The sequence below is a fragment of the Capricornis sumatraensis genome, chromosome 22, assembly GCF_032405125.1.
Source record: "Capricornis sumatraensis isolate serow.1 chromosome 22, serow.2, whole genome shotgun sequence".
NCBI classification, from domain to species: Eukaryota; Metazoa; Chordata; class Mammalia; order Artiodactyla; family Bovidae; genus Capricornis; species Capricornis sumatraensis.
The window spans coordinates 30,372,214-30,444,008 of record NC_091090.1 but is presented as its reverse complement, the minus strand read 5'-3'; the positions used below and the strand labels follow the sequence as shown (position 1 = coordinate 30,444,008).

General features: G+C 40.1%; 3 protein-coding genes across 3 annotated transcripts; 1 reads left to right on the top strand and 2 right to left on the bottom strand.

Annotated features, from left to right (window-relative positions):
- Positions 1–26,786: 26,786 nt before the first annotated feature.
- Positions 26,787–33,037, bottom strand: LOC138069782 (butyrophilin-like protein 1). Its single transcript, XM_068961122.1, has 9 exons — positions 32,962–33,037; positions 31,952–32,302; positions 31,106–31,387; positions 30,764–30,964; positions 30,189–30,209; positions 30,072–30,098; positions 29,863–29,889; positions 28,001–28,027; positions 26,787–27,283 (listed from the first exon to the last, which is right to left on the bottom strand). Exons 1-9 carry the CDS (start codon positions 33,035–33,037, stop codon positions 26,787–26,789), a joined length of 1,509 nt encoding a protein of 502 aa, XP_068817223.1.
- A 7,585-nt stretch (positions 33,038–40,622) lies between these two features.
- On the top strand, positions 40,623–48,657 carry LOC138097938 (butyrophilin subfamily 1 member A1-like). The gene is made up of 9 exons (XM_068994161.1): positions 40,623–40,701; positions 41,263–41,610; positions 43,572–43,853; positions 44,209–44,376; positions 44,746–44,766; positions 44,861–44,887; positions 46,205–46,231; positions 46,445–46,471; positions 47,918–48,657. Exons 1-9 carry the CDS (start codon positions 40,623–40,625, stop codon positions 48,655–48,657), a joined length of 1,719 nt encoding a protein of 572 aa, XP_068850262.1.
- A 2,872-nt stretch (positions 48,658–51,529) lies between these two features.
- On the bottom strand, positions 51,530–64,497 carry BTNL2 (butyrophilin like 2). The gene is made up of 9 exons (XM_068961131.1): positions 64,419–64,497; positions 62,235–62,582; positions 59,756–60,037; positions 59,175–59,195; positions 55,546–55,893; positions 54,162–54,443; positions 53,386–53,490; positions 52,266–52,321; positions 51,530–51,553 (listed from the first exon to the last, which is right to left on the bottom strand). Exons 1-9 carry the CDS (start codon positions 64,495–64,497, stop codon positions 51,530–51,532), a joined length of 1,545 nt encoding a protein of 514 aa, XP_068817232.1.
- Positions 64,498–71,795: the final 7,298 nt, after the last annotated feature.

Genomic DNA, 71,795 nt, shown 5'->3' with positions numbered 1-71,795 from the left:
GAAATGTTTTATACCTCAGTCTTCCTCTCTCCTCTGGGAATTTCATGGCTTTTATGTTAGAATTTTTGATAGTATCTTATATTTTCTCCATAGCTCTCTTCAATTGTTTAAATATATTTTCTTTTCTAGTCTTCAGATTAAAAAATATATAGATTTGTCTTCCATTTTCTGGTCTTTTTACTTTGTAATCTATGTTCTGCTATTGTATCAATTTGATAATAATTAAATTATACATATTATATTTTCCAGTGCTAAAATTTTGAATTGGTTATCTTTTCCAATGTTTTTTCTCTGCTAAGAATTTATGTTTTTTTTCACTTCTAGTTTCTTCTGCTATACCTGAGGTAGCATGGCAATGGTTTATTTAACTATTCATTGAAAGGTATTTGCATTGTGTTAAATTTAATGCTAATATAAATAAACAAAGTTGCTATGAATATTTGTTTCTCTTCCACCGCTCAGAGCAGAGTCAGCATTTGTGCAAATGTCACAGGAATAGGTCCTGGGGCCCGACTGGCAAGCAGGCCTCCACTGCAGGCCCTCTCATGGCACACACAAGAACTTCCTCTTTCTTGCGGCTACAGCCACTGAGGCCACTTGCTGCTGTTGTCACCTCTGGTGTCACAAATCTGGACCCAGGTCAAAAGTACTATGGAGGGTTTCCCTGGTGATCCAGTGGTTAACAATCAGCCTGCCAATGTAGGGGACACTGGTTCCATCCCTGCTCCAGGAAGACACCACATGCCACAGACCAACTAAGCTCGTGCACCACAACTATTGAGCTTGTGCTTTAGAGCCCATGAGCCGCAGCTACTGAGCCCATGCACTGTAACTACTGAAGTCCCCACACATAGAGACTGGGCACACAACAAGAGAAGCCACCACAGTGAGAAGCCTGTGCACCTCAGCTACAGAGTAGCCCTACCTGCTGCAACTAGAGAAAGCTGACACATATCAGCAAAGACCCACCCCAGCCAAAACATAAAACAAATAAATAATTAATTAAAAAAGAAAAAACAGTGGAAGATTTAAGTTGTTCCTTATCCAGCGGACATGTAAGGACTGACATACAAACACACAGATCTGACTGGCTGAGTGTCAAACCTGGGCTTTCCTGGTTGGTCAGGCAGTAAAGACAGGACTCTGCCTGCAATGTGGGAAACCCAAATTTGATCCCTCCGTTGGGAAGATCCCCTGGAGAAAGGAATGGCTACCCACTCCAGTATTCTTGCCTGGAGAATTCCATGGACAGAGGAGCCTGGCTGGCTACAGTCCATGGGTTCTTGCAAAGAGTGGGACACGACTGAGCGACTTTCACTTTCTGGGCCTGACAATGCAGAATTTATGGGATTATGTAGTTCAGAATATTCTGCCAATAAAGTTATAATAATTTATATATGCAAGAGGCACATAAAGAAAATCAAATCCATCTCTTTTACTAGCCTAAGAGAGTAGAACAGTAGCTCTCCTGCTTCTTGTTCTATAATATTTTTCAGGGAAATATTTGTGATTAGTCATTCATAGCTAAGATGCTTGAATTCCTTAAATTGGATTGTGTGGCTCTATCCTTTGAAGTGAGCTCCTGATTTAGGAATCTACTGTCTAATATAAGAAAAATAAATCATATATATGACTATGAAGATTTCAACAAGGACTTCTCTGGTGTTCCAGAGGTTAAGAATCCATCTGCCAATGCTGGAGACATTGATTTGATCCCTGATCCTGGAAGATCCCTCATGCCACAGAACAACTAAATCTATGCACAACTACTAAATCAGTGCTTAGAGCTCATGTGCTGTAACGATTTTAGAGCCCACGTGCTGTAGTCCATGTGCCTAGAGCCTGTACTCTATGATGAGAAAAGCCACAGCAATGAGAAGCTTGTACTCCGCAACAAAGAGTAGCCCCTACTCACCACAACTAGAGAAAGCTGGTGTACAGCCACGAAGACCAAGCACAGCAAAACATATAAATAAATAAAGAATTAAATAAATATTTCAACAAAATTATATCAGTGGTAGTCAATTCATAACATTTTTGCAGATATATCCAATAATGAAAAAAGTATCATCATTAAAAGATTTCCTGATAGAGAGAACTCAAACATGACTCTTTACAGCTTCAAGCAGTTATTCCTAATGCTAACAGTTGGAGCAACTCTGGAGAGAAAAAGAGAACCTGAGAGACTGAAAGAGAGAATCTACTCTCAATGAAAAGTTATCAAAATAGTTGACAAAAGTCAACTATTTATTTATTCTGTTAATTTAAAAGAAATGTTTTCAGAAACTCTGCAGTGTAGATGAATGGTACACTTGATGAATTGCAATTTGTCAAAATTTCTCTTAAATAGTGTTGTCCAGAACTAAATTAATTAGTTCCCATCAAAAGTACACAGTGGAGTGAGCCTATTCCTTCTCTTGCCTCCAGTTCAGCTTTTATAAAGGGAAGTTCAGATCCTGCTCATCTCTATTATCATCACCATTCAGAAACCATCTCAAAGTCTGTCAGATAGCGGAGAGTTCCCTTAAGATATCATGACTTTAATTACTTAAGTATTTAGTAACTTACCACTTTTGTGATATTCCCTCCAGGAGACTGCAATAATTAAGAACATCACCAAAAGGTAGAGTAGGTGAATTGCAAGGAAAGTGTCTATGTCGTTTACTCTGGGGGGAAATTCTGAAAAAGGTACACCAGATAATTTTTTTTAATATCCAGACCAATCCTATTGTTTAATTCCACACTTTAATTCCACACTTCAAGTAACCTGTAAGTCTATGACCAAGTTTCAACCTTCATAGTTAGACTTGGGAGGTTCTCATTATTTCTAAGTATCATTGAGTGGATAGCAGCAACCACTCATAAAACAATGTGGAATTGAATATCTCAGGGTAGGCCAAGTGTTGGCAAGATGCTTCTCCCATGGGTTGTAAAGGATTGCTGAGTGTGGACCCCCCCCACCCCTGCCAATAAATGAGGACTCTGTCAAATTCTAGATATGCTCTCATCATTTTGCTATATCCTATGAAGTTTAACATGATCTAGGTCAGGTATTGCCTGATAATGGCCCACAGGCCAAATCAAATCTGACATATATTTTTGGAAGATTTGTAATTTCAGACTGAATTTCACATTGCTACATCAATGGGAAAATAAACAGTATTTGTGACACAAAGTTAAAAACTCAAATTCTGTTGTCATTCCATTGAACTCAGCTATGGTTATTATATACATATGGTTTATAACTGTTTTTTCATGAGAATAACAGATGAATAGTTTCATCAAGACCGAAATGCAGTGACAGTTATAACTCCCTATCATTTAAAGTGGCTGGACTGTCACAGCATTGCAAAACTTTTCTTTATATCTTTGCTTTATTGCCAGGTAACACTAAACATGTCAAAACAAGTAAAAGGCGGGGGGGGGGGGGGGGAGTAGAATTTGAATAAAACATTTTGAGATACATTAGGGTATACATTGTCTTATTATTGAATTACATGTATTTATTAGGCAACAATACTGTAACTTTGTTAAAAGATAGCAATATGCATTGGCATTGCCAGACTAGCACTCATTACAATATCTTCAAATTATGCTAAAGCAACCATAAGAAAAATCATAAAATTAAAAATTAAATATCTCACTTTAGAAAAGATTTCTTCATGAAAATATAAAAGGAAAGTAAGGCTGCACCAACTTAGTCAAGTAAGAGATGCCATTAACCAATGATAAGTGAGATTAGTTTTGTTTGATTGAAGAAGCTAAAGAAATGTGTCCAGACTGAGAAAATAAACTCAAATTTATTAGTGCTTTGGTGAGCACATTTGTTCAAGTAGTTGAAGATATTAGAAAAATGTCATCAGTCAATTAAGAAACCAGGGGATTATCTAGTTCTGGGAAATAATGGAATAGACACTTTTCCCTATGCCTCTAATAACTGAAGCCCCAAGCACTACATATAGATAACAAATACAAAAGACTCTAAAAGATGTCAGCAATGACATATAGTGAGCTCTCTCTTTCTTTCTTTCTCCTTTTTTTTTTCTTCTCCTAATGTCTCCCTGAGTAGGTGCTGGAGAAACCAAAAATCCAGAAATGCCAATGGGTAAAGACAAAGCTTCCCAGATGCTGGTGGTGTGGTGAAAGTTGCTCAGTCAGGTCTGACTCTTTGCGACCCCAAGAACTACACAGTCTACAAAATTCTCCAGGCCAGAATACTGGAGTGAGTAGCCTTTCCCTTCTTCACGGGATCTTCCCAACCTAGGGATTGAACCCAGGTCTCCCACATTCCAGGTGAATTCTTTTCCAGCTGAACCACCAGGGAAGCCCAAATGACTGCTTGGTAAAGAATCTGCTGCCAAAGCAGGAGACACAGGAAACATGAGTTGGATTCCTGGGTCAGGAAGATCCCCTGGAGGAGGATCTTCTCCTCCTGCCCCAATCCCTCCCAGCATCAGAATCTTTTCCAATGAGTCAACTCTTCGCATGAGGTGGACAAAGTACTGGAGTTTCAGCTTTAGCATCATTCCTTCCAAAGAACACCCAGGGCTGATCTCCTTTAGAATGGACTGGTTAGATTTCCTTGCAGTCCAAGGGACTCTCAAGACAAAGTAACCCCCAAGAAAAGCTTGCTCTTTTTGGTCACAGGACCAGGAATGGACAACCTAATGAGATGAAAACTTGTAAGTGATAACTTCCTGACTCCAGCCAAACACCACAGAGAAAACTATAATCCCACTCCTGCTATTCACCAAAGACTGAGTAGCCTAGTGGTTCACCTTCACTCAGTTAACAATGTGCCCCATCCTGTCCTTGTTGGTGTCAGTGAGGGCAAAGTGGAGAGCTGGAACTTTCATTCCCACTCAGCAGCAGTGAGGTCAGTGCCCCTGCCCTGCCACAGAGTTGGTGGAGATACACAGAAAATAGTAAAGAGGTGGCCCTCACTCTACCAGGTGAGATACTGTCAGCAGAGGACCAAAGGGGAACCTGTATCCAGCAGTAACAAAGGGCCTCTCTCCTTCGACAATGTTAAATAATGCTAAGTGGGAAACCTCTACTTCCACCTTCACTGAGCAAAATGAGATGATACCTATGTTTTCCCATACATGTGGTGCCATTTGAGGCTTGATACAATAGATGATGTAACATAAGACCCAAGATGTCCAGGATACAATAGAAAATCACATTTCATACCTGGGACAACCAAGAAAATATCATCTCAAATGAAAAAAAGGCAATACATACCGGAATCAAAATGACCAAGATATTTGTCAAGGATTTTATGTGGTAATCATAAAATAAGCAATTACAAACTCACTTTTAACAAATGAAAAAATATAGTCTTAGTAAATAAATAAGAAGATATAAAGGATAAAAGAGAAATTTATGAAATAGAAAATGCAATATTCAAAATAAAATACTCACTGAATAAGCTTAGCAGAGAATGGAGATGATAGAAGAATTAGTCAGTGAACTCGAAGATCATACTATGCTAATTATCCAAACTGAACAATGAAGAGGAAATAGACTGAAATAAACCAATAAAATCTCAGAGTCTTGTGGTGCTATAACAGAAGATCTAATGTACATATCATTGGGGTCCCAAGAGCATAGAAAGACTGGGGAGCTGAAAAAGTATTTGAAGAAATAATGACTAAAAATGTCTCAAATTTGACAAAAGACATTAACGTTATATTCAATAAGCTGAGCAAATCACAAATAAGATAAAACTAAACAAATCCATGCCAAGATACATCATAATCCAACTTCTGAAAAGTAAAGAGAAAAAACATCTTGAAAGTAGAAGAATGATTCTTTACTTTCATAAGAAAAACAGATTTTATTGTATTAATAGTAGATTTCTAATCAGAAACCAGAGAAATCTGAAGAAGGGGTAGAATATTTTTAATGAACTGAAAGAAAGTAATTCAATTCTATACTCAGTGAAAACATCCTTTAGGAGTGAAAGGGAAATAAAGACATTTTCAGATTAAGGTACGCTAAGAGAATGTCTTGCCAGCAGACCTGTCCTAAAAGAATGGCTAAATAAAGATCTTGACATTGAGAGGGAATGATAAAATAAAAAGTCTTGGGACATCAGTAAGGAAGACAGAACAAGGGAAGGAGTACAAACATGGACAAATATGATAGTTTTTCTATTCTTTTGAATTTTCTTAAATATATGTGATGGTTGAAGCAAAAGTTGTAACATTATGTGATATGCTTCTCAATGTGCATAGAGGTTATAGTTAACATAATTATAAAAGGGGACAGTAAATGAATTTAAGGGAGATAAATTTTCAAAAGCATATTAAAAAGCAGAGACATCACTTTGCCAACAAAGGTCCACATAGTCAAAGCTATAGTTTTTCTAGTAGTCATGTATGAATGTGAGCGTTGGATCATAAAGGAAATTAAGTCCTGAAGAACTGATGCTTTTGAACTGTGATGTTGGAGAAGACTCTTGAGAGTCCCTTGGACTGCAAGAAGATCAAATCCTGGATATTCATTGAAAGGACTTATACTGAAACTGAAGCGCCAGTAGTTTGGCCACCTGATGCCAAGAGCCAACTCATTAGAAAAGACCCTGAGGCTGGGAAAGATTGAAGGCAGAAGGGGACAACAGAGGATGAGATGTTTGGATGGCATCAGTGATTCAGTGGACACGAGTTTGAGCTAATTCCAGGAGATAGTGAAGGACAGGGAGGCGTGGTGTTCTGCAGTCCACTGGGTGGCAAAAAGTGAGCAACTGAACAACAACAGCAACAAAGTTTCAAACATATATTTACAGTAGTGAAATGTCAGCACCAGTAGTCTGTGATTAAGTATTCATACAGCATGCTATCAGACTATTCTCCCATTTGTCTACTCAGAACCCTTAATTTTTGCTTTCGTTGTGATGTGAGCTACATACTCAGCCTCCTAATATTTTTTTTCAGAACCTGGTAACCCATCTGGACCTTCTTTTTCACAACCATTTCTCTTTTTTCCTGTTTTACCTTTCGACCCTTGCTTTGACTCTTAACCATCCATGCTATCATGAAGCTACCTTCCCACTTAAGACCCCATGTCACATTCCAGCTCAGTGGGAACTGGTCATATTTTAGGCTTCGTTTCCTGCTTTGTGTGTGACCTCAGAAACGCCCAGGAGTCCTAAGCCTTGAATGTGGTACAGAGGATCATATTCTTGGTGCTGCAAGGAGGAAGTGTGATTACATTAAAAAACAACAAGTAATTATTCTCCTCCCCTTTTGAAATTAAGCAAATAAATGTGTACATTAGGCACTATATAACTCACAAGAGCAAAATAAAGTGTTATTGTGTTTTCTAGGTGGTTGTGTAAGAAATCCCATTTTCTATGTATTCATTTATTTTGAAAAATGTCCTTCTTATATATGTGTGTGTGTGTGTGTGTGTGTGTGTGTGTGTGTGTGTGTGTGTGTGGAATATACATGTATGGAATATTACTCAATGACAAAAAATGAAATTCTGCCTTCTACAACAAAACGGATGGACCTGGATGGTATTATGCTTGATGAAATAAGGCAGACAGAAATAAAAATACTGTATATTTTCTATTATATGTGGAATCTGAAAAACAAAACAAATATACCAATACAAAAAAGAGAAACTGACACAGATACAGAGATAGCTAGTGCTTACAAAGAGAAAGAAAGTTGGGGGAAGAGGGCAGATGGGGAGGAGGATTCAGAGGTATAAACTGCTAGTTATAAATAAATAATATACTAGAATGTAATATGCAGTACAGAGGATGTAGCAACATTATATAATAATTTAAATGGAGTGTTAATACACAAAAACATCAATATGTTGCATACATGAAACTATATATCAACTATACCTCAATAAGAAAGAAACAGTAAAAATGATACACTTAAATATTCCAGTTATGAGTGCTTCACTTAAACATTTAAAATGTCTAACTGCAAACTGACAGAGGCTAGCAGATAATTTCCTTAAAGATATAAATTTGGCTAAGAGTCCAACAGAATTTTTTATAAATAGCAAAATCTTTTCCAATTGATTTCCTAGAAACTTAAATTTCGGTACATAACAGTACTTTACAACAATATATAAAAGATAAAATCTGAAATTTTATTTGGCGAGGCAAGTCACTATGTAAGACATCCAAGAGAATCAAATTTTATGACAAAAAGCAAGAATCTGAGAAATGAGCAATAAACGGGGAAAATCCTTTTTCATTTTTGAATCTGATCTTTACTTTGGAAGCCTACATGAAAAAACATTAATTCTTTTTTTATATAAAGTTTTAAAGGAGGGAGGGGCAACATAAGAGTGGTATGGGTATGGGAGGTACAAACTATTGAGCGTAAGATAGGCTACAAGGATGTACTGTACAACACAGGCAATACAGTCTGTAAGTGGAGCATAACCTTTAAAAATTATGTGAAAAAGCTCATTCATTTAAATGTAAATTCTATGTTCAAATTTTTTCAGAAAATGCATTTGAAGTTAATAATATAGTCTTATATGTCATTCAGATTATTTAATTGCTGTTTTTTAATGAATATTTAAGTAATTATAAATTTCAAGAATTCTAAGAATTTAAGTCTGAAATGTAGCCATCTTTACTTAATGAAATGTCATTTTACAGTTTCATTATATGTAAGGATGTATTTTACACAAAAAGAAGTGTAAAATGTTCTCACTTCTTTTTTGCTTATATTAGTATTCTTCTTGCTAGAGATCCACCAATTCCCTACCTATTCTCTCAGCCAAATGCCTGAGAAATGCCTGAGAGAACTGATTTTATCTACTAAATTGCTATTGGTACTGTGTGAGCAGAAAGTTTTGTCCCGCTCTCCTTCTAGGTAAATGGTCATAACATCTACTGGTATTTTAGCTCCTTCATCCTATCTTCTTCCTCAAAAAGTGACCAGATCACCTGCCATTGTCTTTCTGTCATGTATAATTATATTTCTTCTCCTAGCATTATACTGCAAATTCACAGGTAATGGTCAGCAGCAATAACATTGCTAAATCAGCTTTTTATTTTTCAACCAGTGTTCTTCAGTTTTCTACAGCATGGAATCTACCATTCCATTCATTTTTTAATATAAATTGATGTGTCTTTCGAAAACGTTTCCTACATCTATTCCTATCCATAGGACTCTCATTCTCTGTCACTTCTTTGTCCTCATATTTTTCCACTACTGAGTATTGCTTTGAAAGCAAGCAAATTATTATGTACATGAAATACATGCATAAAATCATAAGTAAAGCAATGAGAAAAATTGTGTTCAATTTCAAAAGTGACATATAATCATCATTGAGGAAGTCAATGTAACAAACTACATTATCTTTCCTGTTATATATGCATATTTTAGACTCTAAACAGATTAATCAATAATAGCAAAAATGTGTATGTGATATATGGTCTTCTACATAAGGAAACACTGGAGAAACTTACCTGTACATATCAACCATTCTAATTAAAAAAATAGCTGCAACAAAAAGGTCTTCACTACATATTGCAAAGCAGTTCAATGTTTAAAGTTAACATCAAAGTAGTCCAATGCCATATTCTTGCATAAAACAGTTTTAGAGCATTATGTAAATCTTATGTTACAATAATTTGTATAATATCCCACTGATGGCCAGAAAAACTTTTTCCAATCTCTATCTGTTCATGAGTTGTCCTTGCTTATTTTTCCAAACAGAGGTGGTTGCTTACTCACCTACAGTGGCATTATACATCAATTTTTTCAGGACTTACTATATATCAGAAAATTAGCCACCACAAGTTGGATCTCTACTCCACTCCTAAATATTTCTGATTACTGCACATTAAAACATATTCACCATGGATATTAAAATTCATGAATATAAAAATATTAAAATAATATATTGCAATTCCACAGCAATGTGTTCCTTAAAAAAAGCCTTTATTTCATCGTTACACAGTCGCCAGTTTTGACAGCAAAGTGTGTTAGTTGCTCAGTCACGTTCGATTCTTTGCAACCCCATGAACTGTAGCCTGCCTGCCAGGCTCCTCCATCCGTGGAATTCTCCAGGAAAGAATACTGCAGTGGGTAGCTGTTCCCTTAGAGTAGCTTCCTGACCCAGGCTTTGAACCCAGGTCTCCTGCATTGCAAGCAGATTCCTTACTGTGTGAACCACCAGGGAAGCCAGTATGAGAGTATTAGTTTTCAGTTCTATGAGGTAATTTTTTATGACTTTAGAATGCAAATATCACACATTAATTGCTAATTGCTGATTACATTTTTGAAATAAGTGATGTTCTAATGACATACAGAAAAGAATGTATGGAAGTCAGATTGACCAGGCTTGAGGGAGTGGAAATCCAAGTCTCATGCCTTGTACCTTGAGGTCCGCTCTATATTTGTGACTTAAATGCTTTTGTAAGAAGCACTAGCTAGACATACAGGCTCTCTCTCTCTCTCTCTCTCTCTCACACACACACACACATGCACACACAAAAGCACAAACAATATCAGCAGTATTAAAAAATAAAACTCACCTTTATGACTTCCACTCGTCATAGGTGATTTTCTATAGTGATCTATTGGATAAGTCACCATTTTAAGAAGGAAGTTGTTTCACGTCAGTCACTTGTGGCCCAGAGAAAGTCTCAGCTTGTTGGCAGGATTTTGAAATATCTTTGTGTCCCTTCTAAAAACACAGAGAGGGAAGAGATTATATGACCCAAGGCAATATCCCTGGATCAGAGAGAAGTTTCAGTCATATGAATCAGGTTTCTGGTTCTTGAGTGCTGCAGGTGCAGCATGGAATTAACCAGAAGCAGGAAAGGAGACCCTGTACTCTGAACCTTGTATGATCATAAAACAATACTTCAGAAGCAGTTATTCATTTGAATAAATCTACAAATAACTGCATATGCACAGAAACTCAATGATAAATCTCAGATTAGATTTCTTTTTTAATTTTTCTCTTCATGCAACTCAACCATAGAGTGTCTAGTGCTGAAACAGGAAGAACTTTTATGTTCACTTAATCATTTATGTAGACCAATTACATGCCAATTAAACTAAGCCAGAGTTGTTACTGCTTGACAATCCTGCCCAGGTCCTATCTCAGACTAATCAAATAGAAATATCTCAGGGGTGGAAGGAAGGAAGAGAAGGTAGAAATATGAATCAGTAATTTAAAATATATTCTCAAGTGACTATACTGTGTCCTAGTGGTCCCATCTCAGTTGTGTCCCACTCTTGTATGCCCCCATGGATTGCAGCCCACCAGGCTCCTCTGGCCTTGGGATTTTCCAGACAAGAATACTGGTGTGGGTTGCTACTTCCTCCTCTGGGGATCTTCCCAACCCAGGGATTAAATCCTGATCTCTAGCATTGTAGGCAGATTCTTTACCTCTGAACCATTAGAGAAGCTCATTATACTGTACAACCCAGAATTAAGAAATGCAGTCTTAGGCTGGCTGACTTCTCCATGCCTCCTACCCCTTATTTGTCAGCTCCTGTTAAGCCCTCAAATCCAAGTGAGGCGGAAGGGAGCGTATTGTTCAAGGATCCTGTTATCAAACCAGCCACTCCTTATCCAAACAAATATTTTGAACTTCGTTCTTCTCAAGAGTTTCAATCACAATTGAGTTTTCCTGAATCTTATCACTGTCTTCATGAGTATAAAGACACCGATACCTCACTCAAAAATGTGTTGTATGTCACTAAAAATCATGAAGGTAGTTAATGTATAAATTAATCTTTGAGTAAAGGTAGGGCTTAGTATTTTGTCCTAAGCCCACACATGACAAGTTATATTTTGAATCCATTGGTAAAACTTGCAGTTTGGACCTCAAAGCCCTGTTAACTAAAAAATGTATTTGCAATGTAAAAGTTGAGAGTTATGTTTTTTAAATTAATTTATTTATTTTAATTGGAGGCTAATTACTTTACAATATTGTGTTGTTTTTTGCCATACATTGACATGAAACAGCCATGGGTGTACATGTGTCCCCCATCCTGAACCCCCATCCCGCCTCCCTTCCTCAGGGTTGTCCCAGTGCACTGGCTTCAAGTGCCCTGTTTCATACATTGAACTTGGACTGGTGAACATATGGTAATATACACGTTTCAATGCTATTCTCTCAAATCATCCCATCCTCACCTTCTCCCACAGGGTCCAAAAGTCCATTCTTTATATCTGTGTCTCTTTTGCTGTCTCACATATAGGGTCATCATTACCATCTTTCTGAATTCCATTATATGCGTTAATATACTGTATTGGTGTTTCTATTTCTGACTTACTTCACTCTGTATAATAGGCTCCAGTTTCATCCACCTCATTGGAACTGGTTCAAATGTGTTCTTTTTAATAGCTGAATAATATTCCATTGTGTATATGTACTGCAGCTTTCTTACCCATTCTTCTGCCGATGGACATCTAGGTTGCTTCCATGTCCATGCAGGAGATGTTAGTTCGATCACTGGGTTGGGAAGACACCCTGGAGAAGGACATGCCCACTCCAATATCATGCGAGGATAATTCCATGGACAGAGGAGCCTGGAGGGCTACAGTCCATGGGGTTGCAAAGAGCCAGACATGAGTGAGCAACTGAACTGAACTGAAAACAAACCTTTAAATATTCAAGCCAATTCTTGAGTAACTTAACTCTGTACCAGAGAAATTTAGTACTCACAAAACAAAACAGAGGCCCCAGAAGTCAATGAATTAAGTTTAAATGTCCAACATCCTACAGAAAGTTACTAGCTAGATGGAGGAGGAAAATACAATCAATAATTAGGAGAGAAGAACACAAAAGAAAAAGACCTGGAATAACAGATGAGGGAATTAAATAATAGTTTAAATGTCATATTTTTGTCTGAATTATTAATATGTTCACTAATTTTAAAAACATGAAACATTATGAGAGAGCAAAAAGTACAAAAAGGAAACAAGTAGAATGCTTTAGAATAAAAAATACAATGTTAGAAACTTTACTCAATACTGCATATGTTAGACACTGCAGAAGTAAATAACTAAAAATTAAGACGGAAATGAAATATAACCAAACTAAAGCACAGAGGTAAATGGCATCAACTGAATTGACACACATGTGTTTTAGATCCTCGAAGCATTGTAATGAGCAGGGAGAGTGAAGAAGAAATAATTGTCTAAATGTCCCCAGATTTTATAAAACTAGAAAGTTACAGCTGGCCCCAAGCTGGGTAAACAAAAAGAGCTCCTCACCGAGGCACATTTTTTAAAATCTGGAAAACAGTCTGAGAAAAAGACATTTTACCATAAAATAAATAAGAATAAATTTCTTATAATTCTTTGTCATTAAATATGCAAACCAGAAGACTATCAAATCACAACTTGAAAGTCTGAAAAGGAAAAAGGAAAAAAAGAAAAACTAGAATTCTAAAGTTAGTGATATATCCTTCAAAATTAAGCAGGTATAAACCATTTTTTAAAACAAACAAATCCAGAGGCTTGTTTTACCAGAATAGTGCCACCACAAGATAGAAGGAGCCAATGTCTACACAGAACAAAAGACATAAAATGAAAAAAGAAGAATGGGAATTTATGGAAAGTAGGGAGACAGAAATGAGCAGAACTTAAATATGGAGAAGTACAACATCAGAATTTTTGATGTGAAAAATGGATATCCAGGAGCAGAGGGGGCCAATAAATGGCTTATAGATATTTTAAAAGACAGGGAATCATAGAGACATACAGAAACCTGTTGTATTAAAGGGCTTCAGAAGTAAAGGATATCAGAGAATTTACCAACTTTTTTCTGAAGATCTTTTGAAAAACATAAATGCAAAGATCAATGTCAATTTCATAAGATAGGCCCAAGATATGAAATTCAAACCTAATGAAATATTTGTTTTTAAAATTTACACTATTCGGATGCAGAAGACTACTCATGTTCACACACACAAAGAAGCACACAGGGAAGCAGTACTCACTTATTATTTGGTTTGTTTTCTTCTATTTGGTCCTAGGCTGCTGTTAAACACAGTCATTTCTCGTATTGTCATAGCTACATTATGTAGAGTCATCTCAAACACTGTATTAGAGAAAACAGAATCACTGCTCTATAAATGCCTAGTATAGAATTAGGTTTATGGGTGTATCTATGCTCAAAGATTTTGTCCACTAGTTACTATGTAATTTTATTGAGGTTGAGTTTCTATTTTTAGCCAGCCTGAAAAAAGCTGATTTTTCACTACATCATGTGGGGCAAAGGGAGGGAAAGCACTGTGACGGTAAAGGAAGTTTAAATCAAATGAACAAAATTTTACTTGGAGCAATCTTACATGTTATATACCTTGAATATGTTGACATTTCAAAGACATCTTGATAAAATTTATGAAAACTCTACCTGTTCTCTTGACTGCAACAAGAAGACCAATCAAAGAAGTAATGATCGGGAAAACTAAATGGCAAATGAAATGAGTAAACTCAGTTGGAAAGATAAGCTAATAAGACAAACATCAGATAAAAATATGTGTTTATGTGAGTTGAGGAAGATGATCCTTGCTTGTTGAGGCAAGGGTACAAGAAACAGATGAAATAATGACAAGGTCCCCAGTGGAATACATTTTTGGTACTTACCTTTTTCGTATTCACTTTTCTCTAAAAAGTAGAAGGAAGGAAGAAACAGTTCATTCCAAATGAATGTGTTTTGTCAGGAACAGAGAAGAACAAAATTCAAAACCCTTTTATAATTTACTCTTTGATGTATATTGACTTAGAGCTTCCCTCATGAGGAAGAGAAAGAATCTGCCTGCCAAGCAGGAGACCCAGGTTTGATCTCTGGGTTGGAAAGATTCCCTGGAAATGAAAATGACAACCAACTCCATTTCTTGCCTGGGAACTCTCAAGGACAGAGAAGCCTGTTGGTCTACAGTCTATGGGGTCCCAGAAGAGCCGAACACAACTTATTGACTAAAGAACAACAACATATTGACTCATATTTGTGAGAATTGGCTCATTAAAGTTCTAAAGGGCATTTCAACACCTCAAAGTGTTTTATGTTTTGTTTGTTTTTTGCATTACCCCACATGTTGGTTGGCACAAGAAGAGTTAAGATAGGCAATGAAAAATAAGAAAAGGAATGATAGGACTTCCACTGAATTAAATGATGTCCATTGTTCATCTTTAATTGAGTTTTTCAGACTAAAATGTACACACACATACACAGGTATGACACAAAAAGTGATAAGGAGGTGCACAGTAAAGGTACCCATCTGTCTAACACTGTACATGTAGCAGCAGTTATAGAAAACCTCTAATGTACATTGCAAAAATGTATTATTAAGTTATATTCTCTATGAAAACAATATAATTTTAAAATGTCTTCAGAAAAACAGAATGTTTAAATTTATGATGATATTCGGTTTCCTTTTGGAAATATCTCAGGACAATAGTTACATGTGTTCATCATATAAAATTTTCAAGAAATCTAGAGCTATATTATACTTGAACTTCCATTAAGACTTAGTCCATCTACAAATATTTAAAAGGGTTAAAATTTGCCAATTTGATAAATGTGTCAATAAAATACAAAAGAATAAATTATAAGTGTTATGATTGGTTATTTTATCTAAGGTAGGGAAAATTATTAATATATTTAACAATGAAAAGATGCTAGAAGTATTTCATAGCCGTATGAATATATATATTTTCAGTAAAAATTAGCATAAGGGAAAATGTGCCATCTAGTATTATTTGTAATTTTTGTTTATAACTCCATTTTATAATAGTTACACAAGATTATAATAGTTACACAAGGTAAATGTTCAAAATAATTATAAATCCATGTCAATGAGTACACAATATAGAAAGATATCATTTTTGACATCAATCACAAGAGAGAGGAGATAAAGCTGCATATAAGTAGAGTACTTTTGACCCAATTGAAATTAAGTTGCTGTCAACTCAAAATACATTGTTCAAACTTTTGGATATTAGATGCTACTCTATGCTCTGCACAAATAAAACATCCGTGGAATATACCGAAAAGGAAGTGATTAAGTAATTTCAATGTGTCACAATAAAAGGACAACTAATTCAGAAAAAGATTGTGATGAAAGACAAAAATCCTAAAGACAGAAATCAAGGAGCAAGAAGGTAAAAGTCTTTCTCAATCACTAATTATTTCAAATGTAAATAGACTAAACTCAATCAAAGGACATAGATTGGATGCATAGACTTAAAAAATATACAGTCATACGCTGTCTAAAAGTGACTAATTTTAGATACAAATACACACAGGTTGAAATTGAAATGATGGAAGAAAATGTTCCATTCAAATACTAACCAAGACAGAATTAAACTACTATCAGTGAGAACAGACTTTAAAGCAAAACTTGTCAAAATAGTCAAAGTAGGACATTATATATTGATAAAAGTGTAAATCACCAAGAAGATATAACAAATATAAGCATGTGTACACTGAATAGCAGATGCCTAAAATATATGAAGCAAACTGACAGAATTGGAGGAATTTGTGGTATTAACTGGAGACTTCAGTACTCCATTTTCAATAATGGATAGAATAACTAAGTAGAAGATTGATGAAGAAACAGAGGGTTGAACAGCATTAAACTAATCCGATTTAACAGATGTATACATTAAATTCTACTGAAAAACAGCATAATATGCATTTTTTTCTAATGAACACATCATATTCTCTAGATGGACCATGTGCTGAGCTACACACACACACAAAAAGCCTTAATGAATTTTAAAATAATGAAGTCAATACAAAGTATCTTTGCTGATTACAATGGAATGAAGGTGGAAATCAATAATAAAAATGACTAGGAAAATCACTATTATGTGGAAATTAAGCAACACACTCTTAAATACCAATCGGTCGAAGAAGAAATAACAACATTTTTTTTGCAAATATCTTGAGACCTAGATACAGTGAAAGCAGGGAAGTTTATAGCTCTGTGTGTGCTCAGTCACATAAGGTGCTAAAAAAAAAAAAAGTAAACCCAAAGCTAGCAGAAGAAAGAAAATAATAATGATTAGAGTGAAGATAAACAAAAATTCAGCAAAACAATAGTGAAAAACAATGAAACAAAAAATTGGTTTTTTAAGAAGTTATTCACCATTTGATCTAAGATGACCATTTTAATATTTTCAATACTTATTCTGACTTGCTGAATATTAGAGTATTCAATATTTGAAAATAGTTTTTACCTTCTCCAAAATTTTCTTCGTTCAAAGCTAAATGTCAATGGTCCCTTTAAATTTTCATGTTATTCAAAATGTTCAGAGTCTTCACAATTCTGTATATTACACATTTACCATACTCCTTTTTATTTAATTTTTTTCAAATTCAATTTCCCAGCACTAAGCAAAGAACTGTACCTAAAAATGTGACCATATAAAAGTACACTGACATCTCTTGCTTGGAGATTACGTCTGCATTGAGAAGCTCAGAGTATACTCATCTCTGTTCTTAACTCAAAGGTAAATTATTTTAAGAAGAGGAAGGTATTTGCTTTAAATCACAAGATGACTCTGACTTACCATTTTCATGTGGCTTCTTACATCTGAAATTGTAAGATGTCACAGCTATCAGGATTGAACTACAAATGGCCAGACTAATATTGGGTAAATTATTCCAAGATGAAAATCTGAAAAATTCAACTACAGATATGTTTATGGTGTACTCACTGATCAAGCAATGCTGCTTCCTTTTAAGGACACTCTACATACATGCCGAGCTTGAGCCTCCTCCAGAGTTCAGGTAACCTCTATCTCTCTCCAGAAAGGAGACACTGAATTGATACTGGGGAGAACCTGGGTAAATTGATGTAGGACTTTGTGTGGCTATGATGGATCTTCTTTCCTTGGTGGATGCTACATGTGCTATCAAGGACCAGAGTAAGTGAGAACAATGTGGTTACTCTCAGAGGAAGCTTTAAACAGTTCACAGTGATAATTAAATCTCTGGAGATGGAAAAGTATATAAATCTATTATGTTTTAGGGTCCCCACTAATGACAAGACAAAATTTTTCTTTTAGGGGCACTCTTTTCCTTATTCACCAACTGTGCATGAATAGACACTGATGATCTGTAAGCTTGGTCTAATCATTGTTTATCTTTCAAGACAGGAAAGGTTCACCATTTGGTATACTTTTTCACTACTTAATAGGAATTAGAGCCATAATCACTAGAGATTGGATTTCTGCTCCACTCTTAAAACCTCTAAATAGTGCACATTAAAATGTTTTGATCATGCATGTTAATACTCACTTACAATTCCACATCAATCTATTATCTTAAAGGTTTGATTTCATTATTATGCAATGTGCTCAGCATGAGAGTACTGGTTTTCAATTTTGCAAGGTGATTTTTCACTACTTTCAGTCAGTTCAGTTCAGTCGCTCAGTCACATCCGACTCTTTGCTACCCCATGAATCGCAGCACGCCAGGCCTCCCTGTCCATCACCAACTCCTGGAGTTCACTCAGACTCACGGCCATCGAGTCAGTGATGCCATCCAGCCTTCTCATCCTCGGTCATCCCCTTCTCTGCCCGCCCCCAATCCCTCCCAACATCAGAGTCTTTTCCAGTGAGTCAACTCTTCTCATGAGGTGGCCAAAGTACTGGAGTTTCAGCTTCAGCATCATTCCTTCCAAAGAAATCCCAGGGCTGATCTCCTTCAGAATGGACTGGTTGGATCTCCTTGCAGTCCAAGGGACTCTCAAGAGTCTTCTCCAACACCACAGTTCAAAAGCGTCAATTCTTCGGCGCTCAGCCTTCTTCACAGTCCAACTCTCACATCCATACATGACCAGAGGAAAAACCATAGGCTTGACTAGATGGACCTTAGTCGGCAAAGTAATGTCTCTGCTTTTGAATATACTATCTAGGTTGGTCATAACTTTTCTTCCAAGGAGTAAGAGTCTTTTAATTTCATGGCTACAGTCACCATCTGCAGTGATTTTGGAGCCCCCAAAAAATAAAGTCTGACACTGTTTCCACTGTTTCCCCATCTATTTCCCATGAAGTGATGGGACCGGATGCCATGATGGATAGATTAAAGTGAAATTACTCAAGGAGTTTGAATTGTGAGAGAAGTTTCAGAATATTCGGGAAGCATATTACCAGAAGTATCACAGACATGATGCAGAGAAATATGGGAAGAGTGATAGTATCCACAAATTAAAGTGTGCTGAAAGAAGTGAGGTAGAAGAATGAGGTAGAAAAATGATCAATATATAATGAGATAGATGAGTGAGGTGAGAACTACTTAGAGATGGCTAATGACGGAATGAGAAAACAGTTTATCCAGACCTAAGAGTAATAGCTCCAACCCCCAAGACTTGTACCCTGTGTTCTACTCTGTCTTTGTGCCTCAAATACTTTTATAGAGACACTAGGCATTTAAATTCATGAACACAACCACATATAAACACCAACAATAACAGGGACAAAAATCAAACTCACCTTCTCCACTCATAAAGAGTTTTGCAAACCAACTCATTGTCTGAGTCACCAACTCAGAAGGGAGTTTGATTCACATCTGTTGGTCCACAGTAATTGCCCAGCTTTCTTCTGATCTGGATTGCCAGAGCTTGAAATGTCTCTGTTATCCCTGTAACAGTACAGAAGAAAGGGACTGTACTACGCAGGGCTTATCCTTGGGATGGAGCGCTTCGGTCATGTGAACCAGGTCTTTTGCTCCCAAGTGCTGTAGCTGGGTAGAGAATGGAGTTGTCTCAGAGGCAGGGAAGGAGACTCTGGACTTTTGTCTTTGTAGGATGATAAAGCAATATTCTAGTTGCAGGTGTCCATTTCCTCACTTGAATGCACACACAAATGATCACATATATACACAAAGTTCAATTATTAAGTGGCTTTTTTATTTCCTTTGTGCAGATAAAGCCCAGTGAAACTGCCTAGTGCAAGAAAAGGAAGATATTTTATGTTCACTTAACAATTTATGAAAACCAATTAAACTTAAGCCAGGGTTGTTACAGAGAGGGCAATGATTCCATGTCCCTGTCCGTTTTCCCTTCTGCAGTCCAAATTTATTATTAGCCTTTATTCTTCTCAAATTCAGTGAACTTCTGAACTTTGCCTACTAATGTAAACCTAGAGTCTGCTATGGAGTCTTCTTTGTATCTTTCTAATCCTTACATGGGTCCATATTCCTTTTATGGTGAAAAAATATGCCATTGTGTGGCTGTACCACATTATGTTTATCCATTCATCCATTGATAGACATTTGGGTTGGGTTCACTTTTTTGGCCATTATGAAAAATGCTGCTGCAAACACTTATGTACATATTTGTGTGTGTGTGTGTGAATATATACTTGAATTTCTCTTGGGGTGGAATTATACAGTCATAAGGACCTGGAATGTTAGGTCCATGAATCAAAAAAAAATTAGACATGTTCAAGTAGGTGATAGTAAGAATAAAATTCAACATCCTAAGAATCAGCAAAGTAAAATGGATGAGAATGGGTGAATTTAATTCAGATGACCATTATATCTACTACTGTGGCAAGAATCCCATAGAAGAAATGGAGTAGCCCTCATAATCAACAAAAGAGTCCAAAATGCAGTACCTGGGTGCAACCTCAAAAACGACAGAATGATCTCGGTTTGTTTCCAAGGCAAGCAATTCAACATCACAGTCATCCAGGTCTATGCCTCTACCACTGATACCAAAGAAGCTGATCAGTTCCGTGAAGACCTAGAAGACCTCCTTGAACTAACACCTAGAAAAGATATTCTATTCATCATCAGGGATTAGCATGCAAAAGTAGGAAGTCAGATATACTAAGAGTAACAGACAAATTTGGTGTTGGAGAACAAAATGAAGCAAGGCAAAGACTAATTGAATTCTGCCAAGAGAATACACTAGTCATAGCAAATACCCTTTTCAACAACACAAGAGACACCTTTACTCATGGACATTACCAAACGGTCAATCAGTCAGTCAGTTCAGTCGCTCAGTCATGTCCAACTCTTTGTGACCACATGAATTGCAGCACGCCAGGCCTCCCTGTCCATCATCAACTCCCGGAGTTCACTCAAACTCACGTCCATCAAGTCGGTGATGCCATCCTGCCATCTCATCCTCTGTCGTTCCCTTCTCCTCCTGCCCCCAATCCCTCCCAGCATCAGGGTCTTTTCCAGTGAGTCAACTCTTCACATGAGGTAGCCAAAGTACTGGAGTTTCAGCTTCAGCATCAGTCCTTCCAATGAACACCCAGGAGTGATCTCCTTTAGGATGGACTGGTTGGATCTCCTTGCAGTCCAAGGGACTCTCAAGAGTCTTCTCCAACACCACAGTTCAAAAGCATCAATTTTTTGGCACTGAGCTTTCTTCACAGTCCAACTCTCACATCCATACATGACCACTGGAAAAACCATAGCCTTGACTAGACAGACGTTTGTTGGCAAAGTAATGTCTCTACTTTTTAACATGCTGTGTAGGTTGGTCATAACTTTCCTTCCAAGGAGTAAGCGTCTTTTAATTTCATGGCTGCAATCACCATCTGCAGTGATTTGGAAGCCCCCCAAAAAATAAAGTCTGACACTGTTTCCACTGTTTCCCCATCTATTTCCCATGAAGTGATGGGGCCAGATGCCATGATCATTTTCTGAATGTTGAGCTTTAAGCCAACCTTTTCACTCTCCTCTTTCACTTTCATCAAGAGGCTTTTTAGTTCCTCTTCACTTTTTGCCATAAGGGTGGTATCATCTGCATATCTGAGTTTATTGATATTTCTCCTGGCAATCTTGATTCCAGCATGTGCTTCTTCCAGCCCAGCATTTCTCATGATGTACTCTGCATATAAGTTAAATAAGCAGGGTGACAATATGCAGCCTTGACATATTCCTTTTCCTATTTGGAACCAGTCTGTTTTTCCATATACAGTTCTAACTGTTGCTTCCTGACCTGCATACAGGTTTCTCAAGAGGCAGGTCAGGTGGTCTGGTATTCCCATCTCTTGAAGAATTTTCCCCAGTTTATTGTGATCCACACATTCAAAGGCTTTGGCATAGTCAATAAAGCAGAAATAGATGTTTTTCTGGAAATTCCTTGCTTTTTCGATGATCTGGAAGATGTTGGCAATTTGATTTCTGGTTCCTCTGCCTTTTCTAAAACCAGCTTGAACATCTGGAAGTTCACAGTTGATGTATTGCTGAACCTTGGCTTGGAGAATTTTGAGCATTACTTTACTAGCATGTGCTGCTACAGTTAAGTCACTTCAGTGGTGTCTTACTCTGTGTGACCCCATAGATGGCAGCCCACCAGGCTCCCCTGTCCCTGGGATTCTCCAGGCAAGAACACTGGAATGGGTTTCCATTCCCTTCTCCAAAAAAAAAAAAAAAAAAAAACTAGCATGTGAGATGAGTGCAATTGTGCAGTAGTTTGAGCATTCTTTGACATTGCCTTTCCTTGAGATTGGAATGAAAATTGACCTTTTCCAGTCCTGTGGCCACTGCTGAGTTTTCCAAATTTGCTGGCATATTGAGTGCAGCACTTTCACAGCATCATCTTTCAGGATTTGAAATAGCTCAACTGGAATTCCATCACCTCCACTAGCCTTGTTCATAGTGATGGTTTCTAAGGCCACTTGACTTCACATTCCAGGATGTCTGGCTCTAGATGAGTGACCACACCATCGTGATTATCTGGCTCATGAAGATCTTTTTTTGTACAGTTCTTCTGTGTATTCTTGCCACCTTTTCTTAATATCTTCTGCTTCTGTTAGGTCCATAACATTTCTGTCCTTTATCAAGCTCATCTTTGCATGAAATGGTCAATACCAAAATCAAATTGATTACATTCTTTGTAGCCAAAGAATGGAGAAGCTGTAAACAGTCGGCAAAAACAAGACCGGGAGCTGACAGTGGCTCAGATCATCAGCTTCTCATAGCAAAATTCAGGGTTAAACTAAAGAAAACTGGGAAAAACACTAGGCCAGCCAGGTATGACTTAACTCCCATATGAATTTGCAGTAGAGGTAATGAACAGATTCAAGGAACTAGATCTAGTTAACAGTGTGCCAGAAGAACTATGGCCAGAGGTCTGTAACACTGTACAGGAGGCAGTGAACAAAATCATCCTCCCAAGAAAAGAAAAGCAAGAAGCCAAAGTGACTATCTGAGGAAACTTTACAAAAAGCAGAAGAATGAAAAGAAGTGAAAAGCAAGGGAGAGAGGGAAAGGTACATCCAATTAAACGCAGAGTTTCAGAGAATAGCTAGGAGAGATAATGAGTCCTTCTTCAGTGAACAGTGCTTAATAATAAGAAAACAACAAAAAGGGAAAGACTGGAGATCTCTTCAGGAAAATTGGAAACATCAAGGGAGCATTCTGCCCAAAGAAGGGCACAATAAAGGATAAAAATGGTAAAGTCCTACTAGATGCTGAAGAGATCAAGAAGAGATGGAAAGATTACCAGGAAGAACTGTATTAAAAAAGATCTTAATGAACTGGATTACTATGATGGTGTAGTTAGTCAACCGGAGCCAGATATTCTAGACTGTGAAGTCCAGTAGGTTTTAAGCAGCACTGCTGCTAATAAAGCTAGTGGATGCGATGAAATTCCAGCAGAACTATTCACATCCCTAAAGGAGGATGCCATCAAGGTTTTGCATTCATTATGTCAGCAAATCTGGAAGATCAGGAGTGGTCACAGAACTGGAAAAGATCAATCCTCATCCCAATTCCCAAGAAGGGTAGTATCAAAGAATGTGCTAACCACCGGACAATTGCACTCATCTCCCATACTAGTAAGGTCATGCTTAAAATCTTGCATGCTAGGCTTTAGCATTGTGGGAACCAAGAACTTCCAGATGTCCAAGGTGGGTTCAGAAAAGGAAGAGGAACTACAGATCAAATTGCCAACATTCACTGTATTCTAGAGAAAGAAAGGGAATTTCAGAAAAACATCTATCTCTGTTTCATCAACTATGCTAAACCTTTAACTATGTGGATCATTACAAACTGTGGAAAGCTCTTAAAGAAATAGGAATACCAGACCATCTTACTTGTCTCCTGAGGAACCTGTATGCAGGTCAAGAAGCAATAGTTAGAACCCTGTATGTATGGAACAACTGGTTGGTTCAAGATCGAGAAAGGAGTACAACAGGGCCTTCAGCTGTTACCTTGCTTGTTAAACCAATATGCTGAGGACATCATGAGAAATGCTAGGTTGGATGAGTTACAAGCTGGAATCAAGATAGATGGGAGAAACATCAACAACCTCAGATACGCAGATGATATCACTCTAATGGCAGAAAGTGAAGAGGAACTAAAGAGCCTCTTGATGAGGGTGAAGAGGAGAGTGAAAGAGCTGGCTTAAGAATTAAATATTAAAAAAAAACTAAGATCATGGCATCTAGCCCCATTACTGAATGGCAAATAGTAGGGGAAAAAGCAGAAGTAGTAACAGATTTCCTCTTCTTGGGCTCCAAAATCACTGTGAATGGTGACTGCAGTCATGAAATCAGAAGACAATTGCTTCTTGGCAGGAAAGCGATGATGAACCTAGACAATGTATTGAAAAGCAGAGATACTACTCTGCTGACCAAGGTGTGTATAGTTAAGGCTACGGTCTTCCCAGTGGTCATGTACGATTATGAGAGCTGGGCCGTAAAGAAGGCAGAATGCCAAAGAATTGATGCCTTTGAACTGTGGTGCTGGAGAAGACTCCTGAAAGTCCCTTGGACAGCAAGGAGATCAAACCAGTCCATCTTAAGGGAGATCAACCCTGAATATTCACTGGAAGGACTGAATGCTGAAGCTGAAGCGCTAGTATTTTGGTCATCTGATGGGAAAAGATGACTCACTGGAAAAGTCCCTGGTGCTAGGAAAAATCAAGGGCAGAAGGAGAACAGGGCATCAGAGGATGAGATGGCTGGAGAGCATCACTGATGCAATGAACATGAACTTGGGCAAACTCCAGGAGACAGTGAAGGATAGGGAGGGCTGGTGTGCTGTAGTCCATGGGGTGGCAAAGAGTCCAAAATACACTGGGTGACTGAACAACAACAATGGTAATTCTACGTTAACTTATTGAGAAACTTCTAAACTATTTTCCACAGTGACTGTATTATTTTGCATTTCTCCACATTCTTTCCAACACTTGTTATTTTCCACTTGATGAGGGGGGAATGTAGGGAGGACATAGAACATCTGTCTTAGAGGGGATGATGTGTCTGACTCTTTGCAACCCCATGGATTCTATAGTCCATGCAGTTCTCCAGGCCAGAATGCTGGAGTGGGTAGCTCTTCCCTTCTCCAGGGGATCTTCCCAACCCAGGGATCCAGCCCAGGTCTCCTGCATTGCAGACAAATTCTTTACTGGCTGAGCCACTGGAGAAGCCCACGTTGTGGTTTACATTTCCCACATAACTAATTGTGTTTCACATTTTTCCAGGTGTTTATTGACCATTTGCACATCTTCTTCAGAGAAATATCTGTTCAAATCATTTGTTCATTTAAAAACTTGAATTGCTTTTCTTTTTATTATTTAGTATTACAAATTATATAGTCTTCATACTATGATGAATAATTTGTAAATATTTTCTCTCCTTCTATGAGTTGCCTCTTCACTTTTTTGATCGTGTCTTTTGGTGCACAAAACTTTTAGCAAAGTCGAATTTATGTTTTTCTTTGTTTGGTTGCACTTTTGGTGTCATAACTAAGAAACCTAAACCAAGTACCTAAACCAAGATTTACACCTATGCTTACATTTAGATCTTTAATCCATTTTGAGTTAATGTTCCACATATGATGTGAGAAAGAGGGCAGCTTCATTCTTTTGCCTGTAGATGTTTACTTTCCCTTCACTATTTATACCTCGATGTGCTCTCATTTGACTCTGGTTTCCCCAGACGTCCATCATCTTGACATCATCACATTTGTTAGAACTGGATTGTGATTGATATTTATTTTTTCTTTATCAAATTATCCTTGCATTTAAGATATAGTGTAGTTGCTCATCAAATTATAGTTTAACTTTTCTCCTTCAACATTTGAAAATAAAACTCTTCAGTCATTTTTGTTCAGTGCTTTTGTGCATCTAATTTTTGTTTGAACAGTGCTACTAAAGTGTGATCCATGTGTGTGTGTGTATGCTAAGTCACTTCAGTCATGTCCAGCTCTTTTTGACCCCATGGATGGTAGCCTGCCCGACTCCTCTGTCCATGGGATTCTCCAGGTAAGAATACTGGGGAAGGTTGCCATGCCTTCCTCCAGGGATCCTCCTGACTTAGGGGTCAAATCCACATCTCCTGAGTCTCCTGTATTACAGGTGGGTTCTTTCCCACTAGTGCCACCTGGGAAGCCCCAAAAGTGTGATCCATAGATCAGTGCATATTTGTAAACTGTTTCTTACTAATTCTTCATGAAACAAATATAGAAAGAAAGTATTACAACATTTAGAGTGAATTGATAGAAAATGTTAGGTGTATGACATTTAATAATAAAATTACCACTCATATGTCTTTGCATTCACTTCATCATTTCTAGTAGTTTATTCAGAAAAGTATGCCTGTGATATATAATATATAATGCAAAAAACATTTACAACAACCATAAGATGGGGAAAAGATTCTTCTCTGCAAATTGTTTGAGAAACACTGCTTGATGTGGCTGGAAACTTTGGTCATGCAGATTCATGGAGACTTAAACCAAGAGGCCTCATAATCGGTGGTCCTGAGGACACCCATCAAGACTGGAATCCTTGGGTTTACAAAAAATGGGCTACCATCTGCACAATTTATAGGTTCTTATTCTAAGTCACTCAATATCATGCAGATGGGGAGAACTCCATGGATTTCAGTTTGAAGTAAGGATAGACTGACCCAGAGAAGTTGGCATGGGTGAAGGAGAAGATGTGGGTTTCATCAGTCATGTCATAGAAAGAAATGTCACTATCCTCATAATCCAAGAAAATCACAATCTTTAGTGGACACTTTTCAATTCGGAGAGGCTCTTTTTGGAAAATGTCTTGGCGAGAACAAGTGAGAGCCCTGTATTCACATCCCCTCTTCTCTAAGACATTGAACTTCATCTTCTCTAGATCACTGAGTAACCCACTCCTTTCTGTGGGCTCCTCACAAATGCCTAGAGTCCATTCATCAATGTCCTCAATGTCCACCTCCCAGTAATATCTCCCCTTAGTGAATCCTTGATCAAGTTTGAGAATATTGCCACCTCCTTGCTTTTTACATAATATTGCCTGAGGTTCCCTTCTGAAGTCAGAATTGTTCTGATGAACATTTTCATGATTTTCAATCACAAGAACTGGAAGAAATAAAAAGGAAAGGATAAAACCAAGATTGCATATTTCAGAAAACTATTGTACAGGGGAAACTTCAACAAAACAGAGCGAATGTGTAAGGAGTGGTGAAAAGAACACCTCTCCTCTGAAGGTGTGTGCGTTGGGGGAGGTGGAGCTGGGTGGGAGGGGGTTTGATGTGTTCTCTTGGTACTTGTTCTTGCTACCCACTCTATGCTACTTGTCTTATCTTTGCCATGGTCAGTGTTTTGACAGAGTGCCAGTGTGTGCATGGATCTTGAAATGTTCACTGAAGAACGATGTTCCTGCCATGTTCTTTGCAAATTAGTCCTATTTTCCTCAGTTAGTCACAGGGTCCATGTAAGCTGACCTCTCTACAAAGAACAGCTGAATTGTTATTTTGAGCCCTTTTTACTTAGTGTGGGGTCTCCTCAGCTGAGGGGCTATGTTAATTTCTGTTTCAGAACCAAGTGGACCCCACAGACAGGGAAGCTTTGTCAGTATTTGAAAGGGGAAGCATGACCAGAGTAGCTAATCCTAGCAGCAGTTGTCAGTTCAGGCTAACATTGAATGCTTTCCATGTCCTCCTTCCCTTTACCAGAACAGTAGTGCCTGTCTTTTCAACTAGGAAAGGATGTTAGGAAACATAAACAGGGTCTCAGAGGAAATCTCAGAGGGCAGGTTAGAAGGGGGGTCAAAAAGATAAATAAAGAACCACTTACCATGTTCAAACTGTTCTTTCCTCCAGTCTGAAAAAGAGCAACATGAATTGAAACCAGACAAAAGTATACCCAGGGGATGAAAAGGAGATAAGATGACTTTGCTGACTCATCACCTTCTCATGGTGACTTTCCCTTCCTCCTCTAAACTCCTCAAATTCTGGTAGTGTCCAAAAACTACAGCACAAGTAGTATGCATTCTGTGCTCTCAGATTAGAAGCTATCACATAATTCAGCCTGAAGCTGGGGCTGTTCTCCAACCTAAGCCAGGTTTGGAGACCCCAGGAGCAGGGTCTGACACTCTACATGCCGCTCTTCTGTGCTCTCCAGACCTCTGTGGGCCTCCTCATTGATGATGAGAGCTATAAAATATATTTTTAATTTAATTCTATTCTATTCCTCCTCTAAACCCCTCTATCTATTTACAGTTTTTCTGGCCTATGATCTCCTTAGAGTTTAAGTTTATGACCAAAGCATTTAAATGAGCCATTATTACTCTGACCCAGATTGTAATCAGATAGCTTATATTTTTCTCCAGAGACAGATTCCTAATGGGAAAAAGAATTGCATCTGCTTCTGCCTGTGGCCACTTCTCTTATAACAGGCCTTGTGATTTTATTTGAAGATCGGGTATTCTCATTGAGTCTTGAGACAATAGGCAGATAAGGACCCATCCATAATTCTTGGCTGGAGCAGCTCTGTGGTCTCTCACTAAACTGGCCTCCTGTCAGAAGTGTAGTACTCGGATGTATGGAATCTATAAATATATGAGTCAAGGAGGACATCAGAGATCATGTATTCCAGTCTCTTTATCTAAAGAGATAAAGACACTGAGGTCAAGAAATATAAAACAACCCAACTTCCCAGTTGTAATTGACAAATTTGGAATTAAAAGTGTCAAAAATTATCCTTAGTACTTTGTTCACTCCTTTAGAAACACAGGAGCATTTTTCAGTATCTCATAAAAGAAAACCCTTAACAAAACTGCTTAATCAGCTTTAATCCTTGGGAGGAGTTCCTCTGACCTTCTCTTATCAGAGCACTCATCAGGCTGTGTGTAGTTGCCTGGTCCCTAATTTCCTTCCCCCAGTGGACTTTAAGTTCCACAAGGTCAGAGATAATAACTTGTGCCACCAACATCTAGCATGCCTGGCATATAAAAATTGCATAGATATATATTCAAGGAATGCCCTAGTGTGTTTTTGAGATCTAATACCATATTCCACATACACACAAACAGAAACAAATAAGTTATAAACCTACAGAATACATAGACACAGATTTCAGAAGGTACAAAAATAGCCAATTCCCCCTACCTCCAGATAAACATATTTATGCAGAAGATATTAAAATATTTTGAAAAACTGTTTTTCAACTTTTTCATACATAAATCTTCTCCCTCTATATTGAATTTTACTTTCTGTATTTCAAATAGGTAAAATAAGTAAAATCATAGTTAAGATACTTTTCTGAATATAAAATATATTTTCTGATATTTTAAACTTTTTTTGCAGAGCAAAAATGCTGACATAATATGTTCTTTATTCTTCCCAAATCTCCTCAAAGTCACCCTGAGTTCCATCATTCTCTTCTCCATAGGGGAAGGGCCAACAATTCACATTCATGTTGTATCCTACCCCAGTCATGTAGTGGAACTGACTAGTCAGCAGTTATTTCTCCTTCATTATCAGCTCTGGAAGACAATTGGTTATTTGAGTCTCCAAATACAAAATACTACAGAGTGATACCAAATAAAAATTTCACAACTTTCAAGTGTGTGTACGTGTATTTATATTTATGACTCTGCTTATTATGCTCAGAATACCAGAGGCATTTGGCAAGATGAGGGCCAGAGGTTTACGTACCAGGATATATCAGGGCCTTCTTCCAGTCTAAAACAGAACAAATATAGGAAAGACAAGATGAGACATTAATCTGCAACCTCAAATTTGTCTTCCTTTCCATAACTTCTCTTCCACTAATCATCATGAATCCTTTAGTCTTTTCTCTGAGAATAGGGAACTGAGAACTTGTTGGACATCAGGACATCAATTGACATGACTGAGTTGCTTACCTTTGTTGTATAATGCCTTTCGTTGTTCTGAAAGAAACAATATTCAGTGAGAGACCCAGAACAGGTGTGAAAAGGGGTACAAATTCTACACAGGGCATGAGAAGAAGTAAGACTCACCGAGATCTTCTTCAAGCTTCCCTGAAAGAGAAAGAGATAGAAAATCCATCAAATTGAGTTTTAGTTGCTCCTGAGCCCAGTGAGTAGCTAAGTGAACTCAATTTGACCTTCTCTTAAGGATCCCTTCGTTAAGCAGGTGAGAAAGATTAACGAATATCTTTGTCAAATGTAAAAGGCCAAGCTCTAAGCTATGTGGGAAGAATCCTGGAGTCACACAGGAAGGGAAGTGCATGCTTCCTGGGAGTTTGATTTCTTAGGTGTTTCTGGAGCTTATTTTTGAAGGATAAAAAAGGAAGAGAAGATAAAGGAAGGCATTTCTGCAAAGAGAAACAGGTTGGGGTACAGAGGCTTGAAAGGGCGTGGTATGGATTGGAGGTTTATGACCACTGCCCACAGATCTCCTAACTTCCCAAGTGGTTTTCTCCTTTGCATAGGACTCCCAGGTCCGCGGAATTCTTGGCACCCTGTGTTTTCCTCAGGATTCTTCAACAATTTTTTCTTTCCCCATCTACCCTGCACACACAACATCTGCAGCTTTTCCAGGAACCTCTGATTTGACTTGCTGCCCGATTTACTTTTGATCGAATGTGCCTCTTCCTTTTCTTCCGCCACCTTGTCTCTTTCATGAGATGCTTCCTTCCTTTTCTCTGCTTCTCTGGTTTTGGCTCTATGTTCTCTCCAGCCAGTGTAGCTGATCCCGAGGAGGAGAAGCGCCAGCACAGGGAGGGTCCCAGCCAGGGCTGTCTTCCATGGAGACGTTCTGGGGAAGAAGGGCTCTGACACAGGCATGTGCAGACACAGTGAGAGACCGACCTGGAGGAAGCCCCGCCCTCTCTCCAAGGCTCCCTTCAGCCCTCCTTCACTCCTCCCTGCCTGGAACACACGCAGCTCTGCCTCGGGGTTTGTGCCTGACTGACCTGGAAGGAAGATGGCTGACGCTTTCTCCTGGCCAGAGACGGGGTTCTGGATGGAGCAGGTCACGTTGCCCAGAGAGCTGTCTGTGACCACAAGAGATGCCTCCACATGGAAGAGCCCATCTCCATCTTGAGTCTGAGATTCAGAGAGGGATAGTAGCTTCTCTCCCGCTGTGTCTCTCCACTGCACCCAGGGTTTGGGGAACCAGCCACCGGAGGAGCACAAAACTTGGATCCCGTGATCCTCAGGCCCCATCATGCGAACGTGAGGGGCAGAGCCCAAGCCTGAGGAAAAAAGACATGTCCCTGAGGCCTGTGGTCCCTTGGGGCTCAGGAGTCCCTGAGGCTAAAGGTCTAATTGCCCATCACTAGGCTGATAGGTAAACTGAAGCTCAGAGTTCAGAACTGCTCACAGTCAGCATTAGGCTTACCTCTGATTCTGAAATCAATATTAAGTTGATTCTGAAGTCAACTTAATGCTTTTGCACTGTACTAGGACTGAGAGAGCTTTTGGGTCATTCCAAGAAGAAAAAAACACGGGGACAACCAAAGAAAAAGTGAGTTTAATTCCACAAGTTTTCTTTCTCTTCTGACTGGGTAAAAAAATATTTGCAGGTACCAGTATCTATCTGAATTAATACAAATTAATAAACTTTTGAGATCTTTTTGGATACCAAAATATCTACAGAAAGATTGCCTCCTTTGCTGTTTAAAAGCCGAGAATGTGGTTTTGTCCTCATTGTACAGTTTAGGAGGCTGACATTATGCAAGGCAACATATGGAAGATCCTAAGAAACACCAGTCTAGGGATCCAGACATTCTCAACATAGATATGCTAAGTTAACATACCTATCACGTACAGCTCCACAACAGCTTCCCGGGAGATGTGACCATCATTAAAATGACACCAATATTGGCCATCATCAGAGGCACGGATGTGTTGGATCAGCAGGGCGACAGCCCCTCTGCCGATGGAGTCATCCACCAACTCTGTCCTACCACGGTATTCCAGCATTTGCTCCCTGTCTTGTTCCTGCCCATTCTGGTACATGAGCACCACTGGGGAGAGCTGGGTTCGGTACCACCGGATCTGCATGTGGGCTGCACTCTGCTCGGGGGACAACTGGCAGGGCAGAGTGACATCTGCTCCTAGTGAGACCTTGATGGGCTGAGCTGGTCCCATCACAGAAAACCCGGACACTGCATGAAAATCAGAGACAGATTAGGGGAAGCAGTAGGGGATGAGATGAGATGTTAGACCCACCTGCACTTCTTAATGTGAGACCCAAATGTATTTTTCTTGTTCGTGTTTTTTGATATCCAATTAAAGAGACAGTGTCAGAAAATGTCATTATTGAGACCACATGGCTGGTTATCTTCAAACCTGGAGTCTGAAAATTTCAACTTGAGGGGTGCCTTTTACTTTATGAAAGACGGATTCATGTCCCAGAAAGAATAAACGGTTTGTCTAAGATTATAACCAGCTCAGGGATCCTGAGTCCAAATTCTTTGTTTTCAAATTTGGGTTTTCTTGGCAGTGTAAACTTTACAAAGTATATTTTAACAAACAGTTACATCAAATTTAAACATCACTAAGATCACTTATACTCAGTAAAGATTTAGATAAGTATTATAGCTGTGATTTTTATGAGGTCTGCTCAAATGATGTTGATGTGAAGGAGATTGCTCCCACCCTTCACCTGACTTGTCAAGCCTTCTGTTGGCAGCAGACAGGGCCATAATTTTCCCAGGTATAACTACCTTTGAGAGGGTGCAGAGATGGGACTGGTGGACCTAGTGTATAAGAAGAGCCACTGAAAACAAACCAACAAATGAAAGGTATGAGGGAAAACACTGACCTGGGGAGCCCCACATGGACACCCAGAGGAGAGCAGGGAGAACACCAGCAGGAAAGAGGCCAGGAAAACTTGCCATCTTCTTCAGAGCAGAACATGGAGCACACTGGAAGCACAAAACTTTCACTCTGAGGATGTTGAGAAGGTGGTGAGAAGCCAGCCGAGCGAAAGTTCTCAGGAAAAAAAAAAAAAAATCCCATGTGCAAAGACTTACTTTTATACACAGGATTTTGGCTGTTTTCCCTTATAGACCTTGAGACAAACACCACCAACTCCCAACCGCTCCCATAGGGTTTTTTTTTTTTTTTTTCTCCTTCCCTCTTTTGTTTTTCTGAAAACCGTTTCCCCAGCAGGTGAAGGAAACGGTAAACTGTTCTCTCGTGTCCTGTGGGCTTGCTTGCTTATCTATGGATTCACCACCTCGCCAGGGCTCTCTTGAAATTGAAAACCTTGAGTTCAACGTTGAGAAATGAAGTCAGACACAAAATTCATCCACTTTCCTCAGTCAAACTCTTTCTCCTCTCCCTTCACTTGTTCAGTCATTCATATATTAATTTATTTTGACCACAAACACTCTTGTAGCTTAATTCCTGAAAGGGAAGGGAGTTTTCTCACCACAGGAGCCCAGAGCTCAAGCCCTTCTTTTTTCAGGACCCACATGTCCCACAGACACACCTGCACATCCCCACATGCGTTTTTCTCACCATCCAGGTTGAGCCAGGGGGGGTTTCTGGACCAAGCTCCTGTCTCCTTAGTGCACGATCTGGCTCCAGACACAATTTGCACCTGGTTGTTCTCGTGGTCAGCATCCAAGGGTGTGGGTGCAGACGATGAAAACGGCAGGTTTATAACCCATTCCTCGATTAAGAGACTATTCTTAGTAAGGAGGACAAATAAGTCTGCCAAGAAGAATGGGCATTTGAATGCCTCTTCTGGAATGGGTTTAAAGAGAAACTCTCAGCCTGCTTCCAGCACTACTACTAACTTTGAAAGAGGAAGTAATAGTTCATCCCAGAGGACTTTGGACTGGGCTGAGCCATAGAATGATAGAAACTAAAGTTGCTTTGATCGACAGTGTTCATTATGGCTCCCTGCTCCCATCTGCAAAGAACAGAAATTGCATTAGCTGGGGAGAAAGAATCATCTTCCTGTACAATATCTGTCAGTGGGTCATCCAAATGCTTGATTCACAAATTTAGATGATTCAGAGAATAAACCCAATAGCAGCACACTTCCTCCTACCACACCGTAGCTGACATTGGAAGCCATGTGCAGAACTGCATGGGGGACAATAAGACATCAGGAATGGAGGACTCTGTGCTCTGAGAATATTAGGGCTCTGTTTCCAAAAAACCTTAGAGTTCCCCAACATAGAATAGATGTAAAAACACAGTAATCGAGTGCCAGATACAAAATACTCACACAGAGTTTTCTTCCCATTTCACAGTATTTCCAAGCTTAATTCATTTTTTTTCGGGTCACACAGATTTACAGATAATCAGGGACAACAGAGGCAATTGCATAAATATTAATATGTAAGTCTGAACAAATGAATACCAAAATCCTAAATAAATATTCTCTGGAGATCAGTTCAGTTCAGTCACTCAGTCGTGTCCGACTCTTTGCGAACCCACGAATCGCAGCACACCAGGCTTCCCTGTCCATCACCAACTCCCAGAGTTCACTCAAACTCATATCCATTGAGTGAGTGATGCCATCCAGCCATCTCATCCTCTGTCGTCCCCTTTTCCTCCTGCCCCCAATCCCTCCCAGCATCAGAGTCTTTCCAATGAGTCAACTCTTCTCATGAGGTGGCCAAAGTACTGGAGTTTCAGCTTTAGCATCATTCCTTCCAAAGAACACCCAGGACTGATCTCCTTTAAAATGGACTGGTTGGATCTCCTTGCAGTCCAAGGGACTCTCAAGAGTCTTCTCCAGCACAAAAAGCATCAGTTCTTTGGCACTCAGCTTTCCTCACAGTCCAACTCTCACATCCATACATGACCACTGGAAAAACCATAGCCTTGACTAGACGGACCTTTGTTGACAAAGTAATGTCTCTGCTTTTCAATATGCTGTCGAGTTTGGTCATAACTTTCCTTCCAAGGAGTAAGCGTCTTTTAATTTCATGGCTGCAGTCACCATCTACAGTGATTTTGGAGCCCAAAGAAATAAAAGTCTGACACTGTTTCCACTGTTTCACCATCTGTTTCCCATGAAGTGATGGGGCCAGATGCCATGATCTTCATTTTCTGAATGTTGAGCTTTAAGCCAACCTTTTCACTCTCCTCTTTCACTTTCATCAAGAGGCTTTTTAGTTCCTCTTCACTTTCTGCCATAAGGGTGGTGTCATCTGCATATCTGAGGTTATTGATATTTCTCCCAGCAATCTTGATTCCACCTTGTGCTTCTTCCAGCCCAGCGTTTCTCATAATGTACTCTGCATAGAAATTAAATAAACAGGGTAACAGTGTACAGCCTTGACGTACTCCTTTTCCTATTTGGAACCAGTCTGTTGTTCCATGTCCAGTTCTAACTGTTGCTTCCTGACCTGCATACCAGTTTCTCAAGAGGCAGGTCAGGTGGTCTGGTATTCCCATCTCTTTCAGAATTTTCCATAGTTTATTGTGATCCACAGAGTAAAAGGCTTTGGCATAGTCAATAAAACAGAAATAGATGTTTTTCTGGAACTCTCTTGCTTTTTCCATGATCCAGCAGATGTTGGCAATTTGATCTCTGGTTCCTCTGATAGTGAGGTACCTTTGCCTTTTTTAAGAAATCAGATGTGCTGAGATATAATTTGCGTACAATGGAATGCATGGCTTTAGAACATGCATTTCAATGAGGTTTCACAAATGATTACACTCATGTAACTACCACCTCATTGAACAATGGAACATTTTTGTCTCTTGAAATTCTCCTCATGTCCACTATCCATCAATCCTTTCCAAATGGGGGGAAAAAACAGTATTCTAATATAAATCATGATAGCTTAATCTTGCCTACTCTTAGAAACTTCACCAAAAATGGAGTCATACAGTATACACCTTTTGTGCTTGTTTTTTTGGCTAAACAAAATGTTTTTTTGAGGCTCAACCGCATTGTGTGTATCAGTGCATTTAAATTTTTTCTTGCCACATAATATTACACTGTTTGAATATAGGACCATATATTCTGCGATTTTTTTCGAGGCTGTCTCCCTTCCTCATACAGGCCCATCTCCTTCCACTCAAATTCTTTCACACCACTCTAGGCAGTGCTCCTCCATAAAACTATCCTGTCTTATTTGGGCTCTGACACCTACCTTATGGTTTAGGTCTGAAACACTAAAGAACAGGAAGGGAAAACTGAAGGAGAAAAGGAACTATCTGAAAATATTATTTGCCTCTTTTTTTACTTTGAAATGTATGATATGTCTTTGTGTATATATTCTATCTCAAAATATAGCTAGACTAATATACGTTTCCAACAGTTAGAAAAAAATAAATTTTAAAAATTCACATACGTACTTAGGCATTTTTCCCAATAATAGAGAATTGTTTGAGCCAATTAATCTGTGAAGACTATTTAGAGGGAATTACATTGAATACATACCAGCATTTGTGTGTTTAAGAGAGAAAGGTGAAAAGGGAGAAAGAGGGAAACAGCTACAAGGCATTGTTAATTTTAAAGAGCAGTTTTTAAAACAGTGAGAACAGTATGATCTTGCTTGTTTGCAAAAAATAGAAAAAACACAGCAAAATAATGATAGGATATGTATTTCTGAGTGGGGCAAATAAAGGTGTTTCTGTCTATAATTTTAATTTTTTTCTAATTTTCAGGTTTTTCTAACTTAAAAAGCTAAAGAATAATACATGTATATAAAAACTTTTCATGATTCATTCACAGGAGATGAAGGATTAGAGAAACAATCAGCATTCTTGGGAATGAAAAATTGTCTTAAAATAGAAAACAAATGGAGATGTCAGCTCTCAGGGTAGACACTGCTGAAGATCAAAATATTGGGTTAGAAAAAGGAAGTTATTATGTGGTACTTTAAATCAAAAAGATTTAAAAATTAGGAAATATAATTCAACATTCATCTAGAATGTTTCCCAAGATGAAAAGATAAGGGGCAAGAATCAAAAGGAAGGGTACTTCACCAAAAGCTGACTACTGCAGAAGAAGAGTCATTTATACATAAATTCTTATAACGTTTTAGAGTTACAAACAAACAGCTAAACAGACACAAAACCTCAAAGCTTCCAGGGTCCAGAAAAATTTGTTATGTACCAAAAAAAAATCAGATTCCATCATACATGTCATTCAATATTAATTGCTAGAAAACAGTTGAATAGAGTCTTCATATTTTTTCAACAGAAATTCAATTAACAATCAAGAAAACAAAGGGAGAATTTCATTCAAGTCAACTGAAGATTATAATTCAGGAGACAGATTCAGAAGCTCTGAGAACTCTCCCACGTGTTAGAAGTTGAAAGTACAACCGTACATATTTTTAAGACAAAAGATTGTCGTCAAAATGACATACTGGCATCTTACATGAGAGTTCACCAGAGATAGTCCAGGTAAGCATGTGCAAAGCAAGTAGCAAGTCTCCATGATTCCTTACAGAGTCAGGAAAGAATGCTGTTCTTTTAGGAAGTTACATTGCTAGTATTAGAATAAGGAAAAAAAAAAAAAAACTATCTTTATAGTCAAGCCAGCATTCTCACCTTTGAGGAGGTCTTGTTAATGTACAATGCAGAAGCATATTACATATTACAGGGGGAAGAAAGAGACCCAAATAGACAGACAGATAGAATTTTGTGCTTAAATTTCCCTGTCCTACTTTAAAATATAAATTGTGTTTCATCGCTTTCCTGAGTAGAAACTAGAATTTTCTAAGCAACAAAACTAGCATTAAGTGTAAAAGAAAATTCTGGACAAGCAAGGAATCAGAATTTGTGGGCTTTTTTTTCCTCATAAAACTTCTCTTATATGAAAAGTGAAGGTTGCAGGTTGAACACAAGGGCTTGGAGCAGGGAAAAGGTACAAATACTTCTGGGCTACATCTCATAGTTATTTACTCCCACTCTTTATCTGACTTGGAGTAAAGTGAAAGATAGCAGATTTGGCAGATGTGTTCTGGCAGTATGGGCTGCCTAGGTGGCTCAGTGGTAAAGTATCCTCCTGCCGATGCAGGAGACTCAGGAGACTTGGATTTGATCCCTGGGTGGGGAAAGTCCCCTGGAGGAGGAATGGCAACCCACTCCAATATCCTTGCCTGGGAAATCTCATGGACAGAAAGGCCTGGGGGCTACAGTCCATGGGGTCACAAAAGTTGGACACGACTTCAAGACTGAGCACGCATGCCTGTCCTGGCATTAGTTACCTAGAAATGGAGGAATCATGGGCTGACTTAACCTCCTTTTTCTGATACCTTCTTCCAGTAGAGTGTTTGCCTCCATGGTGACTGCATGGTATTCCTGCAGCGGTGACTTCATAAATTTTAATCGTATTCCAAATGTATGATAGCATTATTTATACTCATGTCAGACCCCTGCCTATTTAGGAAATGCAAATCCAAATCTCTAGTGAGATTAGATATTTAAGCAAGTTTCAAAGAGAATACTTGGAAGAAGCAGGTATTTTGGTATTAATTTTATAGGCAGATCTGGGGGAGGCTTGGCACTCTAAGCACAGTGGAGGAAGGAGTTAGGTGTCATACTGGGTCATTCTACTAATCCATATTTTCTGAAGTGGATTTCTATTAATTAAAAACTGAAAGAAATTGTTAAATCTCACCAAGTCAAAAAGTAAAAGATTTGATGTGGCATAGTTGTTATATTATTTAAAACCTCTCTAACTTCATTTATATGTTCTGGAATGGTTCTGCTTGTTTCTGATTAATTATGGTTATAAACTATTTTAAGTTCCAAAACAGTCCTTGGAAGTTATGTACTCATGATGAATGTCACTATTTGAAGGGGTCATCTCATTTCTTCGAATGATTTCTCTCTGAACTTTATTTTCATTTTAAAATTAATATTACCATATTTAAAACTTTGTTAGACTATGTCTGGTTTGTGAAAGGGAAAGTGAAATTTGCTCAGTTGTGTCTGACTCTTTGCGAACCTGTGGACTATAGAGTCCACGGAATTCTTCAGACCAGAATACTGGAGTGGGTAGCCTTTCCCTTCTCCAGGGGATCATCCCAACCCAGGGGTTGAACCCAGGTCCCCTGCATTGCAGGCAGATTCTTTGCCAGCTGAGCCATCAGGGAAGCCCTGTGTCTGGTTTATAGTTGTTTATTTCTTGTCACTATGTCTCTTACAATCCATATAGAGATGTTCAACCTTAGATCCAGAATATCAAAAATGTAATTTAGAGTTTTTAAAATTTTTTCAGACTCTAACTCAGAATGTCTGTCATTCTAGGCAAGAAAGGCAATTATTCTAGAACTTGTAGGATTTGAAGGATCTTCAAAACACAAATCAATTATGTAGCCACACAGCAGAACATAAAAGTTTCTGACCCTCTTCTAAGTGGTTTATGTATATTAATTCATGTAATCCTCATGATAAACCCATTTTCAGATGAGAAAACTGAGGCACACAGAGAGCTTATGTAACCTGATCAAAACCATGAGCTTGTAAGTGACCTTACCAAGATTTTAACTCAGCCAGTCAAGTTGTAATATTTATGTTTTATTAACCTGGATAAATACACTCTCAGAGAAAAAGAAATCTCTGGGTTTTGATCCTTTCCTTGGAAGTGTGTAGTTATTAGGTGGATTTATTATCCATACCAAGTCAAAGTTCTCTTTTCTTATCTTATTTGGCTTTCAGTTTTGAATACGTTGCCAAGATAGAGAAGAATTGCACTGCTGAGTTTCCCGAGCAGAGGCCATCTTTCTTCTAGTTTTCTGAAACCCTTAAAAAAAAAACCTAAGGCTTCCTTCAGGACCCCAAGGTCTCTAAAGTCTGGTCTTCCCTTGGCGTCTTGGAGCAAGCATCACGGGAGACACCGGCAGGCAGCCCACAGAGGGGAACCTGGAGGAACGACAGAGCATGTATTCCTGATGCCTGCGGCAGCGTCAGTGAGAACTTCCAGGACGCCTTCATCCCTCTAAGAAGAACTTAGAAGATGTGAAAAGTCTGTGTGAGTAGCACATTTTCTTGGTGATGAGCGAGAGGGAGGGAAGTGAGAGAATCTGGTCAAAGACCCTGGGGGTAGACAGAGGACAAGCCAATTTGTATCTGCTCTTTCATCATATAGGAATGTATGGTGAGAAAATCTGTCGAGGCCAGAGCAATGTTTATGCTCAAGCCATCTCTCTCAGTGGCTGCTCACTGCCTTTTCTCTGTCTTTCCATCCCTCGGATAAAGTGTTCTTCTTCAGAGGGGTTTAGAGAGACTGTGGTCAGATTTATCACATCAGAGCATGGCGGTGGAAATAAACACTGTTTTCTGGGAAAAGGGGAAACAAAAGGCCCTCTTTTGTGAACATCAAAGGCTTCCCTGACGGTCCCTGAGAGAGACACTAGGGTTTCAGGAGGCCATTTCTTAGAAGTCCTGTGAACCACTTAGCTGTAATCTTTTTTACCTTGTGGGTCCCATTTTTATCTTTACTCCAGCTATTTTCAGGACACTCTCAATGTCATACTGTTCTCTACTCTGAAAAAGATGGTGTGTTCCCCGGACTTCTCTCTACTTAGAGACCTCTTTCTGGTCCTGCTTTTCCAGATGTCCATGAGGGGCTCAGGTAAGAATACTTTATATTTTATATACCTGGATTCTCCTACCCTCTGAGTAGCATCATTAAACCACTCTGCTGTGTCTCCTATAGACCTAGGTTAATTCCAAATCTTTTACTTTGATACAATAATGCATTTGCCCATACACAAGGGCAGATAAATCACTATTATTTTAGAGGTGAGGACCAGGTAGAATTTCTTTTCTGTTGCCTTCTAATTCATTTGGATCTCAATTTCTGGAGGAATGCATTTCCGATGCCCAAAATCTGCCAAAACTCTAGCTTCATGATTTTCCTGCACTCCATCTTCTTTCATTGAATCTACTACCATTGCAATTTAAAAATTATCTGTTTAATATGCAATCGCTCTGTTGACTGAGCTCCACAAGGGTGGAAATCTTCCTTGTCTTGTTCAGTGCCGTCTTCAGCCTGAATATGTGTGACAAATTATTGCTGTGTTAATGAGAGAGAGAATGCCCATGGGTCTCTGGGACGTGTGATGATGCTGTGCTCTAAAAGGCACAGGCAGGGTATTGCAATATTCTTCTCACTTGTGACTCCATTCCACAGATTCCTTTTTGGTAATTGGCCCCTCGGAACCCATCGTGGCCATGCTGGGTGCAGACACGGTGCTGCCCTGTCGTGTGCACCCAGCCATGAACGTGGAGAATATGGAGATCCGGTGGTTTCGCAACCAGTTCTCAGAGGCTGTGTTTGTGTATCAGAATGGAATGGAGCAGGTGGGAGAACAAGTAGTCGATTTCAAAGGGAGAGCCGAGCTGGTGAAAGACTACATCACAGAGGGAAGAGTAGCTGTGAGAATCCACAGCCTCCGGGTCTCAGACAATGGAATGTACAAGTGCTTTTTTAAAAAAGGAACTGATTTCGAAGAAGCCGTTTTGGAGCTAAAGGTGATAGGTGAGTAATTATCAGAAAATACAGATCACTGTAAGTGTTCTGTATGTGATTAGGGGAGGAGGATGGTGAACAAGAGGCAACAAGTAGGTATCCTTGGAGGTGTCAACATCCTAGGCACTGAATTTAACCTCAAATCCTCTTAATCTGTTTATGCATTTATTGTGATGTACTTTAAAAAACAAATGATTTCCATAAATATCTATCATAAAAATAGATCATTTATTTCCCTCTATGTCTCTCCTCACATATTTTGAGGTAAAGCACCATGATTAGCAAAATGTACCGTTCCTCCCATAGATGAGGATCCCAGTTGGCTCCTGTCATGGACAGAGGCTTAACTGGAAGTGTTAGCGGTCCAGTCCCGAAGGCACTGTTTGGGGGAAATGAGGGTTTGACAGAGTAGATTGAGTTGCTGCTTCGTTGTGCTTGTTTTTTAATTTCATATGCATGGACTCTTTTATGTCTGCTTTATTGTGGTTTTTTGTCTTTTGTTCACCATTGTTTGAGGTCTTCCTATGTATGTAGTTCATTGAATGTAGTCGTAGTAATTCATTTCTATCTCTTTTTTGTTTGTCTGTTTTGCTTTTTACATTTAGATCTCACATCTATAGAAACATATTTTTGGTATAAAATTTCATGATAAGTTCAAAATACTTTTTTGTAATGTATCTATTCACTAATCTCCATACCAATAGTGAACAGTGTAGGAAATCTCCACCAGATGTTCAGTACATTGCTTCCCATAAACTTCTTATGGGTAACTAGCATAAGTCTAAATTTTCTATCTGGTTATAATGATTTATCTGTCTATTTCTTTGGTATTTCCATTTCTAAAGCTTTATACTCTCTTCCAAGACAAATGTATTGTTTTTCTAGTTGTAAAGTTTTCCTCATTCTTTGAATATGTTAGATTTACCTTAAATTAATACTCTCATTTAATACTACTTGTCAAACTATCTATACACTCATTTTCTCCTCTTCTTTGTGTATAACTTTAGTGGAAAAGTCTAATCCATTAGGTCTTGAAGGAAAGAGCGACAAACTCTCCTGAGCCGTGTTACTGTGATCTCACTTTAATATCCTCCCAGTAAGAGGCCAAAGCTTTCATAGTTATGGAAATAACCTCATGCAAACGACATCATTTTTCAGTACCTTTCCTGTTAGTTTATTGACTTCTGGGTATGAAGACAAGTCCAATCTTTTAGAAGCAGTTTGTTGAATAGGACTGAGCCAGACATGGTGGAGCCATATTTACGATATCAAGTTTTATAAAGACAAATAATACATAGTCTTAGAAGTCAGAACAGTCATCACTCTCAAAGACATGGTGGATTCATCTAGTATTCTGGTAGTGTTACATTTTAACACGGGTGTCGGTTATGTGAATCTGCTAGTAGACCCAGCCCATGCAGAGCTGAAGAAGAGGAGGAGGAGTGGAAGGGCGAGAAAGGAGTGAGAGTGGAAAAGTTAAAGCATCTTGACTCTTTCATGGACTCACTTTACCTTGTTACCTTCATCTTTTAGGTAAGCTTTACACAGAGGAAGAAAGAAAATTTGGAAAAGGAAGTTACTTAAGGAAGTGACTATGAGAAGCCTCAATTTAGGCAGCAGATGAAATAGACATGTGATATAGATACAGTAATTTTTTTTTTCTGAAAGAATTTAACATCGACAGATTTTACTCTGCTCCTTCCCTATTATCCTTCTATGGCCAATTGCAGATACGCTTGTGTAGAGGAGATAGGCCAGACGTTGGTACAAGTCGCAGAATCAGCTTCAGTGCTCTTTTACCTTTTAAACTTCAGATAACTATTGATCTCATGGGAAAAGAAAAGAACCCCTTTCCATCCGCTGAGAACTATGGTGCTTTGTCCATCTTTCTTCACTGGTGTAGCTGTGAAATGTGAGGGACATCTGGAAAAAATCTCTCCAAGTCTCAGATGAATGACTTTCCTCTCCAGGTCTAGGTTCTGGTCCTCGCGTTTTCTTGGTGGGTCCAGAAGATGGAGGAATAAGGTTGAAGTGCACAGGCAAGGGATGGTTTCCCCAGCCTGAAGTGCAGTGGGAAGATGTGAAGGGAGAGAAGATCCCATCTGTCTCGGAGGACGAGACACAAGATGATGACGGCTTGTTTCAGATTGAGGCATCCCTCATTGTGAGAGACAGCTCAAAGACACAAGTGTCCTGTTCCATGAAGAACCCCTTCTTTGGACAAGAGCAAGTGGAAACCATTTTTATCCCAGGTCAGTGCTGCTCATTTGGGAGATAGGAGAGGAGTAAGGAAGGGATACGGGCTTCCCTGATGGTTCAGTGGGTAAAAAATCACCTGCAAATCGGAGACACAGGAGATGTGTGTTTGATCCCTGGATTGGGAAGATTCACTGGAGGGAGGAAATGGCAACCCACTCTAGTATTCTTGCCTGAGAAATCCCATGGACAGGGGAGCCTCGGGGCTCCAGACCATAGGGTTGCAAAGAGTCAGACATGACTGAGTGTCTAAACACACTCACACATACAAGGAAGTGACAGTTAGCACATGGGATGGGATAGGCTTGCTTGATGTATGTTTTTAACCAGGTTTTGGGGATCCTGTGTCAGAATCCTTCTTCCCCAGGCCCTCTCCTTGGAAGGCAGCATTTGCTGTGACTTTGGTGATACTTGGGATTTCAGCTGGTGCTATTGTGTATTTGGCCTGGAAAGAACGACAGGGAAAGAAGAAACTATCAAAAGTCAAGGAAGAAAAGGAGAAAGAAAGTAAATCTAAAGGTAAAACTGGGCATCAGACTTGGTGGGGATATGTGACTTTACAGATTTGTTAACATGGCTGTGCATGCGGATGGCATCTTTGGGGAATGCAGAGATATGTGTAAGAATGAGTCAGAGCCCCAAGACCTCCAACAAAACACGGAGCTCAAGAACTTCCTGAGAAAAAATATATTATAATTGAGTCCATTGGAGAGGGAAAGATCACTGGTATAGGCATAAAATAGAGCTTATTTTTTTTAATAGTCATAATGATAATTCTCAAAGGTTTTTTTTTGTTCTGGATACATGGAAGTAGCATTTAGAATCTGGGCCTAGTAACATAGTCTAAAAAATATTTTCTGTTAAACCCATTTTTTTTTTCCTTTTTAGAATCATTTGAGAGAGAGCTTGGTAAGTTTTCCATCTTCATTGCTCTAAAGTAGGAGATAGAGTCCTTACTGTATGCTCTATGTCTGGCATCTCACAGACTATTATTCCTTTTCAGCCAGAAGGAAAGAATTATATCAGCAAGGTGAGTTATGCTGTTGTTATAGTTGGGGAAACCCTCTCATTGGCCCTTTTCTTCCAGTTGCCTTCTATTTACCTTGTTAGTGAGAGAGGGACCCACTACCCTAAACGGTATAAAATGGTCAACCACATGATATCCAACACTAGACAAATAACAGCAATTTTTTAAACACATATATCCTCACATATATATTCTCATCCTGGGAGAGAAAGACACCATGTGCCATGCTGGAGCACGTGGAGGTTGCAGTTGAGAGCAGAACGAATAGAACAAGGTCTGTGGGAGGCAGGTTTTGTAGTAACAAGAGGATGAGGTGACCCTGTTTCTGTGGAAGTATGTAACTGGCTTGTTTAATTAATTGTGCAGGCTGACAGGGAGGTGAAATTTATTAGATTGAAAATCAGGTGAGGTTCAGCTGTTTTGGCCAACAGAGAAATTAGCTGAGAGGGGAGACTTTCCTGATGGCTAGAGGACCTATCTGGAGAAGGCAGTGGCAACCCACTCTAGTACTCTTGCCTGGAAAATCCCATGGATGGAGGAGCCTGGTAGGCTGCAGTCCATGAGGTCGAGAAGTCGGGCACGACTGAGTGACTTCACTTTCACTTTTCACTTTCATGCATTGGAGAAGGAAATGGCAACCCTCTCCAGTGTTCTTGCCTGGAGAATCCCAGGGACAGGGGAGCCTGGTGGGCTGCCGTCTCTGGGGTTGCACAGAGTCGGACAAGACTGAAGCGACTTAGCAGCAGCAGCAGCAGAGGACCTATGTTGTGAGAGCAGGTTGTCCTTTGTTGTTTAGTCACTAAGTTGTGTCTGACTCTTTGTGATCCCATGGACTGTAGCCGGCCAGGCTCCGCTGTCCACAGGATTTCCCAGGCAAGAATGCTGGAGTTGGTTGCCATTTCCTTCTCCAGAGGATCTTTCTGATCCAGAGATCAAACCTGGGTCTCCTGCACTATAGGCAGATTCTTTACCATCTGAGCTGGAGCAGAACTGTTAGGCATTTGGAACCCTGCGAAGCTCAAGGGTATCAAGGCAGCACACAAAATTTTAGGCTTTCCAATATATTCTCAAAACTTAAGCCTACCTTTTCTTTCTCCCCAACCAAAAAAAAAAAAAAATGAACTTGCATATTTTATCATAGATGTAGAATGTGAAAAATGTGAGAAATAAAACTGGAGATGTAAAAGAAGATAGGTACATCAGAATTATCATTGAGATCATAAGCACAAATATACTGTACTATGGTAAGCCCTCAGATTTTCACTTCCTGAAGTGACATTCCTGTAAATGGGAGAATCTAATGCCTTTGTTTTATTTCAGACTGGAGAAAAGCTGAATTATATGCTGGTGAGTAACTGATATTGTCTTGGGGCTTCAGGAACTTTGGGATTTCATGAGGCATTTTCAGAGCATTTTTCAGACAGAAGCTATCCTCTGGAGATTTTACTTTGAATCTAGGAGTCCAAAAAAACACAAGGGGATAAAGGGAGAAGCTTCTCACTAGCTCAGAGGACATGCACTAGGCATATTCTTCCATCTGATTTTTTTTTTCCTTTTTAGACTGGAGGAAGGAACAATTCAAAGCAGGTGAGTTACTTTACTATTATTTGTCTCACTTAATCTCTTCTATACAGTTGAGAAACTATTTGTATAAACTCCCAACAATACTTAACTGGTTATTCATTTCATGGCTTTCACCTCAATCTAACGCAGAAATGTTACTAGATTTCTTACCTTTCTGACATCATTCACTCATTCAGCATTAAATTATACAACTATTTATTTAGTGCCTAGTAACTAAAGTGGATTTGGTCTCTGACTTTATGGAAAGTGCATGTACAAACTGTGATGCATTGTGAGGAATAAGAGATTGCCATGAAGAAAAAATGGTGGATTCAAGGAATTCCCTTGAGGAATTTATATTTATTCTGAGACTTAAGTGCTGCTATTGATCTATTCATGTCAAAGAGAGCAGTTCAATCAGAAGGAAGCCTGCTGAATACTCCGTCTGAGACAGAGAAGGGCTTGTTGCATCTCAGTGCAAGTGGAAAATGGGCCCTGACCATCTTAGAATCTTCCCAGAACCACAACTCTCTATTTCTACTGCTTGCTTGCTATTCACTCTGAATATCCCTGTATCCACAAACATTGCCTAGTTAATTTAATCCTCCAAAAATTAAAATATATTCTAATCATTCCCATACACATTCTTATGAGAAAAATTTTAATTATTGAAGATGTTTGATTTGACCAGAAGCAGATTCATTACTACTAGTATTTATACTATTGCTACTATTACTATAGTGTTACTATAATCATCAGAAGCTAAAATTTACCAAGTGTTCATCATGGACAAAATATAGTACTAAGTTCTCTGCATATTATCTCATTGTCTTCTCACAGTAACTCTGTGCTGAGGCATCATAATTATGTACACCTTCATGAGATTAAAGTGGGGCCGAGAGAAGCAAAGTAACTTCAAGATCGCCAGTACTAAAGGCAGAGTAATTATCAAATTCAGATCTTTCTGACCACAGAGCCTGAGATTTCAACCATTAAAAGTATAATAAGAGTGTAAGAGAAGTACTATAGATGGCTTGGTTATCACCTAATCTCACAGAAAAATGACCCCAAGGAAACTTAAATGAAAGTGAGTACATTGTGATTGGAAATGAGACATGTCTTAATTATTAAGAGCAAGCAGTAAAGCAACTGGCATTAGCAGGAGGTTAGAGAAGCCCCAACTTGAAAGACATGACCCTGGGGATTTTCAGATGAGACAGACTTCTTAGTTAAGTGTTCTCACCCTGTTTAGAACACATGGCTACCCAAGGTCCTATTCATTCTGGCCTTCTATGATCTACACATCACATGTCTCCTGTGGATGAACACAGGATAGAACATATGTTGTTTTACCTAACCTTCCATTTTTCTCGTTTTTATCCATCCTCCTTTTCCCATAATTTGCATCTTTCCTAAAGCCAACCAGTCTCCACTGTGGAATGACCTTTATTTTCCTCTCCATACCTGCAGCGGCTTTCACTCTGGATCCGAAAACAGCTCACCCCAACCTCGTCTTATCTGAGAACAAGCAACACGTTTCTTTAAAAAATAATGTTTCCCAGAACGGTGATGCCTCAACACATGAAGAGCAAAGGGATTCTGAAGTCATCTTCAGTGTTCTGGGTGAGAAGTCCTTCACCCAGAGAGACACGAACAGACAATACTGGGAGGTAGAAGTAAAAACGAGGACAGAAGCTGGATCTGCAACTCGATGCGTTCTGGGCATTTGCTCAGAGACAGCGAAGAGAGAGGGCTGGTTTGTAGAAACTCCAGAGAGGAATTTTTGGGTTTTGGTACACGAGGAAGGAAAAGTCATATTTCCCAACTCCCAGAAAAACTCTCCATCACTTAGGCAGCAGCCCCACAGGATAGGAGTTTTCCTGGACTGGGAAGCTGGGAACCTGTCCTTTTATAACATGGCCGACGGGTCCCACATCTATTCTTTTACTGGCATCACCTTCTGTGGGACCCTTTTTCCTTATTTTAGCCTTTGGGGTACTGGTGCATCTTTGACCATCTGCTCAACTTCAGATCACCCTGAGAATTGTCCTGATTCTTCTCCAAAGACCTCTCTAACTCATTTAAGGAGTTGTGATACAAGTGTCCCCCAAGAAGCTAACTCTCTGTTACAAGAAGTGAATGTCAGCACCTCCGCTGCCTCTGCTCAGGCTTCTTACAGGTATGTTGTTCAAGAAAGCTGTCCTTCTTGAAGAGTAGGTCGTTCTCATTAGGTATAAATTCTCCCCCACCCCTTTCAAAGAGCGATAGAGGGAGAAAGAGAAATGGACAGCTAAAATGTCTGGGGGATTTCCTCTAGTGTTATCTTTGGGGAAGTACTTGATGTGGGCAGCAATGATTTGTCACAAGGAAACTCCAAGTAAACATATGGGCCTTTCTTAAGTTCTAGTACTTACTGTGTTTTGAAGTAAAGATGTTTAAAGCTACATTTAAAGTGAAAATCTCTGTTGTCACTATTTTTGTTATCAAATATGGAGGAGGGTTGTTGTTGCTCTTTAGCTGTTAAGTCCAGTTCTTTTGTGACCACAGGGCTGCAGCCCACCAGACTCCTTTGCTGTGGGATTTCCCAGGCAAGAATACTGGAGTGAGTTGCCTTCTCTAGGGGATCTTTATGACCCAGGGATCAAACTGCCATCTCCTGCATCTTCTGCTTTGGCAGGCAGATTCTTGACCGCTGAGCCGCCTGGGAAGCCACGGAGTTGGGAGTGATGTTTCAAGGGGAGGGCACCAGCTGAATATTACTGTTGGAGATACACACAGAAATTTCCTCAAGTCTTTTATAGGTATTGGCTCAGCTTGTCTTTTCTTCAGGCTTTAGTGTCCTTCAGCTCCTAAAGTTGGACTTTGCCAAGGTGTGGAGAAGACTGATAAATAGCTGTAAAACGATTTGAACAGGAGACCAAGCCTTCTGGGAAGGAAGAGCCCCTCCCCCCTCTTTTAAACAAGTTCTTACTGATCAGCAAGTTCAAAACTGTATGTGAATAAAAAAGAAATGAATGTTGCAATTTATATTTTCAGAGGAAAAAAAATTGTCAAAGGAATGAAGAAACATCCTCAGCCTTCATGAAGAAAAAGTTATTGTTAATACTGGCTTTTTTGTTTCTTTCTGACACAGTTCTTCTTACTTTTGAGGGTTTTCCCTTTGCCTTTAATGAACCTAAGCCTTTTCCTGCTATTTATTACAAAGTCTACTTCTTTAAGAATATAAAATAAGAGCTTCTCCTATTAAATGAACCTTCTCTTTCTGACAGTAGAAGAGATCAACTTAGACCCCTTAAATTTTTCTGCCCTTACAGCAGATCTTTAAGTGGCAAGTCCCTTTAACAGTCTCTCTTGGAAGGTACACCTCCATAGCAAAATTTCCCTAACACACAGCCACTAAGTGGCAGTCAGTATTTGAATCTAAGAAGAATAAATCCAGAGCCCAGAATATTAATTTTACTTACAAAAAAAGACGGGCTTGAATAACAAGCAAGACAGAGGCAAAGGAAAGGTGGGGAATATATTAATAGGCATAATCAAATGGATGTGCTGGATGAAGACATGTGGGGGTAGCAACAGAGTGAGTACAATGATATTGAAAGAGTGGCATGGAGCAGGAGGGACAATGGTTCAGTTTGGGATATTTCACTGTTGTCATAAACATGCACACACAGTACCCTATTTTAATGACATGTGCGTGTGTGTGTGTGTGCCTGTGCGCTAAGTCACTTCAGTTGTGTCTGACTCTGAGACCCCATGGACTGTAGCCCACCAGGCTCCTGTGTCCATGGGATTCTCCAGGCAAGAATACTGGAGTAGGTTGCCATGCCCTCCTCCAGGGGATCTTCCCCACCCAGGGACTGAACCCCCATCCTCTGTGGCTCCTACATTGTAGGCAGATTCTTTTACCTCTGAGCTACCGGGAAAGCCTATGTGTGTGTGTGTGTGTGTGTGTGTGTGTGTGTGTGTGTGTGTGTGTGTGTGACATATAAGCAAACCCTAGACTTTAGCTGAAAGTACTGTATCAATTTCGGTTCATACATTGAAACATATGCACCACACCAATGCAAATTGTTGATAATAGAGGAAACCAAAGTGTGAGAGGGGAGGGATATGGGAATACTCTGGATTTTCCACTCAATTTTGCTGTAAACCTGGGAAAAAAACTCTTAAAAAATAAAATCTTTTAATGAAAAAATGGGGGAATGAAGTACTGGAATATTTGACAACATGGATGAACTTTGAAAATATCATACTAAGTAAAAAAAAAAAAAAATACAGACACACCAAAAGTCTATGCACAGTATTTTATGACTCCAATTATATGAAATACCCCGTATAGGCAAATTTTTAGAAACAAGGTGGACTAGAGGCTGGAGGGAGGGGCAAATGGGTATGACTGGTTAATGGTGATGGAGTTTCCTTTTGGATCAAAATATTCTGGAACTGAATACTAATGATGGTTGCACATATTGTGAATGGAAAAAATACCAATGTCTTGGACACTTTATTATTTTCCTTAAACAAAACTTTAATGGATAGGAAAATTAAATACACTTTGATTACATTCCTTCCTAATTTTAATTGAATTCAGATTTGAGGCATCATTTCAGCAATTACATATCTTTCTCATCTTAGTGATAGCATCTTTCCCATTTTGCATTTTGCCCTTGAGATTTCTCTCTTTAAGAAACTGTAAAATCAGAGTCTGAATAAAGCCCTGAAAACTGCTTATGGTTTTTGGTTCCCTTTTAGTTAAAACAACAAAAAGAATTAGACACTCCAAAATGACTAAAATGATTAATTTAATGTGTATTTTACCACAATTGGAAAATTTTTTAAGCTAAATAAGTGTGAATATACTTGTGAAAGAATAATATTACATACTAAAATATTACAGTATATAACTTTCAAATATAAATTTGAGTTTAAATATGGGGGAAAAAAACCCATGATCCAAAAGAGAAAATTCCAGAATGTCACAGATGAATAATCTCCAAAGGACAGTGAAAGCCGTCATGTCCGCCTTCTTAGAAAGTGCAGGCTGTCATTTGCAGGTGTCCCTCAGTCTCACTTCAGATTTTAAGACTTTTCCCAAATCTTTATTTTTTCACATTCCTTCTTCTCCTATGTGTGGCTTCCCTGTTTTAATTCACTGTGACTTAAAACATTTTTTATTTCCATTGCATTTTACTACTTGTGTTGTACATATTGCTTCTGTTTATTTTATAAGTATTAATTTTAAATTGTGTGCTTTTGCACTCGAAAACTAAAATTGACATTTTCATATACATGACACATTACACATTTTCCTCTTGGACTAGTATTTCTGAAAAATTTCCTCACTCCACACTCTCAATTAACTTTCTGAAAAAGTTTGATGCAGAAAGTACACACTTTATGGGATTTTCAAGATTATATCTTAGTGATCAGATTTTCTTCCTTACATTTAGCTGTATTTTCTCTTCCTTATTTTAACTGTATTTTTTGTTTTCTCAGTCCCATTGGGATAATTGTTACCCTTCTAGAGACACAAATCAAATACTTGATTGTTCCCTGCACTTCCTCCTCTAGGCTAAGCTGCATTTTCCATTGGATTTTCTGAAGGTCTTTTGTTATCAGATATCAGATTGTGATCAGCAGGCAGGATATTAGAAAGCTTGGGATATGACAGCTCACAGAAAGGATAAGCCTCCAGGTCAGATATGACACCAGAGTAAGGTTAAATCCTCTGTGTTCAGTCCCTCTCTAATAGTTGGTGAAAAGAAAAAAGAACTGGGACTTAGAATATAACCCTGGCTTCCAGAATGCAGTAATTGTTCTCCTTGGAGGTGTGGCGGAGAATCCTTGGGTGCAGGAAAGATTCAGAAGAACCTACACTTGGAGATCAAAGAAAGAAGGGGGTGCAGAATTTCAGATAAGAAAACTGGGGAAGTACAGATAAGGCTTCCCAGGTGGCACAGTGCTAAAATTTACAGCCGAGCACTCATGCACCATAAATAGGGCACTTGTTCAAGTTATAAAAGGAGAGGCCTCCAGAGGTGTAGTCAAGGGAGATTCTAACTTGCCCTAGAGACATCTTCAGGCAGTGGAGGCCTAGAGGAGAGGAAATGGCCCAGTACTCATATCCATAGCAACCCATCGCCCCAGCTCATTCTCAGACAATACAGAGATGCTGTCCTTGGCAACACTCAAGGCCTATCCTGTCCTATCCCTAACCTCCGCCTCTCAGTACCACGCTCCTGAGATGAGCCCCTCCCATCCCAGCTTGCGAAGGAGGCCGTCAAATTGTTGCGGGACATCTGGCTGCTTGACTGTCTGTAGGCCACAAGCTTGTTTCCCTCAGAAAGGATTCGTTCTGGGTGAGATGTTTTTGAATCCAATATCTCATTCACTGCAGAGAAAGAAAATCCATTCTGATAACAACCAACATAGGAATATTTTAAAATATTAATTTCATGATATTAACATCCAAACAGGGCAAAAAGGTACAACGACTTAAGAAATTTAAAGTGGAAGAACTTTCTGGGGCTCACAAAATCACCAGTATATGAGAAGCCCTTCCTTCAGAGCAAGGAAAACCGATAAGTAAATCACCGTATTTTAATGATCTCAGTGAAATCAATTCATGCTGACAGAATCCAGTTAAGTCTCAGCTTCAGAGCAAGGATGTCTATGCCATTTTCTTTTCTTCTCTCCCTCCACTAGATCACCTGGGAATGTGCACTGGGAGATTAAATTATCTTTTATTCTTTTTGCTTCTATTATTACTGTAAATTGATTTCATTCAACACTGATCCTCAATTACACGCATGTAAGCCGTGGACTCTCATGTTTCATTAATTACTGAATATCCACTGGATGCCTTTGTGCTTCAGTGTCTGCTGAAAAGGTTCCCACCGCAAAGCCTGTTCCATGCTGTTTCTGTTCTAACTCACCTTTTCTGCAGCTTCTCCTCCAGATCAAGCCTACAACTCCAACAAGAAGAAGAAGCAGCAATCCCCAAATCAGCAGTATGTTCCGTGAATAAATCATCCTGGACTCTGAAACGGAAGGCCCAGAATCACATTAAATCCTGAAACTGGGAGAATTTCAGGATTGTTCTTCTCATCTGAGCGGCTCCTAGGCTGCAGAGGAGGATGAGAATTGGTCCTGTCCATAAGAAAGTTGGTCTGTTTCTTCTTGCTCTGCAGAAGCCGAGGAGAGACTGGAGGTTCATGCTAGCTTTCCCATTAGCTCCTCTCAGAAACACACACACTTCTCCCCCTTCTCTTTTCCAACTCTATCATCACCACAATCACTGGAACAGCAAGAGCGGCAAAAAGATAAATTTACCGAATCTGCAGCCATGAAAATCGTGCTATGGAAAGTTAATTTCTAATCTGGAAGAAAACCTGTCATGAGGGGCAGGGGGAAGGAATGTCAATGTTTTTGCATTGAAAAAGAGATTGTAGATACAGTGATGATAGAGTCAATTCTTGGAATTTAGTAGCTGATGATATAACCAAATAACCTTACGGCTTTAGAGGGGGATTTCAGGGAGAAGCTCAAAAGAGTAGAATCTGTGGATGTCTTGAAGACCAGCTTTGCAAGAGATAGCAGTAGACTTCATCAGAAAAGGAAAAAAAAAATAGAAAAGCAGTAAAATGAGTAAGTCTCGGTTGGTCTTCGTATTTAATTCACAAAGCTGAGAGGAGCACATGGAATCACTAACCTGAAGTAGAAAAAGTTGTCTTTTTCTCCTCGCCGAGAAGGGGGCTGCTGATGGAGCAGGTCACATTCACAACAGAGCTGTTTGTGACCAGTAGAAATGCCTCCACGTGGAATAGCCCCTGGCTGCCTTGAGTCAGGTCCTGGGAGAAGGATGGTATTGTGTTTCCTTCCATGTCCCTCCACTGCACGTGGGGCTGTGGGAACCAGCCTTCTGAAGTGCACTTTAGCTTTACTTCTCCATCCTTCAGTCCCTCCATGGAGATCCGAGGGGAAGAACCCAGACCTGGGAATAAAGATCAAGGAAGGCAACTGAGAGCCTCTGCAAGTGGTTACATAGTCAGTGATTTCACTGCGAGGGGAGAGAGGGGTTCAGAGGCTTGGAGCAGAAAGCAAAGCTTATAGGGGTAAGCAAAGTTTATATGCCACTTAGGAATGAGACTAGCTGGAGACTTTGTTTCCTTTTGTTTGCATATTTTTATGTTTTGTATTCCTAAAATCATTCTGGGACAGATTAAGGGATGCAATAAATTTCAAATCCAATTTTTATTCTTCTATACCCCAAAAATTAACTCTGACGAGGTCATGAATCAACATGGCCAGAAAAATGGATAAGAGACTATTCTCAAAGAACAAAATCTTACAAGTACATGTTTCCAATGGCAGAAAATGATGAAGCTCATTAAACTTGTTAACTTGTGCTCCCATGGATGTTTTCTAAACACATTTATTCATTTGGATACATCACCCTTGGGAGAAACAGATTATCTGTGAGTCAGGCGATGTCCTCAATGGCAGTTGCCAACCTTAGAAAAATCAGTTTTCACCCACAAACATAGACAAAGGGAGATAATGATGCAGGAAGTGATCTTGTCCCTCCTCTATGCCTGCCAATACTGTCAACATTTTAATTTTTTTTCTTATGTGGTGGATCTGTTGGGTTGGCCAAAAAGTTTATTTTTTCTGTTTTTCTGTTAAGACATGATGGAAAAACTTGAGCGAACTTTTGGCCAACCCAACAGTTTAATCTTCAAATTACCATATTTCCTAATAACTACATCTTTCCCAATATTTTAGCAACACACTGAAATAATGAGTCCTGTGTCATTATGGAGTAAGAATCTCACATTTCACTAGAGGTATGGCCACTTTATGGAGATCCTGGGAAGGATACAAATTCTACACACAAAGAATTAGGTCTGGTCCCTTTGAGTCTGTGGACGTTATGTATCTATGATAGCTCCGGCACGTGGGAGAATTTACTGTACATTTGATGAGTGAATGGACATTAAGAAAATTTCAGGTGCCAGAGAAATTATCCAGGACCTAGCAAGTTAAAAGCAGTAGGAACAGACATTGAATTCAGAACATCTGTCTAGAATCCTTACCTATGATCTTTAGATCCAAATCGGCCTCCTGGTAGACCCCATCTTTTTCAAAAAGGCACCGGTACTTCCCATCATCTGAAGTCCTGGCATCATTTATCTGCAGGGTCAGCCTCCCCTCACTGATAGCATCACTCAGCAGCGCAGTCCTCCCCCGATACTCTGCCATCTGCTCTCCAGCCACACGGGCCCCATCCGTGTAGACGTAAACCGCAGGATGACGGTGGGATCGCACCCACCGCACCTCCATGCTCCGTGCGTCAGTCCTTGGGGCCAGGGAGCAGGTTAACTGTATGTCTTCTCCCACTCTAACAGGGATGGGCTGGGAAGGTCCAATCACTTTTAAGGAAGCTGTTAAATACAGCAGACAAAACACAATGGAAGATTCAAACTGGAGCAAACAGTGTCATCCGCAAGAACATCTCAAGTAGTGTTTAGGACCCGGGGCATCCCAGGGGGTACCTAAGGTTCAAAGTTATCCTTTACAGAGGTGGAGATTTGGTGGAATCAGGATAGAGATTGCCCCTGTGCAAGGCAGAACCATCCCATGGTTCCATCTGAAGATTATCACTAATTAAACCCACACCTGCAGCCCTTTCCTATAATCTCATTCAGTTTATAAACCCATAAGAAAATAATTTTGCAATTAAAATCAAATTAACATTTTATCATTTCAAATTTGCATGACCTTAAACTACTTCTTAATCTGTGTAGTTCTCAGTTTCTTATACTACAAGACATATATGTCACTATCAAAATAAAAAGGTTTGCCTGAGTTAAACCTTCCCTGATAGCTCAGTTGGTAAAGAATCCTCCTGCAGTGCTGGAGACCCCAGTTCAATTCCTGGGTTAGGAAGACCCCCTGGAGAAGGAAAGTTTACCCACTCCAGTATTCTTGGACATCCCTTGTGGCTCAGCTGGTAAAGAATTCACCTGCAATTTGCGAGACCTGGGTTTGATCCCTGGGTTGGGAAGATCCGCTGCAGAAGGGAATGGCTACCCACTCCAGTATTCTAGCCTAGAGAATTCCATGGACTTTATAGTTCACGAGGTTACAAAGAGTCGATATGATTGAACAACTCTCACTTTCAAAAAAAAATAATTCATATAAAAAGGACTACAATGATAGCAATGAAGTGTGAGTGGGGCAAGAGATTCAAGATCTGAGGTTATTGGAGCCAATCCCATTATAGACCTTGATAATGGCAATGAAATGAAAACAAGGTGGCTTTTTAGTAATGAAATATGAAGAAATCCCCCTAACTTGTTTTATAATGCCTTATAAGTCAGATCCAGTCATCATATTTCAGTGCCCCCAAGGTCCCACATACGTGAGGCTCTAAACACACACTAGTCAGTGTTCTCGGGTGATCTTGAAAAATGTTATAATGATCTTATAATGTTATTTTTGCCTAGAATCTTGCCCATTATTCTTGCCTGGAAAATCCCATGGACAGAGGAGCCTGGTGGGCCACAGTCCATGGGGCTGCCAAGAGTTGGACACTACTTAGCAACTAAACAACAAAATGATAATTTATAATAGAAATCCAGGCATAAATGTGTTGCTTGTTTGGGTGAGGAATCAATGATCAAAGGCAAAATGTCCTCATTATGTTTTCTTAGGTAATCTTCTAAGTACTTCTCTAGAAACATAATTCTAATTTTCAGATTATTCTGTTCTGTTCTTGATAAAATTTGTCTCCCAGTTAGTTCCAGCATGTTGTTTGCTTTGTTTTGCAATTTTACCTAAAACATATTATTTCTACTTTATATGTACCTGTTAAACTCTAAACACAAAAGTAGAAGTCAGGGGAAAAAAAAGCTAGTTTGCTGCTATTTCTCCATCTGTGTGTCTTAGAGTAATAAAGCAGACTATTTCCTCATCTCTGTTATATATATGAGGGTTTTTTTCCTCCAATCCATGAGCTGTGGTACATATCAAGTCTCAAACTATATTGCCCTACCAGAGATTGATAATTAAGAGCTAAAATTGATTATTTCCCAACTGTAAAATGATGATAAATCTATCCACCTTTTAAATTATTGGAAGAAAAGGAAAATAATTCCCAAAAATCATTTAGCATCATGCTGGGCATGTGATTATCATTTTAAAAAATTAGTTATTATTTTTATAACCAGTAACATTTGCCAGAGTAGGAACTAGGATTTCAGTTTCAGGATTTCTTATAGAAATCTTGGTTTGCCAGCAGCCTCTGAGCTCTAAGTCACAAGCTCTAACAACACAGTGGCGGCTTTGAACTCCCTGATCTCCTCTCTATTTCCAGCTCATCCTCAAGGCTCCTGAGGGCAGAGCCAAGGGAAGTTCTGGTCTTTTCATCTTATTTACCTTTGGTCCCAGAAGGCATGCACCACTTAGAAACAACAGGACATCAGACTGTACTTTGTGTGCTGGGTCTCAAAGGAGCATGTCATTTTGATTCAAATAACTCAGAGAAATGAGAGGATCTCCCTAAGGGACGGAGATGTGGGTCAGCCTGCCCAGCACTGGCTCGGTTTTCTGAGCTGTAACTGACAAGCTCTGCCCATCAAGCTTTCTGCCTGCCCCAGGAGGGAAGGTATTTGAGTTGGAAGGTAAGGCTTATTGGGGCACAGTCTACAGAGTTATCTTATCTCCTCAGTCTACGGAGTTACCTTTGACTGTCTCAAGGCCCTTCTCTTTATCTTTATGGCCCAAAGGTGTCCAAAGTATCACACTAGATTCTGGCAGAGACTGGGTGTGCTCTCCACCTTATTTTTCCTTGAAAACTCCTGTATGGGCTGAAAAGTGTGCTTAAACTAACCTAACGTGCACACAGGCACTCACACACACATTCACACATATTCCTGCAGCAGGTGACTTAAAGGAGAGCAGGGTATCGATGGAAAGAGAAAATGGTAGGTAGCAGGTAGGTAGCAGACGTCTTTATGGGCTCAGAGAAGAGGCCACAGAAAGGAGGAAAGGGGGCAAAACCCAAGGCATCAAAGGAGAAACTGAAAGAGGCTTAAAAATCCATCGGTTATCGTTCAAACCACTTATCTTAGGTACCATAAAATAATATCTGCAGTCCGACTAGTAAGTAAAGAAAAAGAGGAAAATGACCACCTGGAGCACAGGGTCCCAGGCTGCACCTAGGAAAGTCACAGCTTCCTCCCAACAGTGATGAGGTCAGGCCCACTGGGGGGAAGAGCAGGTGCAGAAACCACAGCAGGGCGAGAGGGTGCAGGTGCGGGTGGGTGAGGACCTCCAGTTATCACGACAGTCCTGCTTACTCACGCCAGAAACTCACACCAGCTGTCCCGTGCCGTCCCCTACACACTCCCTCTCCTCCCGCCCAGCGGGGCAGAGCTTCCGTCTGCACCCATTTTAGGCATCTGTCTGGGGCTCACGGGGGTCCCCACGGACACGGAAAGTGGCAGGTTATGCAGTGTAAAGGTGACTGCGTGAGACTGCACTTTGCTGGTCCCTCCTGTACTAAGGTGGGACCTGGGCAGATCATGCCCCAGTTTCTCATCTGGGTCATGAGGTGTCGCTTTCGCTGTGTGTGCTTTGTCCAGGGAGCATCGCCTTCCTCAGGGATGGAGGGAGGGCAGAGGCTCGTGTACACTCATGCACACCAATCGTCTCTGCTTACCCAGCTCTGTTTGGAGTTTTTCTGGAAAAAGAATGAGAATAATTTTAATGGTTGAAAATAACCCCCATGGACCATTTAAATGATAAAGATTATATCTATCTATAAATAGACATTTCCAATCATTTAAAGATTATTGGCTTTAAATAACTTAAACTATATATATATATAGTATATACATATATATACACTATATATAGTGTATAAATATAGTGTGTATATCTCCAGCCATAAATGTTTTATAGTTTTTAATGCATATTGGTGCTTCCCTCGCGACTCAGATGGTAAAGAATCCACCTGCAATGCAGGAGACTCGGGGTCAGGAAGATCTCCTGGAGACGGAAAATGGCAACCCACTCCAGTATTCTTATCTGGAGAATTCCATGGACAGAGGAGCTTGGCGGGCTACAGTCCATGGGGTTGCAAAGATTCAGACATGACTGAGCAACTAACACACACACACACAATGCATATTACTAAATATTAGATATCCTTCTTGTTTAAAAAAATTAGATGCTACAGAACAGTCCCTTCAACCTTTCCTACTAATGGGAGCATCGTGATCCTAGATGTAGAGCACTGACCTGGGATGGAGACGTCTGAGCCCTTCTCCTCAGCGAGTGAGGGGTTGTGGATGAAGCAGGACACAGCCTCTGCAGAGGCATCCCTGACCACAAGAGTGCTTTCTACATAAAACGAGCCATCTTCATCTTGGAAGTTAAAATTAGAGAAAGCCAGCAAATTTTCTCCCTTGATGTCTTTCCAGGAAACCTGCGGTTCTGGGAACCAGCCTTTTGCAGTGCACACAAGCTGGAGTCCACTTTCCACAGATCCATCCATGTGGATGTAAGGGTCAGACCCCAGACCTGCAGTAGAAAGACAGAGCCCTGAGTTCCGGAGCCCATGGAGGCACAAATCACAGAGCTGGGAGTCCAGTGACCTTGCTCATAGGGAGAGAGCAGGGGTTCAAGGCTCTGGGGAGCAAAAGGTGGCCCAAAGTCCTCCTCCCATTCAAACAAACTCATATACACTTTATACCTTAGTCTGGATCTTTGCTGCTGCCGCTGCTGCTAAGTCGCTTCAGTTGTGTCCGACTCTGTGCGACCCCAGAGACGGCAGCCCACGAGGCTCCCCTATCCCTGGGATTCTCCAGGCAAGAACACTGGAGTGGGTTGCCATTTCCTCCTCCAATGCATGAAAGTGAAAAGTGAAAGTGAAGTTGCTCAGTCATGTCCAACTCTTAGCGACCCCATGGACTGCAGCCTACCAGGCTCCTCCATCCATGGGATTTTCCAGGCAAGAGTACTGGAGTGGGGTGGTAAATTCTAGCATATGAGTAGTATTTTCATTCAGACTCAGACAGGAAAATAAGAGTTATATAATGACATTTTGCTTCTGTCTCTAGCACTGCAACCTAAGATTTGTTTCAATTTACTCATGAACTCCCTTGTGCCACAGACTTTGCCTTTTTCATCTTAATATTTATTGGGTCAGGGACTTGGACATGTTGGAGGATATCTTGACTCCAATTTAAATAGAATATTTACTGTAAAGTGAGATCTCTTCTCCAGAAAGAATATTCTTCCCATTCCTTTCGTTGGTGGTTGTGACCTGGGGGAGAAAACAGATAACCTGGGGTATACAAAATGGGAAGTCTCATGAGGACTTTCTGTATCTAAGTATTCCATTCCATGGAACAACTCTATTCAACAAAACTCTCAAACCCAAACAAAGGGGATTCTATTTTTCATAAATGACAATTTTGTCTCTACCACTTGTTGAGAACAGAGATCGATTTTCTTCACCCAGAGCCTTAGAAAATGCATGGTTTCTTTTCAGATGCCCCTGAAAGTGAAATGCCTTAGTACGGGCCCTCCCCAGTCCTTATTTCAGAAGTTTGTGGATTCTTTTCATCCATCTTGAGTCAACTTGAACTTAAGAACAGTAATAATCACACATAGGTGTTGAGAAAAAGAAGGTGTTGGAGATCAACCTCATAGGGGAGCAAAGAAGAGAGCAGCATCAGCTACAGAGGTTAAATTCTCCTTAGAACAATTTTCCTGATAAGGTAAATGGATTTGCCTAATTTTTCCTTCTGGGCTTCCCTGGCAGCTCAGTGGTAAAGGTAAATCTGCCTGCCAATGCAGGAGATGTGAGTTCAGTCCCTAGGCTGGGAAGATCCCCTGGAGAAGGAAATGGCAACCCACTCCAGTATTCTTGTCTGGGAAATCCCATGGACAGAGGAACCTGGAAAGCTACAGTCCACAAGGTCACAAAAGAGTCACATACAACTTAGTGACTAGATAATAACAGCAATGTTCTCTTTAGCACATGAAGTAGTTACTCTTGCCAGGGAACCATATGCTTGATTACTTTCAAATATTTGTTTTTCCACAGAGCGATCCTTTCTTCAGTGTAATTTATTTCTTCCAACCCCTTCCTGCTTTGCTAACACAAAAGCATTGTGCAGGTCCTTGCCACTCACAGTGGGTATGTCCCCAGATTGTCTGTGAGCCCCAATTTCACTGAACACTAGTATCCATAATCTCCATAAAAGCACAATGTCCTTAACCTCTGCAGTCTCATCATTAGCTTTTTAACTGAAGGCAGCGTTACTCAAACAGTGAGTTCACATCTCAGTGACTGTGTATTTGAGGCTGAGCACAGAGTTGGACACGACTGAAGCGACTTAGCAGCAGCAGCAGCAGAGAACAGAGATGCGGGGCTTGTCAACTAGACTCGCTCACACAGCAGCTGACTTGCCTTTGAACACTAACCCGTATGGTATGAATTCTTGCCTCAGCAAAATTGCTAATGACTATGTGTCATCAATTTTAAATAATCCTCAAGAATAGCCAAAACTGTGTAAGTTAAACTCGGGGAAATTGTTTATAAGTGAGCTCACTTTAAAGCCTACAGAACCACTTGCCTCCAAGTGAATCAGAAGACTGGACACCAGCAATTGCCTCCATGATTAAAAGAGAATTGTTCAACTGGAAATGAGCTTAATGCAAGTTAATATACTTCCCCTTCTAGAGTCTCTGTCTTTTCCCAGATACTCACTGGCTACTTGGAGTAGCAGGCTGGTTTCTGCAAGGTAGTTGTCGTCTTTGAAATGGCACCAGTACTGCCCGTGATCGGATGGCCGGAGGCTGTGAATCTTCAGAGCCACGCTTCCCTCGGTGATGCCCTCTTCTATCCACTCTACCCGGCCTCTGTACTCCTCCATCTGTATCTCCGTTACCTCATCTCCATCCCGATACAAAAACACAGGAGTGCTGGGCTCCGAGCGGTACCACCTCACCTCCATGTGCTTTGCGGTCCTCTTGGGAAGGAGCTGACAGGTGAGGAGGGCATCTTCCCCCACCACGGCCAGGATAGGATGGGCAGAACCCGTCACTCTAAAGTCATCTACAAAAGAGTGACACAGAGGAATCGGGAGATGCCACCTGGAGGAGCAACACGATTGCTTTGGGATGTCTACTCTATCAAAACGGAGACACCCGGAGGAGGAAAGGTTTATTTGCAATGTTTTAAAGAAATCCAGCCATTATGGTATGTTTGGTGGTTACAGAGATATTGTGTACTGAAAATAGCATGTAGTTCAAAAACCTGAGTATGAGTGCTGAATCTATCACTTACCAGTTGTGTGATTTAGAGAGAAACCCATTATTCTCGAGAAATTTATTTGCAATCTCAATTTCTTCATCTTTAAGATTAACAACTACCATCTCTACACTGCTTTTATTCTCAAATAAGTTAAAGTGTAAACTGATTTTCTAACTGAAAACTTATATTAGTTAGTGGCTTATTTTATATTTTACAGTGATTTATTTTATAGTTAGTAATTTCACAGAGGATGAGACAGTTGGATGGTATCACTGACTCAATGGACATGAGTTTGAGCAAACTCAGGGAGACAGTGGAGGACAGGGATGCCTGGCATGTTGCAGCGCAGGAGGATGAAAAGAGTCAGACACAACTTAGCGACTGAGCAATAACAATTTCACTTTAGTGGCTGACATTGTAATCACTTTTCCTAAATTTTCGGTAATAGATTTATTCAAAAGATTTTTCAGCTTTTCAGAATTGTTCTTGTCTTGTCCTAAGTAATGAGCTGGATTTGTTTTGTTTTCCTCTGAAACAGGCAAGATTCCAATTACTAGGGCTATGTAAAATGCAGTTTTTACAAGGATATTTTTGGCAGATTAAAGGCAGTGATTAGTATAAAGAGTTCAAGCCTTTCAATAAAATTTTAAGTCATGTTTGACTTCTTTGTTATCTACAAATTGGAGAGATGTTTCATAATTCTGTATGTTCCTATACTTCCTAATTTCATGTCATGTATATTATGTGTTTTTCTCATCCTAAAATATTCCAGGGCCAGTTGCACTTTCTCTGTGCAGATCCAAAACTCCTAAGAAGGAACTTCATCCTGTTGAGTTGCTGTTCAGCATCAAGTCGATGGTGCTCACTATGGAACATAGGTGGATATCTGCTGGTGTTCTGTGTTGATGAAATCTGAACATAACACTAGAACTGAAGTTGTGCCGCCTGGGTGAATTTTACAGCTTAGAAAAGTGCATCACTAGAGAGGAGGGCAGCCTCACCACATCATATAGCTCCTGGAAGCCTCTGTCTGGACCCTGTGATTTCCAATGTCCTGTGCCATGCATTTTTCCCACCTTGTCATCCTGCTTTTTACTGGGGGTTCTGATGCTACCCTCTGACTTTGAATTTTCACAATCTGTTTTCAAGTTACAATATTTCAACCAAGAAAATTCAGCTACTGAGATTTCCAAGCCCATTTCTTGAAAGTCTCCTTCAAGTTTATTTCCAATATTTTTACACTGTTTAATTTATGGTAAGAAGCAACCCCTTTTCTTGCCCTGCAAGAGTTATCCTGAATAGAAGCAGGAGGATGAATGACTCACCATGTTCCAGGTGCTGATTCAAGTGTTTTTCATGTACAGCCTCATTTAATCTTAAAGCCCATGTGAGCCTATGAGATACAGTTAGGTTGTTATTCTTATCTTAAGGATGCAAAAACTAAGGCAGAAGGTATTCAAGTAACTTTCCAAACACAACACAGCTGGAGGAGAAGGAGGTCTTTGTGGAACACAAGGGCTTTGACCCCTGGATCCCCACTCTTAATATTATACTAGCTCTTTTGAATTTGGAAGTCAGCATCCAGACTGGACTTCTGAGACACGGGAATATACGGCAAACGGAAGAAGAGCATCCTACCTGATTGCTTCATGCTGAGAAGTATAAAGAAGAAGGAGGCAAACACACCAGACAGGCTGTATCCAGGAAGCTCCACCATCCTCCCTGGGGTAAACACAAGAGAAAATACGACAGTACCTAAATGTGGCTGTAATACACAAGTGCTTCTGTGGCTTCCAGTGGTTATGGAGATGTAACAGGGAAGCAACATTAACATCTTCCACAATCAAGGGATGAAATGGGCTTGGCTCCCTTTCTCTGCTTTTATCCATCATTTCCAACCTCTTACTTACACTGTTGTACTTCATGCTATTTGGGGCACTGAAGGTAGATTTCTGATTGAAATGAAAAGATCTTTGGGGCTAAAGGGACAATGATGCTTTGATTACAAAAAGTCTCCTTAGGTCCATCTATTCTGAGCATGCAGAATTAGACAGCATTCAATTACTTCTTCTCACCCCTCCCCTTTCAGTCTGTCCTGCAAAATCCTTCATCTCTTCAGTCTTCTGGACGTAAAGGAAGGAGCAAGAAGGCATCATAACCAGGAATCTACCACCAGGAGAAGACAGGGGCAAGGGGATGCCCTAGAAAGTAAAGAAAATAATCGTGGAAACGGTGATACAGAAGAAGATGACCAAGGAAATGACCTTGAATAACCTTTCAGTATCATCTTTCTGTATCATCTTGAAGACACATAGAAATGAATGAAAGAAAAAGCCTAATTGGTAGAGATGGGCAAACTCAACATGCCCATTGTAACCAACACCATAAAAATACTTCCGCACAGTTAAAATATTTTAAAACTACCAAGATTAAAATGCTAAATCTAGTTTTGGAAAATGAAACACTCAGGGTGAAAGGTATCTAAGATTTTCATCTATCAGCTGTGTTAAGAATCTTGTGGAAAGAAAAACTTCACACCAAATATAAGAAGTTGCACAAGGGCAATAAGTTACTGCTTCTCTCCCCACCAAGACTAACACCAATACGATTTTATAGAGCAGGACGGAAAATCAACACTCATCTGAAATGGAGACGATGAACCCAATGGTCCAGGAGATGGTGTTTTCTGTATTATGACTGTTTACTTTCTAAAGTGATGCACTGTTGTTGCCTGTTGTTGTTTAGTCGCTAAGTCGTGTCCAGCTCTTCTGTGACCCCCATGGACGGTAGCTTGCTGGGCTCCTCTGTCCATGGGATTTTCCAGGCAAGAATCCTGGAGTGGGTTGCCATTTCCTTCTCCAGGGGATCTTCCCGACCCAGGAACTGGAACCTGTGTCTTCTGCATCTCCTCCATTGCAGGTGGATCCTTTATCCCTGAACCACCAGGGAATCCCCTTTGATCTAAAATATCTCTAGGAAATGTGATACAAGCCCAGCCACAAAACCACAATACCTGAAAGAGTGGTCAAATATTTTCAGAAAATGAGCCTGAGGGTTAGAAGACAGCATGGAACAGTAGTAGTTTGGCCCTTGAAAAGGATCATTCATGTCCCCTCAGATGGAAGGAAATTACCATCTTGACTTCTTAACTCCTCCTGGAAAAGGAAGAAACATGTTGTTCCAGCAAGTAAAAGCTAAGAAAACCTGCCAAGTCCATGCCAGAGTACCATCACTCACTGAGGCAGACTAAGAAGGCCCCACACTTGCTACAAATCAGTTTGTGAGTTTATGCTCCTTTAGACTCTTTATGGAAAGCAGAGAGGAAACTGACAAAAGTGCTTTAGGGAAAAGCTGTCCAAACCAGGGAAGCTTCTGAAGAAAGCTATGAGAATGCATGCTGACCTTCAGTGAGGCTCCGAAAGAGACTGGTGAGAGTATAAACAGGGAGAATAAATGCCTTAACCAGGGTTCTCGGTGGGGCGGGAGGAGGGTTTGCCCTTGGGAGGCATTCGACAATGTCTGCAGATACTTTTGGTTGTCACGCCTAAGGGGAGGGGGACATATAATGAGTACCAGCCACCGTTGCTGCTAAACATCCTACAATGCGCAGGAAAACCCCTACAGCAAAGAATCACCCAGCCCCAAATGTCAACCAAAAAAAAGTGAAAGTGAAAGTGAAAGCTGCTCAGTCGTGTCTGAGTCTTTACAGTCGGTGGGATTCTCCAGGCAAGAATACTGGAGTGGGTGGCCTTTCTCTTCTCCAGGGGATCTTCCCAACCCAGATATCAAGCCAAGGTCTCCTGCATTGCAGGTGGATTCTCTATCAGCTGAGCTACCAGGGAATCCTAGTGGCAAGGAAAAGAGCTGCCACAGACCATCTGCTGCCAGCGTGCTGAAAATCTTTGACACATTTTTTTTGTTTTTTTGTTTTTTGTAAATGAATAAGTGGTCTTAAGCTTTAAATCAAAGCATTTTCATCGTAAGCTTTTGACATCTCTGTATTACCATTTGAATGTAAGCCAAGACTCTTCTGAAACTACATTGATATTAAATGTGGTAAACTTGGATATTGTCAAGTGGTATGATCGGGTATGCACGTGTTTCATCCAATTCTTAAAATTCCATATTTCATTTCATTTTCTGGTTAAAGTGCAACTGTTAAGATGAGATGATAAGTGGTAGTTTGTACTTAGGCGATGGGTAAATAACAGTGCCAAATTTCAAGATCTACATATGCACTGTTCAAATCCATGCCAAACAAAATTACAAATTTCCACACAGTAGGGGTTGTTAGCAGATTTTCTTTTTTCAGTAAAAAGCCTCAAAAGTTAAATTCTCAAAATGCCGTGTAACAATAGTAATCAACTGGTAATAATTAAATCAGTGAACTTTGAAGCCTATTTATCTGCACAAACTTAAATACACTGACATTTTTATAAAGTAGAGTAACATGAGATTTCTTGGAAACACGGTGACTTTGTGTTCACCTCCATGACCCTGAGAATCTCACTTTATTTCTTGAACCTCTCCTTTCTCTGCTCTCTGAAGGGGACAATCGTTCCTAAGATGTTTCCAGCTGTACCATCACCACGTGACAGACAAGGAAGCAAGGCTCAGGGGCACAAGCGCAGCTTCAGACAAGACAAACGAGTAACATGATCCTGGTTTTCTGAGGCTTAATCTGGAGCCCCTTCTTCACCCAGCCTGCTTCACTGCAATATTGTGGGGCTCAAACACAGCAGCACTTTGAAAACCATAGGGTGGGGTGAGTACGAAATACCAGTAGGGGGTGTTACAGCAAGCGGCAGAGCGCCCCTGCCAGGCGTCTCTGTGCCCTGCTTCCTCGTCTTAGTCAACTCCCCATCCTCGTCCTCCCTGCCAGGGACTCTCCTGTCCACTCACGTCTCCCTCTTTCCTTCGGGGTGAAGGCAGGGGGCTGCTGGGGTTTCTCCTCACCTGGTCCCAGGTGAGCCCTTTGTCCACAGAGCAGGTTCCACACACAGGTCAGAGCCTGAAGTGCTGCCTGGAGCAAGAATGGAGGCACAGTCAAAGGGGGGCACCCCGGTCCCCTGGGCCGTGGGTGAAGGAGGTGTTCAGCTTCCTCCCGTAAACTGAAGGAAAAGCCAAATCCCTGAAGAGGAAACCCCAGTCAGAATCACATCTTCACCTCCTGGCTGTAATCCTTTGAAAAGTGAAACGTGGGTGGCAAGTGAACTTTGACTGGGTTTAGTTATGAGCTCTTCAGATCTGCAGACCAAACTGTAACGTTTACACTCTCACCGCTTCCCAGAAAGCCAGGCCCCACCTCACATCCGGCCTGGGCCGCCCTGGCAGATCCTCAGAGCACCTCAGGCTGGCCGCCTGTCTGGACAGCCTCTCTACCTCCCCACAAGTCAAGGACCCCCGCATAGTGTCAGGTCTCCACGGGGCTTAAATTTGGACCCAAGACTGAGTATCAAGTATCCTTCCCCTCTTCTAATGATGAGAAGCCCGAGGCCCAGAGACAGGAGCTACCTTCTCCAGGAACAGAGCGTCAGGCCAAGGTCTCTCCGTGCTCGTTTATTGCTCTTTTAACCTTGGTCTTTATCTCCCTTTGATGGGTAATAAAGAGCTTAATTATTACAGACACTGAAACAAAGAAATTTAAAAAGCTTTTCAATGCTATTGGTTAGGCACAAAAATTATAATGAGGGAAGTTATAGGCACATTCATTGTGTGTGTGTGTGCGTGTGTGTGTGTGTGTGTGCGCGCGCGCGCGCATGTGTGAGCATGCGCATTGGTTTAATTTAGATTTTCCTTTAAGTTCCCCTTAAGGCCATTCCTTAAATCAGAGAGCAAGTATCTCTGGGATCTGCAGATACAAGCATACTCCCTTTAATCGAGCTTCCCAGGTGTTGCATTTTTTAAACAAATTTGAGGGTTTGTGACAACCGTAAGCCAAGCAAGTCTACTGGCGCCATTTTCCCAACAGCGTTTGCCCACTTCATGTTTCCATGTCACAGCTTGGCAATTCTTCCTGTATTTCTTTTTCATTATTATTATATTTGGGTGGTGATCTGTGGTCAGTGAGCCTTGATGTTACTCCTGCCACTCACAGAAGGCACAGGTGATAGTTAGCATCTTTTAGTAATAAGGTATTTTTAATTAAGATACATAGCTTTTTAGACATAATGCTACTGCACACTGAATACACTACAGCAGAATATAAATGTTAACTTTTATAAGTCCTGGGAAGCCAAAAGCTTTGTGTGACTCATTTTATTGCCATTTTTGCTTTATCGTGGTGGTCTGGAATCACACCCACGATATCTCTGAGGTATGGCTTCTCAAGAATTAAAAGTCCTCCAAGACAATTCAACTGTAAATATTCATTTCAATATAAAATGTAAGCATATGCAACATTACTATGTGAAAGCATTTAAGCGAATTTTTTTTCCTGAAGTTTCTTCCTCTCCCCTGATAAGGCCTGCCCATATTTGGGCTACCTAACTTGAGATTCCTATTCTTAATGAAGAATTTTTTCCCTGCAATCTTTAGTCCAGATAAAGACCTTTCTCATGGTGAGAATGAGGAGTTTGAAGAGGAGAAAAAAAGTAATTAAACCTTGGTGAAAACTCCTTTACCCCATTTCTCTCTCTCAATGAGGGTGGAGGGGACGCTGCCCCACTTCTCCTCTCGTTCCCAAAATGGTAGAGATGCCACAGGCGTGTCTCTCCAACAACAGCCCCAAAGAGCAGCAGCAAAGGGAAAGCTACTCGAAGCAAGAAGAGGTGGGCCCTAAAGATTCAACTCTTAGAATGGAAGATTATTGCCTCAACTGCTGGCATGGATGACACAGCAAGAGGAGAGTGACGGCACAGATATAACAGTCATCATCACCCATACGGAAGGACAGGGACAACCGGGGCAGTGTGACCGTGACATACAGCTGGAGTCAACAAGTAAATATGAGGACTGCCTTCTCCAGCAGTCCTGCACCACCTCCTGCCTGGGGACTTAGAAATAAGCCTGGGCAGAGGGCTGCTTTTAAATTATTAATGGTCAAGAAAGTCATGGAGTATTCTGGAAATTACTAGATTGACCCCTTTGCTCAGACATGATAGGGCTTGACATAAAAATTCGGATCAGTAATAGGAAAACAGAACTTTATTTTTCCATACTCAATTTTGCAGTTTCAAAAGCTGTTTGTTACACACATTCTGTATCATCTTGATGGTATATAAAGTGCTGGGATTTTCCCAGGACTTTAGGACTTGTCTTTGCATTGTGTTAGTGATCAGACACATTAGTATCCACTGACCACTTAAATTAGAGAAAGTGATGGCACCCCACTCCAGTACTCTTGCCTGCAAAATCCCATGGACGGAGGAGCCTGGTAGGCTCCAGTCCGTGGGGTCGCGAAGAGTCCGACACGACTGAGCGACCTCACTTTCACTTTTCACTTTCATGCACTGGAGAAGGAAATGGCAACCCACTCCAGTGTTCTTGCCTGGAGAATCCCAGCAACGGCGGAGCCTGGTGGGATGCCGTCAATGGGATCCCACAGAGTCGGACACGACTGAAGCGACTTAGCAGCAGCAGCAGACCACTTAAAATAAGCTCTGCTTAGAATTGTATGCATCTCTTCACAAAAACCCCTTACGTGTGCTTTCGCAAGGCGACACCAGTTTTGAAATAAGAACTGTGCCGTCCATTATGCTGTGTATTATGGTTGTTCGTTTTGTGTCGGGACATGCTAGTATTTGAAAGAGAAGGGCATGAAAACAACACAAACCGCTCATAACACAGGAAAGCAGGAAAAGTGAGGATTCAGAGAAGGCAGGAAGAATAGAAGGAAAGGGTGTAATTCATCAATATGACCACGAGAGGGCAGCAGAAACCTGTTCACGGTCTGCCCCCAAGGGCTTTTGCTCAAAATCTATCACTCCAGACCCTTTCTCCCCCAGATGCTGCTGTCCTGTATGATACACGTTCATGACTCTCTCAGCTAGTAGATGACAAAAGGAACCCTGAGCTTAGGATGCCTGAAATTTAAATTCTAGGTTTGCTATAAATTAGGGCAAGCTTCTTTAGATATGCACTACTCACATTAAAATAATCCTAAAAGGGTAGGATGGTAATATAACTGTGAAACAAAATTCCTATTTAGGTCTTAGGCTTCATTATTGGGAGTATGGAGTCTTGGGAAGAAGGGAGACTAAAGCAATAAAGGAGATAAATGAAAATCAGAAAAAAGGAAAAGGATTATTGTGACAGGACATCAGGAGCCTTGCTATGAATTCACAGACATTCAGGTGATCACTGTCAGTTTCTATTTGGGGGACCTGGTAAGAAATCTATTTCGCGAGTTGTCAGGTGAACTCACCAGAAAGATAATAATTATTTCAAGGAGTCCCTTAGCAATGGGTCTTAAAATGTAGAGTTCTCTCCAGCAAAAGGAAAAAAAAGTCAACTCTCATATCCTGGTGGCCGAGCTGTCCATCTGTCATTCTACTGTCTGCTTGGCTTGTTTTCTGACTTAAAGCACTGACAGTTCTGAGATGCCCACTCAAACGCTGAGTCATGGGTCCAATGTTCCCCAAAGCATGGGGTGGGCGGGTGACGCTCAGAGCTGGATGATCATCTTTCTTCATAAGTATGACCACAGTGCAGTTGGGCTAAGGAAGGCTAACTTAGTCCTTCTATTCCTTCTTCCTCCATCAGCCCTGATGCTCTGGAACAAACTGCAGACAAGATTGTCTGACTCTCACTGCTATTTGGAAGGAACTTGAAGCTCTGAAATATTACTTGAAATAGTATTTCTTGGATTTATTCCACTTGCAAATGTGCCCCTTTTTGGACACAATTTAAAAGATCATTAGATTTGAGAGAGGGGGATGATTCCTTCCCTTTAAGGTACTATTTGAGCCTAAAATAAGGGGTTCAATCTGCCTCTTACAGGGACAGTAGGGAGTGGAAGTGAACCCACTAGGGGGCTTCCTGTGCAGGAGGAAGCTGACCAAACAGAAGCAAGTC

Bases quoted from the DNA above. Each gene is read 5' to 3' on its own strand.
- LOC138069782 (XM_068961122.1), bottom strand. From the start codon at position 33,037: ATGGCAAGTTTTCCTGGCCTCTTTCCTGCTGGTGTTCTCCCTGCTCTC. The intron at 30,965-31,105 runs GTCAGTCAGGCA...TGCCTGTGTCAG, and splicing joins GTCAGCCATCTTCCTTCCAG to AGCCCTTCTTCCCCAGAACG. The intron at 27,284-28,000 runs GTAAGTGGTTCT...TATTTCTTCCAG, and splicing joins GAAAGAACAGTTTGAACATG to TTCTTGTGATTGAAAATCAT.
- BTNL2 (XM_068961131.1), bottom strand. From the start codon at position 64,497: ATGGTGGAGCTTCCTGGATACAGCCTGTCTGGTGTGTTTGCCTCCTTC. The intron at 62,583-64,418 runs GTAGGATGCTCT...ACTCTTTTGTAG, and splicing joins TCTCAGCATGAAGCAATCAG to ATGACTTTAGAGTGACGGGT. The intron at 60,038-62,234 runs GTGAGTATCTGG...TTTCTACTGCAG, and splicing joins CCTGCTACTCCAAGTAGCCA to GTCTGGGGTCTGACCCTTAC.
- LOC138097938 (XM_068994161.1), top strand. From the start codon at position 40,623: ATGGTGTGTTCCCCGGACTTCTCTCTACTTAGAGACCTCTTTCTGGTC. The intron at 46,232-46,444 runs GTGAGTAACTGA...TTTCCTTTTTAG, and splicing joins AAAAGCTGAATTATATGCTG to ACTGGAGGAAGGAACAATTC. The intron at 46,472-47,917 runs GTGAGTTACTTT...CCATACCTGCAG, and splicing joins GAAGGAACAATTCAAAGCAG to CGGCTTTCACTCTGGATCCG.